This window comes from Bidens hawaiensis, unplaced genomic scaffold (genome assembly GCF_021521415.1).
Source record: "Bidens hawaiensis isolate Kalapana, Puna unplaced genomic scaffold, B.hawaiensis_p1.1 tig00028006_1, whole genome shotgun sequence".
Lineage (NCBI taxonomy): Eukaryota > Viridiplantae > Streptophyta > Magnoliopsida > Asterales > Asteraceae > Bidens > Bidens hawaiensis.
The window spans coordinates 227,221-281,003 of record NW_027494544.1 but is presented as its reverse complement, the minus strand read 5'-3'; the positions used below and the strand labels follow the sequence as shown (position 1 = coordinate 281,003).

The window sequence follows — 53,783 nt, the reverse complement described above, 5'->3', positions numbered from 1 at the left end:
GGTCTGCTTAACACGTTTTTCAACTTGTACACTATTAGCACATTGATGGGGTGGCCTTGGATATATCTGTGGAGCCTTTGGGATGCATACACTAACGTTAGAACCAATTTTTCCAACATTGAATAGCGCGTTTCTGCGTCCACCAATGTTCTACTGACATAATAAATTAGCATTTGGACAGTTTTCCTGTTAGTCAGTAGAACTGCGTCTATCGCTATGTCTGATGTGGAAAAGTATAAAGTTAAAGGTTCACCCGTCTGGGGTGTGGTCAACGTTGGTAATTCCATCAAACATTTCTTTACCTCCACAAATGCTCGTTCGGCCTCTGGCGTCCACTTAAACTGTGCTTTCTTCAAGCAATTTTGAAGTGTTGAAACAAATGGGAACAACTTTGTCGTGTGATTGGCCAAGAACCTATTTAAAGCCACTAACCTCATATTCAAAGTCTGGACCTCTTCAGGGAAGAAGTTGATGGCATCCGTGCATTTGCCTGAACCTTTTCCGGGGTCGCCTTGAAACCTTCTCTTGTTACAATAATGCCCAGAAACTAGGGGTGTTCAAAAAAATCCGAATCCGAAATATCCGAAAATCCGAATCCAAAATATCCGAAAATTCGGATATCCGAAATTTTGGATATCCGAAAATTCGGATTCGGATACCAATTTTGAGATATTTCGAATAGTTTGGATATCCGAACTATTTGATATATTAAATTTAATATTTTTAATATTATTTTATATATCAACTATTAAGAGTTAAAAGTTAAAACATAAAACCCTAATTCATATTTCAGATCTACAGCCTCCACCTCCCATCTCTATTCTTATTTTTCTTCCATTTCCACCATGTTACAAGTATTCACAACCAGACTACCAACACTCCAACATGCATTAGCTCCACCTTCCCGTCATCTCACCATCAGTCCGTCATGACTCACCACCTCCGACCCTCGTCTCACTGTTGTCACCACAGCCCTCGTCAGTCATCACCAATCACCACAGCCTCACCAGTTCGTCACCACCACAGCCCTCGTTAATCGCCAGTCGTCTCACCATGTGTTATTTGCTTGTTAATTTGTTTGTAATTTGAACAATTTGTGTTTGGTTTGTTGATTGAAAAATTTGGATCTTGAAATGTTGTAAGTTTATTTTTAAAATAGTTTTTTTTTTAGATTTTCGGATATCCAACCCACTATCCGATTGGATATCCGAACTTCGGATACCCGAAATTTCGGATTCGGATTCGGATAGTGAAATCCATTATCTGAAAGGGTCAGATATCCGAAGTTCGGATATCCGAAACTTCGGATATCCGGTTTTGAACACCCCTATCAGAAACTTCCCTTCCTCCATGCCAAAAGAGCACTTGGCCGGATTAAGTTTCATGTTTATCCCTTTCAATGTTTGGAAAGTATAGACGTTATTAACGTAGCAATTGCGGTTTATGGATTTTCAGTTTATGGGGGGTAGTATGGGATCCGTAGTTGGGGAGAAAATTACCCGCTTGATTGAATACGCTACTAAAGAATTTCGATGTCTCGTAACATCTGATCTTCTTCCACGCTTTTAATCACCAAATCATCCATATAAACTTCCATATTATGCCCAATCTGTTCTTTGAAAGTGTTATCCATCAACCGTTGATATGTTGCACCCACATTCTTTAGCCCAAATGGCATCATCTTGTAGCATAATGTGCCCTGGTCCGTTCGGAAGGCTGTCTTGTCTTCATCTCTTGCAGCCATGCGGATGTGATGATAACCTTTGTATGCATATTAAAACATTTGAATCTATAAGGTGCCACCGCATCAACTTTCAGATATATCTCCGGTGATGGATATCTTTTGGGCACGGTTTATTTATATCTTTAAAATCGATACACTTCCGCCAAGTACCATTGCTCTGCGGGTCTTGGCTTGTATTCAATAGTATGTTCACCCAATCAATAGCCCATTTTGCCAATTGGCCAGACAGTTCTGGTCTGCTTAACACGTTTTTCAACTTGTACACTATTAGCACATTGATGGGGTGGCCTTGGATATATCTGTGGAGCCTTTGGGATGCATACACTAACGTTAGAACCAATTTTTCCAACATTGAATAGCGCGTTTCTGCGTCCACCAATGTTCTACTGACATAATAAATTAGCATTTGGACAGTTTTCCTGTTAGTCAGTAGAACTGCGTCTATCGCTATGTCTGATGTGGAAAAGTATAAAGTTAAAGGTTCACCCGTCTGGGGTGTGGTCAACGTTGGTAATTCCATCAAACATTTCTTTACCTCCACAAATGCTCGTTCGGCCTCTGGCGTCCACTTAAACTGTGCTTTCTTCAAGCAATTTTGAAGTGTTGAAACAAATGGGAACAACTTTGTCGTGTGATTGGCCAAGAACCTATTTAAAGCCACTAACCTCATATTCAAAGTCTGGACCTCTTCAGGGAAGAAGTTGATGGCATCCGTGCATTTGCCTGAACCTTTTCCGGGGTCGCCTTGAAACCTTCTCTTGTTACAATAATGCCCAGAAACTAGGGGTGTTCAAAAAAATCCGAATCCGAAATATCCGAAAATCCGAATCCAAAATATCCGAAAATTCGGATATCCGAAATTTTGGATATCCGAAAATTCGGATTCGGATAGCAATTTTGAGATATTTCGAATAGTTTGGATATCCGAACTATTTGATATATTAAATTTAATATTTTTAATATTATTTTATATATCAACTATTAAGAGTTAAAAGTTAAAACATAAAACCCTAATTCATATTTCAGATCTACAGCCTCCACCTCCCATCTCTATTCTTATTTTTCTTCCATTTCCACCATGTTACAAGTATTCACAACCAGACTACCAACACTCCAACATGCATTAGCTCCACCTTCCCGTCATCTCACCATCAGTCCGTCATGACTCACCACCTCCGACCCTCGTCTCACTGTTGTCACCACAGCCCTCGTCAGTCATCACCAATCACCACAGCCTCACCAGTTCGTCACCACCACAGCCCTCGTTAATCGCCAGTCGTCTCACCATGTGTTATTTGCTTGTTAATTTGTTTGTAATTTGAACAATTTGTGTTTGGTTTGTTGATTGAAAAATTTGGATCTTGAAATGTTGTAAGTTTATTTTTAAAATAGTTTTTTTTTAGATTTTCGGATATCCAACCCACTATCCGATTGGATATCCGAACTTCGGATACCCGAAATTTCGGATTCGGATTCGGATAGTGAAATCCATAATCTGAAAGGGTCAGATATCCGAAGTTCGGATATCCGGTTTTGAACACCCCTATCAGAAACTTCCCTTCCTCCATGCCAAAAGAGCACTTGGCCGGATTAAGTTTCATGTTTATCCCTTTCAATGTTTGGAAAGTATAGACGTTATTAACGTAGCAATTGCGGTTTATGGATTTTCAGTTTATGGGGGGTAGTATGGGATCCGTAGTTGGGGAGAAAATTACCCGCTTGATTGAATACGCTACTAAAGAATTTCGATGTCTCGTAACATCTGATCTTCTTCCACGCTTTTAATCACCAAATCATCCATATAAACTTCCATATTATGCCCAATCTGTTCTTTGAAAGTGTTATCCATCAACCGTTGATATGTTGCACCCACATTCTTTAGCCCAAATGGCATCATCTTGTAGCATAATGTGCCCTGGTCCGTTCGGAAGGCTGTCTTGTCTTCATCTCTTGCAGCCATGCGGATGTGATGATAACCTTTGTATGCATATTAAAACATTTGAATCTATAAGGTGCCACCGCATCAACTTTCAGATATATCTCCGGTGATGGATATCTTTTGGGCACGGTTTATTTATATCTTTAAAATCGATACACTTCCGCCAAGTACCATTGCTCTGCGGGTCTTGGCTTGTATTCAATAGTATGTTCACCCAATCAATAGCCCATTTTGCCAATTGGCCAGACAGTTCTGGTCTGCTTAACACGTTTTTCAACTTGTACACTATTAGCACATTGATGGGGTGGCCTTGGATATATCTGTGGAGCCTTTGGGATGCATACACTAACGTTAGAACCAATTTTTCCAACATTGAATAGCGCGTTTCTGCGTCCACCAATGTTCTACTGACATAATAAATTAGCATTTGGACAGTTTTCCTGTTAGTCAGTAGAACTGCGTCTATCGCTATGTCTGATGTGGAAAAGTATAAAGTTAAAGGTTCACCCGTCTGGGGTGTGGTCAACGTTGGTAATTCCATCAAACATTTCTTTACCTCCACAAATGCTCGTTCGGCCTCTGGCGTCCACTTAAACTGTGCTTTCTTCAAGCAATTTTGAAGTGTTGAAACAAATGGGAACAACTTTGTCGTGTGATTGGCCAAGAACCTATTTAAAGCCACTAACCTCATATTCAAAGTCTGGACCTCTTCAGGGAAGAAGTTGATGGCATCCGTGCATTTGCCTGAACCTTTTCCGGGGTCGCCTTGAAACCTTCTCTTGTTACAATAATGCCCAGAAACTAGGGGTGTTCAAAAAAATCCGAATCCGAAATATCCGAAAATCCGAATCCAAAATATCCGAAAATTCGGATATCCGAAATTTTGGATATCCGAAAATTCGGATTCGGATACCAATTTTGAGATATTTCGAATAGTTTGGATATCCGAACTATTTGATATATTAAATATAATATTTTTAATATTATTTTATATATCAACTATTAAGAGTTAAAAGTTAAAACATAAAACCCTAATTCATATTTCAGATCTACAGCCTCCACCTCCCATCTCTATTCTTATTTTTCTTCCATTTCCACCATGTTACAAGTATTCACAACCAGACTACCAACACTCCAACATGCATTAGCTCCACCTTCCCGTCATCTCACCATCAGTCCGTCATGACTCACCACCTCCGACCCTCGTCTCACTGTTGTCACCACAGCCCTCGTCAGTCATCACCAATCACCACAGCCTCACCAGTTCGTCACCACCACAGCCCTCGTTAATCGCCAGTCGTCTCACCATGTGTTATTTGCTTGTTAATTTGTTTGTAATTTGAACAATTTGTGTTTGGTTTGTTGATTGAAAAATTTGGATCTTGAAATGTTGTAAGTTTATTTTTAAAATAGTTTTTTTTTAGATTTTCGGATATCCAACCCACTATCCGATTGGATATCCGAACTTCGGATACCCGAAATTTCGGATTCGGATTCGGATAGTGAAATCCATTATCTGAAAGGGTCAGATATCCGAAGTTCGGATATCCGAAACTTCGGATATCCGGTTTTGAACACCCCTATCAGAAACTTCCCTTCCTCCATGCCAAAAGAGCACTTGGCCGGATTAAGTTTCATGTTTATCCCTTTCAATGTTTGGAAAGTATAGACGTTATTAACGTAGCAATTGCGGTTTATGGATTTTCAGTTTATGGGGGGTAGTATGGGATCCGTAGTTGGGGAGAAAATTACCCGCTTGATTGAATACGCTACTAAATAATTTCGATGTCTCGTAACATCTGATCTTCTTCCACGCTTTTAATCACCAAATCATCCATATAAACTTCCATATTATGCCCAATCTGTTCTTTGAAAGTGTTATCCATCAACCGTTGATATGTTGCACCCACATTCTTTAGCCCAAATGGCATCATCTTGTAGCATAATGTGCCCTGGTCCGTTCGGAAGGCTGTCTTGTCTTCATCTCTTGCAGCCATGCGGATGTGATGATAACCTTTGTATGCATATTAAAACATTTGAATCTATAAGGTGCCACCGCATCAACTTTCAGATATATCTCCGGTGATGGATATCTTTTGGGCACGGTTTATTTATATCTTTAAAATCGATACACTTCCGCCAAGTACCATTGCTCTGCGGGTCTTGGCTTGTATTCAATAGTATGTTCACCCAATCAATAGCCCATTTTGCCAATTGGCCAGACAGTTCTGGTCTGCTTAACACGTTTTTCAACTTGTACACTATTAGCACATTGATGGGGTGGCCTTGGATATATCTGTGGAGCCTTTGGGATGCATACACTAACGTTAGAACCAATTTTTCCAACATTGAATAGCGCGTTTCTGCGTCCACCAATGTTCTACTGACATAATAAATTAGCATTTGGACAGTTTTCCTGTTAGTCAGTAGAACTGCGTCTATCGCTATGTCTGATGTGGAAAAGTATAAAGTTAAAGGTTCACTCGTCTGGGGTGTGGTCAACGTTGGTAATTCCATCAAACATTTCTTTACCTCCACAAATGCTCGTTCGGCCTCTGGCGTCCACTTAAACTGTGCTTTCTTCAAGCAATTTTGAAGTGTTGAAACAAATGGGAACAACTTTGTCGTGTGATTGGCCAAGAACCTATTTAAAGCCACTAACCTCATATTCAAAGTCTGGACCTCTTCAGGGAAGAAGTTGATGGCATCCGTGCATTTGCCTGAACCTTTTCCGGGGTCGCCTTGAAACCTTCTCTTGTTACAATAATGCCCAGAAACTAGGGGTGTTCAAAAAAATCCGAATCCGAAATATCCGAAAATCCGAATCCAAAATATCCGAAAATTCGGATATCCGAAATTTTGGATATCCGAAAATTCGGATTCGGATAGCAATTTTGAGATATTTCGAATAGTTTGGATATCCGAACTATTTGATATATTAAATTTAATATTTTTAATATTATTTTATATATCAACTATTAAGAGTTAAAAGTTAAAACATAAAACCCTAATTCATATTTCAGATCTACAGCCTCCACCTCCCATCTCTATTCTTATTTTTCTTCCATTTCCACCATGTTACAAGTATTCACAACCAGACTACCAACACTCCAACATGCATTAGCTCCACCTTCCCGTCATCTCACCATCAGTCTGTCATGACTCACCACCTCCGACCCTCGTCTCACTGTTGTCACCACAGCCCTCGTCAGTCATCACCAATCACCACAGCCTCACCAGTTCGTCACCACCACAGCCCTCGTTAATCGCCAGTCGTCTCACCATGTGTTATTTGCTTGTTAATTTGTTTGTAATTTGAACAATTTGTGTTTGGTTTGTTGATTGAAAAATTTGGATCTTGAAATGTTGTAAGTTTATTTTTAAAATAGTTTTTTTTTAGATTTTCGGATATCCAACCCACTATCCGATTGGATATCCGAACTTCGGATACCCGAAATTTCGGATTCGGATTCGGATAGTGAAATCCATTATCTGAAAGGGTCAGATATCCGAAGTTCGGATATCCGAAACTTCGGATATCCGGTTTTGAACACCCCTATCAGAAACTTCCCTTCCTCCATGCCAAAAGAGCACTTGGCCGGATTAAGTTTCATGTTTATCCCTTTCAATGTTTGGAAAGTATAGACGTTATTAACGTAGCAATTGCGGTTTATGGATTTTCAGTTTATGGGGGGTAGTATGGGATCCGTAGTTGGGGAGAAAATTACCCGCTTGATTGAATACGCTACTAAAGAATTTCGATGTCTCGTAACATCTGATCTTCTTCCACGCTTTTAATCACCAAATCATCCATATAAACTTCCATATTATGCCCAATCTGTTCTTTGAAAGTGTTATCCATCAACCGTTGATATGTTGCACCCACATTCTTTAGCCCAAATGGCATCATCTTGTAGCATAATGTGCCCTGGTCCGTTCGGAAGGCTGTCTGTCTTCATCTCTTGCAGCCATGCGGATGTGATGATAACCTTTGTATGCATATTAAAACATTTGAATCTATAAGGTGCCACCGCATCAACTTTCAGATATATCTCCGGTGATGGATATCTTTTGGGCACGGTTTATTTATATCTTTAAAATCGATACACTTCCGCCAAGTACCATTGCTCTTAGGGACCATGACTGGGTGTGCAACCCACGTTTGGTACTGAATTTTGCTGATGATCCTCGCATGAAGCAAATCCTAGACTTGCTCGTTCATTGCCTTAGTTTGTTCTGGACCCATCTTGCGTTTCTTCAGAACAATAGGCGTAAATTCTGGATTCACTAGCAGCCTATGCTCTGATATTTATCTTCGCACCCCAGTCATATCTGAAGGTTGCCACGCAAAGACATCCGTGTTCTTGATAAGCAACTGCTTTAAGAACGTCCGCATTATTTCCAAAATAGTGGGTCTTGTTACTGTTTGCTCTGGAAACTTTGGATTTACTGCCCACTTCTCTGGCTCTGTTCTTACAACCAACTTCGACACCTTAACCGGTTTAGACCCCTCTGTTGTGAAGCAGTGTTTATTCACATAAATATAGCCACTCTTGTTCGTGTGGGAACCCCTACCGCACCGTGTGTAGTAGACAGATTAGCATTGAAGTCTCAGATTTCTTCTCTTACGAGGATAACATCATGCTTTGATCTCGCGAGAAGTACCAAAAATTCGACGTTTTCGATTCTCGAATGAATCCCATCGCTAAGCGTGACAGCAAAATTTATAACCCCCTCGCGGGTGCATGACTTCAAACCCGAATCTTGAAACTAGTGCATGGATAGGTTTCAACCGCGTCTTATCTTCGTCATTGACTTGTTCGAAACACTGCTCATACATGATGTCCGATGTACTCCCGGTATCGAAGAATACGTACTGTGATTGATAATGACCGATGAGTGCGATGACAATCAGCGGGTGTTTCATACAGGGACCTCTTCTTATTCTCGGAAAACTACGGGTTCACTTTTCCAGTCCTCTTCCTCTATTTCAAATCTTTTACTCCCATGAACTTTTCCACCTTGAATCATATGGACACTCAGGTCTTTGATTTGTTTCTTTGGTGGACCTTTTTCAGCTTGAGCGGGTTGTTTGCAGGCCTGTCTTTCAGCAAATGCTTCATTTTTCCTGATTTTATTGCTGATTCAATTTCATTCCTCAAACTCACGCAGTCGTTCGTATTATGACCGATGCCATTATGGAAACAAGGATTTGGTGGTGGCAGACATTGATTTGTGTCATCTACGGGGTGTGTGATGGATCTTGTTGATGGTAAATGATTTGTCTGTGTTTGTTGGTCAAGGTGAACGTCTTCGGTTATCCAAACATGATAATGGAAAAGTAATGATCTATTTATTTCCCACGTTCATTCCATTTCAACATCTATTGCATTCTCTCATCCATTTCATTACCTCATACCAATCAGTCCATTTGTCTATTTCTTTTCGTGGGTCGTTATATAGTAAGACTTATTAATAAACTATTCTTCATATGGATTTTAGTTATCATATGTCTTTGGCTATCCAAACATGATAATGGAAAAGTAATGATCTATTTCTTTCCCATGTTCATTCCATTTCAATATCTATTGCATTCTCTCATCCATTTCATTACCTCATACCAATCAGTTCATTTGTCTATTTCTTTTCGTGGGTCGTTATATAGTAAGACTTATTAATAAACTATTTTCATATGGATTTTAATTATCAAATGTGTGATGTATTTAGCATTTACCATTTTTGTTCTACATCATACGTGATGACTTGCTCATCTCATACCAATTGTCTTATTTCAAGTTGTCATGTTCAAGAAAACTAAGGTTGGCAAAACGATCAGGTTGAGCCGGTAATTGGTGAACGTGGTTCGGTCAAAATAGGTTCTTAGCAAAATGAACTTGGGTCAGAATGGGTTTTAAGTTTTAACCAAAATAGACTCTAGTTGAAATTAGATGCTTTGTAACAATAGTACATCCATAATTTTTATGGTGGCTGGTGGTGATGGGTGAACAGAAAGAGATTGCAATGGTGGTAGCCGTGTCGTTCATGGGCTCAAGAGTCAAGACAGGACAAATCCCGTGCACGATTTCCAAGTTGGCGGATGCAGATTGTTGTTGTATGAGTATGAGCAATTTCCAATTACTTGTCATATGTTGTCTGCCGTATGCTTGCTTATTAATTAGATGTTTTTGGCCATAACATGCACTTGAGCCATAACCGTAATATGAAGTTACATGTTGAAGATGAACAATAGTACAACATAATTGGTGAAGGGCGTTAATTATTTTTTAGGGTTACAAATTATAAAGTTCATTGGTCTTACCATTCTAGCCTGAGACCAAGATCGAAAAAAATCTAATGATGAACTGACCATGAAACATTAATATACTAAGTTTATGTTTGTCCGATTGCGTTTTAGTCACCTAGTCTGACAAATCGATAACAAAATTTCACTTAAGTCTAGTGGTATACCATAGCTGTGGTTGGAGACGAAGGTGGTGATCGAAAAGGCGGCAACGTCCAGTGGTGATGTCCGGGTGGGGTCAAAGTGGTGTCAATGAGGCCAGGATGGTGCCAGAGGTGTTGATGGTGGAGAAGGTGAAGGCAGGTGGTGGCGGAGGATAAGTCGAGCATCGCTGATAACAAATAAGTTGTGACAACCAATGGTCGTGGGTTGTGCTAACCTATTTGAACCCGTTTTAAGCTAGTTAGTTTTATAGGAATGAGTCGCTTTTACTTGTAAAATGTCAGTAGCCCCTAAATTAACCCGTTGTATAATTTGGTTGGACCCAAAATAAAACATGGAAAACACATGATCCTAAAACCAATTCACTCTTTGAAAAATAGTCATTGCCACATATAGAGAAATAAAGACCGTTGCTATTTATTCTAAAAATAACTAGGGTATTGTTTGTTATGGAGGAATGGAAGGTGGAATGGAATAAGTCATTCCAAAGAAATGAAAAAAAACATATTTGGTTACCATGTATGAATGAAATTGATCATTCCAAATGAAATGAAACTCTTTCCATTTTAGGATTTTCATTTCTTTGGGTATGGGTGTTTTTTTTCATTCTTTCAAGGAATGAAAAAGTCAAAAAGTCAACATCATTATTACTATTATAAAATTATTAATTATATTATTATTATTATTATTGTTATTTTCTAATTATAGTTATTATATTGTCATTGTCGTTTTGTATATTATAATATAACTATTATTATATTATAACTATTACTACATTATCAATATATTTTGTTTTTAAATTAGATGAGTTAACATTTCACGACGCATATGCAGTTTAACAATCTCATTGCAGCACGAGGTCCTAAAAATACTTATTATGAATATTCATTTATTATTATTATTATTTATTTATTTTTAATTATTATTACTAATAAAAATATTAATAATGATAAAGTGATTAATCATTTCATTCTTACATGGTAACCAAACATGACAATGGAATGATAATGATCCATTTTATTCATTTGTCCATTCCATTACCACGTCCATTCCATTCCATCATCTATTTCATTACCCCATACCAAACATACCCTAAGTTTAACAAGAGTTTATTTCTATTTTTATAAAATATTATTAGTGAGAGAAGTACTCACACTTGTGGATTGGAATTTTGTTTTCGACTAAAATGAAACAATATAATTAACCAAATCCTCAAGTGATGAATACGAGGAACCACCTTTCTTTAGGCAAAGGTCTATTTTCCATTTAATATTTTCTACTTCATTCTTGAATTTTAACCCTTCTTCATCCACCATTATTCTCTTTATTGCATTTTCAATCTCTCCCCTTTCAAACCCATTTTCCAACTCCACTCCAATCTTCCATACGTCACTTACATATCTTGCATTTGGGAGTTGATCACCAAAACATGGTGAACAAATCATTGGAACCCCTTCACAAATACTTTCAAGCGTCGAATTCCACCCACTATTGAGTCCAGAAACCACCTGTTGCATGATGAGCTAATACGTCTTGTTGTGGAGCCCATTTCACAATATATCCTCTTCCTTCTGCGACTCCCTCCAAAAACTTATCTGGCAATGGTTCGAGCCACTCTGACCTTTCTATCGACCTTTGTCGGACAACCCATAAAAATGGTTGCTTGCTATTAGCCAAACCCCATGCAATCTCCAAGAATTGTGATTCATTAAGCTTTACTATACTACCAAAACTAACATATAACACAGATTTGGGTGGGTGTTTGTCCTACCACGATAGGGATGCTTTGTCTTGTGCTAGGAGACTGCTTGATGATGCTCGAAAGTATCTATGAAATGGTCCTATTAGGAAATGCGGGTTAGGGAAATGTTGGCCAAGAGTTTCGAGTTCATGTTCTTCTAGTTCTTTAAATGTGTTCCAAATCAGTGCCCGTGCTCGCTTTGTTCCTTGTATCATCAGCTCTAGCAGCTTACATGCACCTTCTGAATCACCAAGCAGGAACTTTGACAAGTCTTTAACCTTAAGTGGTTCAAGCCCGTGAACCGGTGCGTCCAACTTCATTTCTACAAATAAGATATATTAGAAGGTGTAGCAAAAATCTATAATATGTACTTTTATCTCATTTCTGAAGGAACACACAAATATAAAGTTTGAAAAGCTTATATAAATGTGTAAAACCTAAAATAATTTTATGACGGTAATCAAGTAACATAACATTCGTTCAATATAAAGGTATGTATAAAATTACTAGATTATTAGCAACAGTTTTAAAATTTAAGAAATGTTACAATTTGAAATATAGGATAAATTTACAAAATAGTAAAACCCTATAATCTTGGTGGTAGTATCTCAAAAGGTAACCAGTCTTTCGCAATTCCGCATCATCATCATCTCTCCATCATTAATTAGTTGCATTGCATTCATATAATTATGTATAATTTATGTTCTTTTTGGCATATTGAGACGCGTCGAGAGACCTATGAATTTCTTGACCGATCTGTTAGGTCAACACCTAGACCATCTGACATTTTGGTCTTTCGATAATTATTAATTAGTTGAAGACAGGAATTTTAATAAGGTGGTGGAGAGAAAACCTTCATCAGAGAAATGCTTGAACAAACCCTTGACATACAAGGGCAAAGATGCAGCAAAGCAAACAAACGATGAGATGTTACTAGTCCGGTGAACAATCCTTGGAAGTTTGAGGATGTCGGCGACGTTCTGAGTGCCGAACCATTGAGCATCGGTGATTAAGCACGCAACTCCATCCTCCTCCGACATCAACCGCTCCAAACATTCCCTGATTGGATTCATGAAACTGGTGTTGATGTACAACAATGAACTTATGATTTTGTCCATGTCGGAAAAGTTAAGGCTGTCGTCACCGGTTCCAGGAATGGGTACGAAGTTGAAGTGAGGGTAGTTTGTGGGATTTGGAGAATTGCAAAGAGTATGAAGCATGATAATGGAGAAGCCTTTGGAGTGAAGTATGTTGGCGAGTTGAAGCATCGGATTCAGGTGGCCTTGGAACGGTAACGGTAGCAAAACCAACCGGCAGTGGTTGGTAGTGGTGGCGATGACGGTGGTGGTGGTGGTGGAGGTGTCCATTCGTTTTGAGTCTGTTTTGAGGTGTGAGACTGGGACTAATTGGAGGTCGTTATCACTGCATGCTATAGGCAGGTAACACTATTTATTTCACAATAATTGATGATAGCTAATGTACTAAATAGAATGGTCACATATATGTCATTCAACATTAAATGTTCAAGATATGCTAGCCACATATAATTACGAGATGTAACATAACATGTTCAAATATGCCTAAGTACATCTTATCTACCTTTACTAATAAAATAAAAGAAAATAATTAAGATAATATGACAATCTCATATTCATTCTTAATCTAATCTTTCTTCTTATTCATCCTATCTATCAATGGGTTATGGGCAAAACCATTTTATTAAATAGGGTATAATTTCCTTTCTAATCTTTCATCTCATTCATATCTATCCATGGGTCATGGGTCAAAATAATTTTGACAAAAGGGTTATAATTTCCTTTATAATTTTCTAATTCCTCATCTTATTTATCATACATATCTATTGGTCATGGGCCAAAACAATTTTGACAAATGGGTTATAATTTCTCTTCTAATTTTCTAATATCTCATCTCATTCATTATAGTTATCCATGCGTAATGACTAATTAGTCAAAACAATTTTAACAAATGTTGTGTTTTGTTGTAAATTTGTAATGGTTCATCTCATTCTAATTTCTAAATTTGAGATTATAGACTATTTACTATTTGTAGTATATATTTTATTTTCTTATTACCTTCAATTTTGTTCATTTATTTCAAAAAAAAATTTATCTTACTTAATTTTATCATTTAACAAATCCCATTAAATACACAGATTCAAAAACTAGTCTTAATTATTTGGACAATATTTACAAAAATGTAACCTAACACTTTCCAGCCACGGTATTTCGATATAGGTTGACGGGTCTGTTTCTGGTGTAGGTTATCTTAATAGATGAAACAGACAATGGTGGAAAATCAAAATTATATAATCATTTTGTTTACAATGATTATATCTCTTAACTTGTTCATTTAAGAATTCAACATTTTTATAAAAATACTTCTGACTACACCTGCGGTAAACGGGTGAGTTTTGGCTATAGATTGATAGGTTGCTTGGAATGATTGGGCTGTTTAGATGATTTCGGTTCATGTTCGTTTTGTTGATTTGGTAGACACTGAGGCGCTTTCAAGGGAAAATATATATATAGGGGGAAAGACGCCCCCTATTACTCCGCTCTTATAAAACTATATATTTAAGCTATAGTGTTTAGAGTAGAGGTATAAATCATAACCAAATCAAAACTGGAACCGAACATAACAAAACTAGTTAATAACCAATTTAGGAGAACCCGATTACAAACCGATGGTTAGGGATATTCACATAGAAACCGGTTAGGAACTAGGTCACTGAACATGGGTTAATAAATACGGTTAACGTTAATAAGGTTAAGCCCAATAGATTATTATTGCACTAGTATAGAAGAGTCCTAAAGATGCGGTCAATTTTCCCAAAAGGTGCAGGTCAAGGACCGCACCTTATACCATCGCATCTTTTTGTTAAAATCAACCCGCACCTTCTTCAAACCGCACCTTCTGCTCATTTAAATGTGAAACGCACCTTCTGTTGCATCCAATATGAACTGCTTAATATGAACCTCCTGTTAGTATGTATCCAAAAGATGTTTTGGTGACCGCACCATTTGATTCTTTTTTATTTTTTTTTAGTTTCCAGAAAACAAATAAAATTGTATATAATGATATAATATAATATGAATTTTCAGAAAACCCAAAGATAGTATAAAAAAGTTTCATCGTTCACAAATATATATAGGTTTAAACATAAAAGTAATACACAATAACTTTCAAAAACGACATCTTCATTCTAACAACTCGAACTCGAACCGATATCTTCATTCTTGTAACTTGAACCGACGTCTTCATTATCGTAACTTAAACCATAGAAATCACTTAACAAAACATATTACATTAGTAAAATGAAGCTTAAAAAATATATGTAAGTGTTTTCGATAACAAAATGAAAGCTTTCGTTATATGTTCGTTTGCTAACAAAATATACAAACGGTTCACTAGCATTAATGAATGAACATAAATGAATAAACATGTCAACTTCAGATTAAGGTTTATTTGCAAACAGATCGGTCGTTTGCTTATCAAGGGTATTTCTAGTATTAGGCAATTTTGGGTCCCAAGCTTTCAAGGTTATTGCAAATTGAGCACAGAACATATTTTTTACGATTCGACTTCTCACAAGTCAAAATGTAGGTTGTAGCACAAAAGATCATTTCGGGATAAATTTTGTTAATGGGTCATAAATCATAATCTCAGCAAATTATGACAGTTTCGACAATTTTAGTCAAACAGCATGTTATCATTTAGGTTTGGGCCGTTATCAGGGGTAGCTCGTGGGGCAGCGAAAAAAAGTTAGTGCTTTAGGCCTACACTTAATTAAGGCCCCTAAATCTAAAAAAAGAACATTATATATAGATATATTATAATAGGTAAAGTAAACTCAAAGTAATGTTTGGTGTTGTGATAGGTTTGGTTGTTAATAAAGTATAGGTTATGAGTTCAAAAGTTTTAATAGGCAACCTTTTTTTTCTTAACAATTGTCATAAAAAGGCCCCAAAATCTTGTTTCGATTTAGGCCTTCGCATTCGTTGAGCCGGCCCTGGCCGTTATATATTAACAAACATTAAAATGGTAGAATTTGTCTAACCTTGAGATGCCTCTACAGTCCAGCCCTTAAGAATTTGTACCAGTTTTTTGTTGGTCCATAGATATTAACTAAATACGATTATCAAAACATTAATACTTGCGTAAAAAATATATGTGTGTACATACAAATTGTTATATAAACAAGTTTTTGAAAACTAACCACATTTAAATAACCATCTTCAAAAATGATTGATTTTAACACTTCAGGCTGGTAATTGTCTTCATCAGCCTATATTAACAAACAAACTGTTATAACACTAACAAATCAAACTAAATGAACAAAAAAAATATGAGAGTAAATGGGCCGGCTACCATTTGATAAAATTAATTGCTCGCGAAGTTCTCATCGTGAAATTGTGGGAGACACGACTCACTTGATCAGCCTAAAAATAGCAAAACAAATTGTTATAATATAAACAAATCAAACTAAATAAAAAAATATATATTAGAGTAAATCGGTTGACCTTTTGTGAACATAAAATTAAAGTGTCCGCAATGTCGTTGTCATTTATTTGTGGTGACGCGCTTGTATGACTCGGTGAAGAGGAACTCAAATCCACTCTCGGGGCACCAGGTGACTAGCTCGGTGCCCTTTGGTTCACAAGCTACAATTTAACAAAAAAATATTCTAGTAAATAGTGATGCACTAAAATATATTTTAACATATAAACAAACATATACCCTTATCTCTTTTCTTGTCCACTGAACGATTTGATGAACCAACGTGTTAACCTTATCAACTTCTGTTGTTTTTATTACATTGTAAACATCAACATCTTTATATGAATCAACAATGCCATCCACACAAACCTTGACACAGTCTACCATTATTGGCTTAAAAAGTAAAATCGCACCCATGGTCGACCATGCCTTACCTTCAGCCACCTTCACTAGTGAGTCACCCACATTTATTAGTAACTCACATCGGGTTTCGCTCTGCAAAACCATTCAACATTTTTAATACATACATACATACATACATACATACATACATACATACATACATACATACATACATATATATATATATATATATAGCAAACTATAAATATATTACAATGATAGGTGGATAGTTGACCGGTCCATCAGAACACGTGTCCTCATATTTTTAAACAGCCTTCCATGGACTTTAGTGTAACCTATAAACTCAATATAACAATATCAATTTTAGCAACTCGTGATATATATAGTCATTGTAGGAAACCGTTTGCGTATAAAAATAAAACACTTTTAATAAAATGATTACAATACAAGAATCAAACCTATCTAGGAAAGTAAGTAAATTACAATAAGAATTACACCGGAAAAAAATCAAAATTACAATACAATTGAAATAAAATAATGCAAGAAATGTGTAGAAGAAGAATGATGTCGTAGTCTTTGTGGCCGAGGATCATGTTTTACACGGGGCCCTTAAAACAAATTCCGGATCTCTCCCCGTTTTGTTTCCCAGGGTACAACGGCCTAAGCAATATATACTGCTGGGGAGGGCTCTAGCACCCGAATAGTACCTTAAAGAAATTGATGGAGATGATCAAGAATGTTGGAATTCTTTAGGGAGAAAGTTGGAGAAAACGCAAAAGAGAATGTGTTATTTTTGTGTGTTTACAACCAAGGAGCTCCCTTGGTATTTATTCTAGTAGAAAGTTGAAACCATTCAACCATCATTAATGAAAAAATTGAAACACTCCAATCAACATTAACAAAGGCATTTAAGTTTTGACCAAAATTTAATGACATGTTGAATGGTATTGACTAAATCAATGGTGTTTCAACTAATCATATAATAAAATAAAAGAATTCACAATTAAAATATATTTTATTTACACAAAATTTTCCAATAATCCCCCACATGTGAAAATAAAACTCATTCATTTCCACACATTTTCCAACAATCTCCCATATGTGAAAACAAAACTCATTCATTTTCACATTGAGATCAATCCATACATGCAAGTTTCTTAGATTCAATTCAATGGTTGAGCATTGCAGGATAGGTAGGTGTTACCCTTTGAACCTTCCTTTGTGAAGCATACTTAGTCTCCTAGCGGTGTGTAGACACGATATCTTTGAACATACCCCCATTTATGTAGACGACAATACACTTCAAACAACACTCTCCCTGGTCTGGCCAACCCCTCACTGTCGTGCCCTATTATGGTCCTGGAACACTAGCCTGGTTCTGCGAGAGCTCTAGGATTTTTGCCCCAAAATCCATTCGAACCGACCCTAGTTCTCTCTCACATAGGTGATTCTCGCTCGAATCATTAAAAGCAATAGGTTTGTTGATTTCCACAAATCATTAACCTTTATTATGCTTATCCTTATAACATGTGTCACTGATTAGAATGGACTAGGATGCGTGCGCACGCAACGCCCTTTAGTTTGGTTTGGGGTACTCCCCCACAATGACCACCCTTGGTTTCATGATTAAGGTTTCCTATTGAACCTAGATCTTGGGATCTCCAGTCAACTAGGTTAGGTTTCCCTCATGTCCCCTTTTCCCACGGGCTTTAGTCCCATTCCTTTTGACGAATTGTTAACTAATTCTTTGCTTAAGCCTTTTGTTAACGGGTCTGCAATGTTATCTTTTGACTTCACATAGTCAATCGTGATAACACCCGTTGTGAGTAGTTGTCGTACCGTGTTATGTCTACATCGAATATGCCTTGATTTGCCATTGTACATCACGCTATGGGCTCTACCAATCGCTGATTGACTGTCACAATGTATGCAAATAGCCGACAAAGGCTTTGGCCATATTAGAATATCTTCCACAAATTGATGTAGCCATTCCGCCTCTTCACCACATTAATCCAAGGCGATAAACTCCGACTCCATCGTGGATCTATCTATAACCGTTTACTTAGAAGACTTCCAAGCAATAGCTGCTCCACCAAGTGTGAATACATATCCACTTGTTGATTTAGAATCTTTTAAATCCGAAATCCAATTTGCATCACTGTATCCTTCGATCATAACTAGATCTCGATTATAATGGAGTCCATAGTCTCTTGTGTATCTTAAGTACCTTAGAACCCGTGTTATACTTTTCCAATGTTCCACGCTCGGATTACTAGTATATCTACTTAGCCTACTCACGGCATAAGCTAGACCGGGTCGAGTACATGTCATAAGATACATTAGACTACCAATAATTCTTGAGTACTCTAACTGAGCAACACCCTCGCCTCTATTTTTAGATAGATGGTGGGTCGTATCAATTGGAGTTGACGCGACACACGTGTCATCCTTATTGAATTTCTCAAGAATTTTATCCACATTGTGAGATTGACTCAAGATAAGACCATTTTGGGTTCTAGTAATTTGAACCCCAAGAATCACGTCCACAAGACCCAAGTCTTTCATGTCAAACCTCGCTTTCAACATATCTTTTGTAGATTTAATCATAGTATCATTACTCCCAATGATAAGCATATCATCTACATAAAGACATAAAATCACATAACTTCCCGGCGTGTCATTCACATAGACACATTTGTCACACTCGTTTATTTTGAAACCATTGTCAAGCATGACATGATCAAACTTTAAGTGCCATTGGTTTGAAGCAAGTTTTGGAGCTTGCTTCAAACCATACAATGATTTGACTAGTTTACATACTTTGTCCTCTTTCCCTAGGGCGGAGAAACCCTTGGGTTGCTCCATGTAAATCTCTTCATCTAAATCGCCATTTAGAAATGCGGTTTTTACATCCATTTGGTGAATTTTCAAATTTCGTAAGGCCGAGATTTCAAGAACCAATCTTATTGAAGTATCAAAATAGTCTAGACCTTCTTTTTGTCTATACCCTTTGATCACTAACCTTGCCTTGTATTTATCAATATTTCCATCAGCTTTCATCTTCCTTTTGAATATCCAACGATATCCAAGGGGTTTACAACCCGGCGGAAGATCTACTAACTCCCAAGTATGATTTTGCAATATAGAATCTATCTCGTTCTTAATTGCTTCTTTCCATTGAGGTGATTCTGCGGAGGTAACCGCCTCGCGGTAGGTATTGGTCAACCATGTAGCTCACGAAATCAGGACCGAAGGATTTTTCAATCCTTGGTCTTTTGCTTCGTCTAAGCTCACCTTCCTCAATTTCGGGTCGTTCATGTCTCTCATCATGAACAGTATCATCAATCACTCTTGATGTACTTGCTTCATCAACCGTTCTTGATGAACTCGCATGTGTTTTCCTTAAACAGGGAAACACATTTTCGAAAAAATCGTTGGTCCTCCACTCAACAATAGTGCCTTCATGTACATTGGGATTCTTGGACTCATATACAAGAAACCTATGCACATTACTATGGTGTGCATATCCAATGAATATACAATCCACGGTTTTAAGTCCTATCGTTAGTACCTTTGGTGGCGGAACCGTCACCTTGGCAAGGCACCCCCACACTCGAATGTATTTGTATGAAGGTTTTTTACCCTTCCATAACTCATACGGAGTTACGTCCGTTTTCTTACGGGGTATCTTATTCAAGATATAATTGGCCGAGAGAATAGCCTCCCCCCTACAAGTCATAGCTCACGCCCGAGCTAATCAACATGGCATTCATCATCTCTTTTAATGTACGGTTCTTTCGTGCCGCATTGTGGAGAATAAGGTGGGGTACACCTATGTATTATGCCACTTTTTGCGCATATTTCCGCAAATGGTGAAATATATTCACCACCCCTATCACTTCGCAAAGTTTTTATTCTCCGTTTTTGTTGATTTTCAACCTCATCTTTATACAAGATAAACTTGTCTGTTGCTTCATCCTTACTTTTAAGTAAGTATACATAGCAATACCGAGTACTATCATCAATGAATGTGATGAAATACTTATTTCCACCTCTTGTGGGAGTGGATTTTAAATCGCACACATCGGTGTGGATTAAATCAAGGGGTTCGGTTATTCGTTGAACCGATTTGAAAGGCTTTCTCATTAGTTAGGATTCAACACATGTTTCGCATTTATATTTTGAATCGATTTTAAAATATGGAATGCTATTTAATTTATTTAAACGTCGAACTGAATTAAAATTTACATGTCCTAGTCTACCATGCCAAACACAAGAATTAGAATTTGACGACTTAATCATGTAAATAGAAGTTGCAATTTTATTCATAGATATTTTGACAACAATTACATTCAATTTGAACATAGCATTGTCGGCATAACCCTTGCTGACAAACATTCCATAATCGGATAAAATAAATTTATCCGATTCAATCACCAAGAGAAATCCGTGCTTGTTGAGCATCCATCCCGAGACAAGATTCTTACGAATCTCGGGAACATAGAGAACTTTGGTCAACGTGAGCTCCTTGCCAGAAGTCCACTTCAAGACCACATCGCCTTCCCCCATGATGTCCACAGTCGCTTTATTCCCCATGTAAAGCTTCTAGTCACCCGCCGCCTCTTTGAAATTGTTAAAGAGTTGTTTGTCACCGCAAACATGGCGGGTTGCACCGGTGTCAACGTACCACCCTTTGGGAGCGTCTCCCACAACGTTGACTTCCTCGATGAAAGCCGCTTCTTCGGTAATCATCGCCACGAGAGGAGTGCCATCCTCGTCCACCAAATACGCGTGCTCGCGCTTCGGTTTCTTGCACTGGTTTGCCCGGTGCCCCATCTCGTTACAGTTGTAACATGGTCCTTGGAAAGGTGGAGGCTTCTTTTTCACAGCCCCTTTCTTCACGCCAAGGTCCACTTTCGCTTTCCCTTTGTTACATTTGCATTTGCCCTTGTTGCCCCCTTTGGAGGATTGACCGTACTCGACTAAGTTAGCCTTGGCGGAAACATCCACTAGGCTACCTTTTTGAGCTCTCTTATTGTCTTCTTTTATCCGAAGTCGAACAATAAGATCATCAATGGTCATCTCCTTTCGCTTGTGTTTAAGATTATTCTTAAACTCAACCCAACTAGGAGGCAATTTTTCAATCATCGCTGCCACTTGAAATGTCTCACTAAGTGTCATTCCCTCAGCAAAGATGTTGTGAAGTATAACTTGCAACTCTTGAACTTGACTAATTACAGTCTTAGAGTCAACCATTTTATAGTCCAAGAAACGGGCGACAACAAATTTATTTGTTCCCGCATCCTCCGTTTTGTACTTTTTGTCTAAAGACTCCCATAATTCTTTGGCAGACTTTATTAAAGAGTACACGTTATACAACGCGTCAACTAAACCGTTTAATATGTAGTTTCGACATAAGAATTCTGAATGCTTCCACGCATCTACCGCACTCAAAGTTTGAGCGTCGGTCTCCCCCTCCGCGTTAGTGGCTAGGGGAGCGGATTCTGTCAAGAACCTTGCAAGGTTCAAGGTGGTCAAATAGAAGAACATCTTCTGTTGCCACCGTTTAAAGTGCAATCCCGAGAACTTCTGGGGTTTTTCAGCGTGATTAGCCATGGTAGTCGCTCCTACCATAACGGACAAAGGCGTACCGGTAACCTTGCTCGATGACGGTGATGCCATTTTTTCTGAAAAATAAACTATGCTAAGTTAGTTTTTCGAAAATATTAATAGTGGTCGCTCCCACTAAATTAAAGTTACGCAAAACTTTTTAATCTGAACTCTCAAATTAACCCACCGAAGGTGTTCTAAGTCCAACTTTGAAGGGACCAAACAATAGGTTTTTCCAAGAGTTTAGTGTTAAAAAATCCGAATTGTAACCGGTTTCTGTTTCTACAAAGTCTCTCCTTTGAATAGAAACGGAAAAAAAATGTTTTTTAAAAACACAACTGCGTGAAACAAAACTAGTTTATGTAACATTTCCCGGCATATTCCGCCGTAGGTTGGGGTGTGACAGTTTGAGTCACACGAGAATGTTTTGAATACACAAACGGTGATTTTTAAAAAAATTGTTTTAAGATTGTAGGAAACCGTTCACGTATAAAAATAAAACAATTTTAATAAAATGATTACAATATAAGGAATCAAACTTATCTAGGAAAGCAAGTAAATTACAATAAGAATTACACCGGAAAAAAAAATCAAAATTAGAATACAATTGAAATAAAATAATGCAAGAAATGTGTAGAAGAACACTGATGTCGTAGTCTTTGTGGCCGAGGATCGTGTTTTACACGGGCCCCTTAAAACAAATTCCGGATCTCTCCCCGTTTTGTTTCCCATGGTACAACGGCCTAAGCAATATGTACTGCCGGGGAGGGCTCTAGCACCCGAATAGTACTAATGTGATACAAAGTGTACATCTTATTGCATCAAATTACCTTCATATTTATCCCGAACTCCATGCAAATTCATTGTTTTAGGTACTTTTTTGAGTTATTTGTGAATTTGCAGGTCCGGGCACCCGCCCGACAAAGAAAACATGAAAAGATGGCGTTTTGGGGACAAAAACAAGCAATTTGCCAGACCTGCACGCCCATGCCAGCTTGTGCATGGGCTCGTGCCAACCTGGAAATGTGCCAGTGTAAGCCAATGCATGTTCTACAGCTGAGAAAATTCAAAATAACCAGCCCGTGCACGGCCGTGCATGCCCGTGCCCGAACAGAGAAATCTGACTTTTTGGTCAGACTAAAGCAATGGGTTGACTTTCCACATGTCACACCCTCAAAATCCACTAACGGAGTTTTACCGTCAGAGGGTGTGAACTGGCAGGATCGGAATCATTAGTTATAATCAAACCAAAGAAAAACGTTTAAATGAAAGTAAGTGCGGAAGCGTAAAACCTTAATTCAAAAGTTGCGTCACGCAGGACGACTTAAAACCAAAAGTAACTGTCAAAATTAAGTTTGCAGAATAAAGATGTTTTCAATTAATGCATGCTCCTAAACCGCGCGCCCGCCTCGGCTACCTGAGAATAACATACTAAAAGTGTCAACACAAGGTTGGTGAGTTCACAGGTTAAATAAGATAAATCGTTTAGCGTTTTGCGTAACCTCGTTACGGCGTTTCAGTGTTGCGTAACCCCGTTACGACGTTTAAGTGTTTTGCATTACCAGATAGTGTTATGTCAAATTATATATCGATAGGTAGCTAATCTATACAACAAGTATCGCTAAGTGGTTCGCGACCGAAGCTGACTGTTTATCAAGTGCCCGTCACCAGGTTCTCCAGACCATGGTAAGTGTTAGCCAAAATTTACACCCACTCAACCTCCAGTTGAGCTTAGCGTCGGGTGGGGTTTGTCAAACCCAGTAGTACTACTCAACAGTGACTCGCTATTCCAAATATTAACCGGTTCGATGTGTGGGACTTCAAATGTTACGTTTGCCGCTTAGCCTTTACAAGTGATATATAATTTATAACAAAATCTTAAATATGCGTTTATCTCAGAAAATGCGTTTATCGGAGTATGTTATCTCCCCCAAGTGAAAAACGTTTGAAAACAGTTTAAGAGTGGGGTAAGTGAACTCACTGTTTGCGAAGAATATCCGATCTAGATCACCGAGTGATGCGCGTCGTAGAAACTCTCTAGCGTTCTAAATAACAAAGAGATTTTCTAAGTATCGGTACGTTTAACGAGTCTCTAGACTCGGCACATAATACCTATGCACGTAACAGATTTCGTGTTTCGTTTGTGAATCGTGTGTGACTTAAACAAGTACAATTGTGATACGATACATGAGTGAGCAATTACTTTCGTGTCACGTACTAATAATGTATATCACTAGCAATTATTCCCGTAAGGGCATTTTGGTCAACAAACAAAGACTAACTAACCATTATTCCCCATAAGGGCAATTTGGTCAATTCATGGCAATCAACTAGCAACTATTCCCCGCAAGGGTATTTTGGTCAAAATACAACAATTTTATAAAAACTATCATATTTCATGCATTCCTATACAACTCAGCAGCTAGTTTCGTTATGACAGAATTTCTACTTGAAAGATTGCACTAGTTTACCGATTATAACGTCTCAATTAATTTACCAAAAATTACCACAGGAGCATACATATCTTAGGTTTCCAGAACATCTTTTATCTTATTTTTATTCCATATAGATTGTTCATAATGATCAAAACATTACAGCAAACTCATATCAGTCAGATTCATGCGCAACAGAATGTTATTTACAATTCCCGTTAAACGAAAAATCCAATAAATGCAAGACCACTTGGGTTTGGTTCCTAACTCAGTGAGTCAACTTCCAGAAGTGGAACCAACCCAATTGGTCTCGTAGTTCATGAGATATAACATTTACAACATAACCTAACAGCAGGTCTAACAGCTCAGCTTTGCATCACGTTTTTGTAAAATCATAAAAGTATACTTCCACTTATCCAAAAATTACGAATTTATACTTTATAGAAACTAGACTCAACCTAGTTTACTGCAGTACCCACAATCTCAATCAATTTTCACGTTTACACTTCGTTACAGTCAGTTAAACATCGTATATACATTCTGTCCAGAATCTGTTCACATCAAAACTCAACAAAATAACAATCTATGAACTATCATGCATCCATATAACCCTCTAGACACTATAACTACTATCCATGCATATCAATTTCACCATACCTACAAGATTAGGGTTTTATTTGAACTCACAATCAAGGACACAACAATTAACATGCAATACTATCAAACTAGTTATCAATTCATTATCCAAATAACAACAATCATATTAATCATATGCATGAACAAAATCGGCCAGCTAGGGTTTGTTATTAACCCAACAAACATCAAATTCAATCAACAAGGATGTGAAGGATGATCAAATATACCTTCCTAGCACTTTGTTCTTCAATCAAAGGCTTGAATTGATGGTGTATGTGTGTGTGTTTGTGGACGGCAGCCAAGAGAGAGCAAGGGGGAGGCCGATCGGGTTGTAGGTTAATAAAATAGGTTAGGGTTTGTAGTTAAGGTTATATTTATAGATATACAAGTTACACTCTAGTCCCTAAACTTCCAAATGTTACCTCTCTAGCCTAATTAGTTGGTTCTTGTTTCTTGTTTAACACTCCACATAACGAATCAAGTAACACACATATATCTAACACATAATTTACACATAATTATTGTTTTGACGTTTGTCGTTTATTTATCAATCGTTCGCGTCAACTCGTTTGCGTTTCGGTGCAAATCCCGAAAGACTACACATGTAGTAAGTGTTAAGCGTCATTTAAACCCTAGTTTAAATGTAATGAAGTGTGCGTTATAGATTCAACGATCTTAAAGTTTGAATTGACGGAGTTGAGTTAACGGGGTTAACCTGAAATTGACGATTGTCACATCATTCCCATGTTAAAGAATTTCCGTCCCGAAAATTTGAGTTAAGTCGTGATGAGAGCCTGAAAAAGTAAGAAAAATTTTCAGTTTGTCATACCACATTAGTGCAAGGCCGTGCGTGCTCGTGCACCTGCCCATGCCAAACGTCCAGAATGCATAAATACACTTCCATTGTCCTCATTTCAAGTGTGGAGCCTTAGGGGAATTCTCTAAACTTGTTGGAAAATTATTGTGTGATTGCTAGAGAGAATTCAAGGCTTCCATCTTGTGTGATCATCCTTTCAAGTAGCAATCATCATTCATCTTAGTTTGCAATTTCTTGTTCTTAACAATGCTTTGTAAGACTACTTTGATTTTGTTTGTTGTATCAAGCCTTATGGTCTAATACTTTTGTTACTTAGATTATGTTGAAGCTTTTACTTATGTGATATTTATTTATGCATGATTTTGGCAAGTTGGCGTTCTTCAAGTTTATGATATGTTCTTGAATAAAGTTTAATGGTTGAATGCTTGTTTTAATTCCTAGTCTTGTTAGTTTGATAGATGCTTGACCATATTATGTTGGAAAACTATGTGTTAAGTATTTGTTTATGAACTTAGCTTGTATATGTATACTTTGTTCATATCACTAAGTTAGGAATGACTAGTGGAAATTAATTTTGTTATGAATTTTAACAAGCATGAAACCTATCACTTGATATTGGAAAATTGTATGGTGATAACATGATTCTTTGAGTTGGTTGATGTTTGCTAGAGATTAAGGCCATAATCCTTAGTTTATATTTTGCTAATTTAAAAGATTCATGTGTTTAACTAGTGTTCTTGAGCTTGTCTATTTTACATGATTTTAGGTGGTTAGTTTGTTTTTTTCATGCTAGCTTTCCTTTAATTATGAGATTAGGTAGTTTTGACAAACTTACTAATCTATGGTTATTATCTTGAAAACACCCATCATGATGTTTTGTTGTTAGTATTAGGTTTCCTTGATTGGAATTTGATATTGATGCTTAATACATGATGTTTGCCATTATCATTGTCATTTTGTCACTAAGTTTAAGTGGATCCATAGTCTAAGTAGCCTTGTTTGGATTGATTGTTAGTTGTATTTTATTTGCTTTGTTATTGTTATATGTTAGTTTAGTAATTTGAAAAATCAATTTGATTGCTTGTTTTGTTAAATTAATTACAAAGATTTATTATCAAAAGTTCGCCGCGTCCATGGATTGACACTCGGTTCTTACTGATACTTTGCTATAAACGATAGGTACACTTTCCTTTCGTGTGTGGTTTAGTTGTTGGTGAAAACCATTTTTAAAACCCGATTTGTGTGAAACTTTTATTTACATTTTTATATATATATTCACACACGTCAGGTTTTTGGCGCCGTTGCCGGGGACACGGTGTTTTACTTTTGAAAACGATACGAGTAATTGATTTGCCTTGTTGATATTTTTGCTCTGTGTTATTTTAGTCTATTTCATTTTTATTCATCTTGTTTTATTTTATTTTATTAGTTATATTTTTAGGTAGTTTTCCGTGTCTTGTTTGTTTCCATTCTGCATTTCTTTCGGGTGATGCATGTCCACCACACCCGGTCCTGATCTTGTTTCCCCCTTTCCGAACCCGAGCGACATCTTCGAGAAGGTTTGAGGAGGAGAGCACGCGAGATTGCCGAGGTCATTGAAAACGAAGTTGTGGAGGACGACACGAACCCCGAGGTTGAAGAGATGGCGGATCCGAACAATCAAGGTTGCATGGATGACTTCGCCACGCCGTCCCTCGATGGCTTCGACAGCGGTGTTACGGAGCCCGAGATTACCGTGAGTTTCGAGATCAAGTCGAGTATTATTTATATGGTCGAAAATTCCGTTTCTTTCCATGGCCTCTCGAACGAGGACCCTCATTCTCATGTTACGCATTTCCTTCGATTATGTGCGACATTCAAAATTCAAGGGTGTACGGACGACACCGTGAGACTCCGAATTTTTCTGTTCTCACTTTGCGGGGCTGCCTTGGAGTGGTTAGAGGCACTCCCTTCCGGTTCCATCACCACTTGGAACCAATTGGTTGAGCAGTTTCTTCTTCAGTACTTCCCACCCGATAAAACTGCAAGATACCGGGCAAAAATCATTGGTTTTCGTGTTGATGATGATGAGTCACTTCATGCTGCATGGGAGAGGTTCAAGGGCTTGTTGAGAAAATGCCCTCATCACGGTTTGAGTCGCGGTCTTCAGTGTCGTACGTTCTTTGATGCTTTATCCGGAGCACAGAAGCAAGCCGTTGATCAGGTTGCGGGAGGAGATTTCGGTAGGTGTACTCCCAATGAGGCGTTGGATGTCTTGGAGCGAGTTGCTAAGAAGAGTTTTGCATATAATCCGCCTCGTAGTATTCTTTCCACTAAGGGCGTTCTTCATGTCGATTCTAATACCCTTGTTTGCGCTCAGTTAGAAGCCTTGACCAAAATATTTGACTAGATGCAATCACTTCTGGCTAAGTCTAGATCTCGTTGTGGGGTGTGTGACGGGAAACACCAGACCAGTCAGTGCCAGCAGGCCATGGTGGTGGAGAATGTTGACTTTGTGGGCCGCCAAAACAATGCCTACAGCAGCTCCTATAACCCGGGATGGAAAACCACCTAAATTTCAGTTGGAAAGATGGTGGTGGCAGTCAAAATCAGAATCAAAAGCCACTGGGGTTTGACCGAAATCCAAATTACCAAAGTCAACCCTAGAACCAGTCTTACCAGCAAAAGCCTCAGTTTTAGGGTCCCAGCAGTAGTGGTCAGTCTAGTGGTGGGTCTAGTGTTGAAAATCTTTTGACTCAGCTTTTGGCTAAAACCGAGACCTCAAACAAACTGGCTGAACAGAGGAACCTGAAGATTGATGAGACTCTCCAGAGACACGATCTCGAGTTGAGGAATCAGAAAGCGTCCATTCAGACCATTGAGAATCAGGTTGGACAGATTGCTCAGCTCCTCTCTGCGAGACCACAGGGTAGCCTTCCGAGTAATACCGAGACTAATCCACGAGCCGAGGCTAAGGCGATTACCCTGAGGAGTGGTAGATCCACCATTCCTGTTGATGCATCGGTTTCCACACCAAAACCGATTGCCAATGAGTTCGAGACTGAGACTCCTGGTGAGGTGCAACCGAGGTTAATCCCAGAAAGTACCGCACAGACCAGTGAGTCAGTTAGGATTTATGTTCCTCCTATTCCATACCCAGGCCGTTTGAAGAAGCAGAAGATGGAAGAGCATTACGGGAAATTCTTAGAACTTTTTAAACAGTTCACATTAATCTTCCATTTCTCGATGCGTTGAAAGAAATGCCTAAGTATGCTAAGTTTCTGAAAGAGGTCCTCTCAAATAAGAAGAAATTAGAGGAACTTTCTTGTGTGATTTTGAATGAGGAGTGTTCAGCGGTTTTTCGGAATAAACTGCCCAAAAAAATGACCGATCCGGTTAGTTTTACAATTCCATGTTTGATCGGTAGTTTGTCGGTTAGTAACGCTTTAGCCGACCTAGGTGCTAGCATAAACTTGATGCCTTATTCTGTTTTTGCAAAGCTAGACCTAGGTGAGCCTAAGCCTACTCGCATGAGCATTCAGCTTGCCGACCGCTCGGTGAAATACCCGAGGGGTATAGTTGAGAATATGCTTGTGAAAATTGATAAATTTGTGTTTCCTGTTGATTTTGTGATCTTGGACATGGATGAGGATAAAAATGTACCACTCATCCTAGGTCGACCTTTCCTAGCCACTGCTAGAGCTCTCATTGATGTCTGCACCGGCAGACTCACTCTTAGAGTTGGAGACGAGGAGGTGACCTTCGATATTGGGAGATCCATGCGCCACCCACATGATCATGATGACGTGCTCTACATTGATAATGGTGATTCTTGCGTTTTTGAGCACATACAGGACACATGTGAGGAGTACTCTTTGGATACTCAGTTGTGTGTTGGAGGGATTTCTGACTTGGTCAGTGGACCTCTATTTGAGGAGTTGGTCTGTGGTGTGGACCACGAGCCTCCTGAGTGTTTAGAGAGGATTGAGGATGTTGATCGCGTTGCCGAGCCTAAGGCAAAACCTTCTGTTGTGGACCCACCATCTATTGAGCTTAAGGAGCTCCCGTCCCATTTGGAGTATGCCTTCTTAGAAAATGGGTCACGCCTTCCTGTTATCATTTCTGCTAGTTTGTCGAGCGAGGAGAAGGTGAAGTTTCTCACGGTTCTGAAGAGGCATAAGCACGCGATCGCCTGGAAGATCATGGATATAAAAGGGATCAGTCCATCCTTTTATACCCATAAGATCTTGATGGAGGAGGAGTACAAACCCGTGGTGCAGCACCAACGGCGTATCAACCCTAATATGCAAGACGTTGTGCAGAAAGAGGTCATCAAGCTTCTCGATGCTGGATTGATTTATCCGATCTTTGATTCCCCATGGGTGAGCCCGGTGCAGGTCGTCCCGAAAAAGGGTGGTATGACGAATTGATTCCTACACGTACCGTCACAGGATAGAGAGTTTGCATTGACTACCGAAAACTCAACGATGCCACGAGGAAAGACCATTTTCGACTCCTCTTCATTGACCAGATGTTGGAACGACTGTCGAGAAAGATGTTCTATTGCTTTCTTGACGGTTTCTCAGGATACTTTCAGATCCCCATTTCTCCCGAGGATCAAGAGAAGACGACATTCACATGTCCCTATGGCACATTCGCCTACCGGCGGATGCCCTTTGGACTGTGTAATGCCCCAGCCACGTTTCAGAGATGTATGGTGGCGATTTTTCATGATATGATCGAGGACTCCATGGAGGTTTTCATGGATGATTTTTCTGTTTTCGGGAGTTCGTTTGATCATTGTTTGAAAAACTTGGAGAGAATGTTGTCCCGTTGTGAGGAGGCAAACCTTGTTCTTAATTGGGAGAAATGTCACTTCATGGTGAAGGAGGGCATTGTGTTAGGGCATAAGATTTCACAGGCGGGGCTTGAGGTTGATCCAGCCAAAGTTGACACCATTTCGAAGCTCCCGCCACCGAATTCGGTGAAGTCTATTAGGAGTTTTCTCGGTCACGCGGGATTTTATCGGCAATTCATAAAGGACTTTTCCCAAATCGCCCGCCCGATGACGAAACTCCTAGAGAAAGATGCCCCGTTCATTTTCTCCTTCGAATGTCTTCAGGCGTTCGAGCTGTTGAAGGAGAAATTGGTGAATGCCCCTATCATGGTTGCCCCAGACTGGTCCTTGCCTTTCGAGTTGATGTGTGATGTGAGTAACTTTGCAGTCGGGGCGGTTTTAGGTCAAAGGCGGGATAAGCATTTTCATCCGATTTATTATGCGAGTAGGACACTGAATGATGCGCAGGAGCACTACACGACCATTGAAAAGGAGCTCTTTGATGTTGTCTTCGCATTCGATAAATTTTGGTCTTATCTTGTCCTTTCTAAGACCATTGTGTTCACGGATCATGCAGCCCTTCGCTATCCGTTCAGCAAACAAGATGCGAAGCCAAGACTTATTCGATGGATTTTGTTGCTGCAGGAGTTTGACATTAAGATCCATGACAAAAAGGGTGCTGAGAATGTCGCGGCCGACCATATCTCCCGTCTTAAGTGCTCAGCTTCATCGGAACAAGTGGGGGTCCACATAAATGACAATTTCCCCCACAAGTTCCTCATGCATATCAAGACACGGTATGAGGATCATCATTGGTTCGCTGACATTGCGAATTTTCTTACTAGTGGGATCGTACTTAAGGGTCTGACTCACCAGAAAAGAAAGAAATTCTTTTCTGATGTTAAGCACTACTTTTGGGAGGATCCTTACTTGTTTCGTGTTGGTGCCGATCAGCTCGTGCGTAGGTGTGTGTATGGTGACGAGGCTCGAAAGATCTTGAGACACTGCCACGAGGGCCTGACCGGAGGACACCATGGAGCCACATCCACGGCGAAGAAGGTCTTTGATGTCGGTTTCTTCTGACCAACCATCTTTCGTGATACTCATGATATGGTGCAGTCTTGTGATGCTTGCCAAAGGGCGAGCAACATCTCATCATGAGACGAGATACCCCAGCGACCGATTCAGGTCTGGTAGGTTTTCGATGTGTGGGGCATCGACTTCATGGGACCTTTCCCGACTTCTTTCAGCTACCGTTACATCCTAGTGGCCGTTGATTATGTTTCAAAATGGGCCAAGGCGCAAGCCTTGCCCACAAATGATGCTAGGTTGGTGGTGAAATTCTTGAAGAAGTTGTTCTCCCGCTTTGGTGCCCCCAAAGCACTGATTAGTGACCGAGGGACACATTTCTGTAATGCCCAGTTGGAGAAGGCATTGTCCCGGTATGGTGTCCATCATCGCTTCTCTACACCATATCACCCGCAGACGAGCGGGCAGGTCGAGGTCACGAATCGGGGCATCAAAAGGATCTTGGAGAAAACGGTTAGTCAGAACCGTAAGGATTGGTCCGAGAAATTAGATGACGCACTGTGGGCTTTCCGTACAGCCTACAATACACCGATTGGTATGACACCTTTTAAATTGGTGTACGGGAAAGCGTATCATCTCCCTGTTGAACTCGAGCATAAGGCATATTGGGCATTGAAAAGTGTGAATCTTGATCTAGCATGCGCGGGTAAAAACAGGATGGGTCAGTTGCATGAGCTTGAGGAGTTGAGAGGCCAAGCTTATGAGAATTCACGGATTTACAAGGAGAGGATCAAAAAGCTTCATGACGTTCGGTTGAAGAACCATAAACAATTCCAAGCGGGCGATCGTGTTTTGCTTTATAATTCTCGCCTTCGTTTATTCCCCGGGAAGTTGAAATCCCGATGGTCATGAGGATGGACGCATCTTCAAGGTGAACGGTCACCGTTTGAAACACTATTTGAGATTGGCCATGAGGATGGACGCATCTTCAAGGTGAACGGTCACCGTTTGAAACACTATTTGGGTGAGCCGGTCGAGACAGTTTTGGAGGTTGTTGATCTCCACCCCATGACTTAAGTGTGGGGAGTGTGAGTCTAGCTATCGAATCCGTCAAAATTTAGCATGTTTAGGACTTTGTAGATTTTACGTGTTTGTTTTATTCTTGTTTGTTTTCGAAGAGTTAAGCTATCTTTGTAGATTTTGTGATTTTATTTATGTTTGATTTGTGTAGACTTTTTTTATGACTTTGGTTTGTGATGGATGTTATTTGGAATGATGATATAGATTGTGTTTGTGTATTATGTTGTTTGGCGTGGCTTGTTTTGTCTTGCTCTATTGCATGTGCATGTTGTGGATGTTTATTTGCACGGTTGTCGTTGCCAGGTCTTCCCTGTTGACCCTCCCGGGTCTCTTGTCTGGCAGCCTTGCGGTTTTCAAGGGAGTTTTCTGTTCTCTCTTTTGCACTTACTTTTATAGTTGTTTGTTGTGCAACGAGGGCGTTGCACAATTCAAGTGTGGGGAGGGAATTTTTGGAATTTTATGAATTTTGTTTGTCCAAATGTTAATTTTTTTGCAAAACTCCTAAGAAAATTTTTGTAGCAAATAATAACCACTAAGCAATTTTAATTCAACTTTAATTGTTTTGTCAAAGCATAAATCTTTAAGACATTCAAGCCGAAAATCTTTAAAAAGACATACCTTTAAGCATGACAAACAAGATTCACATTCTTAACTTGCAAAAGTTGCCCATTTTGCCCGTTTCCGTGAGTTGGCCTCATCATTATTTTTTCTCATGTTTTTGCAGGCAATTGAGTTAGCCGGGTGATTATTGTAAGGTAGAACTTGTTTTGGGATTGCATTTTAAAACCATATACATATACATGGCATAAACCATTGAGGAATTTAGGATAAACCCTTTGTCTAGCCATTTTTCCACTTATATTTTCCTTACACACATTATCCGCTTAGTAGCCCATGTTTGGCCTTTTCCCGTGTTTTTATTATTTCGCCATATTTTTATCGCCACTTAGCCATATAGCCTTTTATATTTTCACCCATTTTTGGTTAGAAATCCGGTTCGGCTAAGTTAGTTATTTTTTGTATTTCATTTTTGTTGTATTTTATTCACTTGGGAACTTTAGAAGCACAATGCTTTCTCCCAATGTGAAAAGTTTGTATGTAAATATTCATTACTTGTGGCAAAAAAAAAAATCTTTGCAAGAAAAGAAGAGAAGTTATGAAGTTAGTTCATCATATATTAGGTGAAACTTGATTTCAAAGAGCAATTTTTGGTTCGTTAGCTCTTGGCCCGTTTAAACCATTTGGTTTAGTTAGTTAGATTTCGTTTTTGTAGCTAACTTAGTTCTGGATTTTCTAGCCGTTTAGCCACTTTTCCCAAAAATTCCTCATCCTAACCCTAAGCCAAGTTACAACCCTCGAGTACTCGTGTTTTATGCCATGTATGTGTCGGTTTGATTTGACCCTTAAACAAGCCTATGCCTTGCTTAGTCATCGTCTTGGCATCGAGTGTTCTCAACATGCACTATTACACGCATGATCACTAAATATAGCCGAGTGTATGAGTGAACATTGTGAGGATTGCAAGGTGGGAATGTGATGACAATTTGTAATGTTCTCTAGATTATGTCTTCATTCTTATTAGGCATGTTTAGACATATATACAATGCTTGCTTGATCTATTAAAGATTTGAATGATTATTGCTTGTAGGTTATTATTGCTAATGTGGAGTTTGTTTCATTTGCTTGAGGACAAGCAAAGTTCAAGTACCTTAAAGAAAATGATGAAGATGATCAAGAATGTTGGAATTCTACACAAGGGAGAATGTGTTATTTTTGTGTGTTTTGTGTGTCTACAACCAAGGAGCTCCCTTGGTATTTATACTAGTAGAAAGTTGAAAATCATTCAACCGTCATTAATGAAAAAAATTGAAACACTCCAATCAACATTAACCAAGGGATTTAAGTTTGGACCAAAACTTAATGACATGTTGAATGGTATTGACTAAATCAATGGTGTTTCAACTAATCATATAATAAAATAAAAGAATTCACAATTAAAATATATTTTATTTACACAAAATTTTCCAACAGTCATTACCTATGATCAGGGACACCGTCCGTGATCGACCCCGTGCTCTAGCGGTCTTCCTTATTTTCATAATAACTTTCATCCGCTATCATAACTTGCTCCACTCGATACTATAAAACAACATTTGTTAAAATATCTAACTATAACATTAACAAGTCAAACTAAATTGATTTTCGTAAAACTAAATAGCATAGTCATTTACCAAAGAATTAGCCTTCTCAATCCCACCATCATCATCATCATCATCATCATCATCATCATCATCATCAAGTGAATACAACTTTGTTGTTTATTGCATGACCCATTATAAACAACCTAGAACGTTATTTTTGTATTACTTTAAGTCTCGGGTAGCTTTCCTAAAGTTGGGCCCATATGGTACATTGCTTTCGTTTCAAACCTCTATAGCCTTCTCGTCCTACCTTAGGCACATTTTTGTTCTTGGAAACACTAGCTTTTGCTTTTTCTCTTTTTGCCTTCACATAAATCAACAAACCATCATTAATAACATGTAAACATATACATGTAATAGTAAGGGTTTGTATATTGTAGAAAACGAGTGTTGGCAAGAATGGTAGGAAATAATCTCAACCATTTATTAGTAGATCCAAAGGATGAGATTTTTCCAACCAATACAAAAGGTTTTCTAAAGTCTAAACGGTTGTAAAGGGGCAAAATTGTAAAAGTGTGTTGGTTTTAAATGGAGAGTGCTTAAAAAGTAGCTGGTCCTTCATCATCAATATGTAGTCCGGCTGACCAGAATGTTTACTCGCTGATTTCACCCCACCTCATAGCAACACAGTTGGAGATAAATATGAGAAAGATTATCGATGGAATTTGCACAAGTGCGTTGTATTTATCTCGCTTTTAATTGAAAAAAAAAACCCTAGTGTTTTCGCTTAGTATGCTTAAACTCCAGTTAATTGTTGGTGAATTTTCTTCCGTTTTGAGGTTGTTGGGTTTACGATTTGTGATGGTGTGATTGGCTTGTCTTTAATGTGGCCGTTGTGTATGTGTGTTGTTAAATTGCCCATTAGTGAAGCTAAGTTTTTGTTGAGTGGTGCGTGTGTGGGTGTGCGTGTGCTTGTTAGAAGGACAGTTGTTTGGATGAATTTTTGTGTTGTTATGGAAGCTATTTTTGTGGTTATTGTAGCATGTGCGGTTATGTGTGGTGTTGTTCCCCTGGTGCTGCTAAGAAAATATTAGTTTGGGGATGGTTGTGTTGTTAGTAGTGCAAAATTTGTTATTAAGTGTGGTGTGTGTTGGTATGGGTGTGTTGGTTTGCGCCAATGCGTGTAACTTAAGTTGTGTTGGTAATAGACAAGGATCATGTGTTTTTGTTAGTGTTGTTAGTTGTTGGTAGGGTGTTGGTTTATGAGGGTTGGCTGTGCTAGGTATGCGGTAGAAAGGTTTGTGCTGGTTTGTATTAGGAAGGTTGTGTATATGTGTTGTAAATAGGCTATGCTAGGATGTGTTTTGGTTGGGGTTTTTTTTATGTGTGTGTGTGTGTGTGCTGGTAGTGTGCCAGCTTTTAAATATATTGATGTGGTGCTGATGTTTTTAATATGTTTGTCGGGAATTTGATGTTGTATGACTCGGGCTTTTAACTTTGTGTAGCAATCAGAATGAAAAGCGATAGGATTGCGTTAATGATGTCTTTTAGCAAATGCAAAAACACAACCTCAAATCCAATTGACTTGACAAGCGAAACCAAAGGTATTTAGTATTTAAAACCAAAGGTATTTAGTATTTAATATAATAAATGTATAGTTACAGCAAACATTTTTCTAAGAAAACTTGTTGATATTTTGTTGTTTAAGGTGGCCAAGTGGCAAGAAATGAATCTGTAACAAAAAGGAAGGAGTGAGTGGCTAGTTTTGGACTGCAAAGCACGACTCAAAAGACAAGAACAGGCATGTGCTTAATTTTTGCATCCAATCATACTGTTAATGTATTATGAGAGTCAGTAAAGTAATATGGTGTTTTACCATACTTTTTAAATTTGTAGGAGCTACGCGATGTGTGGTGTCATACCTGACTCAGGGCCTGGGTGCGACGTCCCGGGTTGGTACCTGTTTTGCAAATTTATCAGAGTAACGGGTTCATTTTAGCGGAAGTTTTTATATATTAAAATATTAATTTACATTATCAAAATTACTCGGGAATTAAAAACCCAAGTTTTCAGTTTTACAAAACTGTTGTTATATTATTATTATTATTATTATTATTATAAGGATTTATATTATTAAACATAGAGCCATCACAAGCGATCTTCTAATCATCATGACTCCAAATCTCTGTATATCTAGTACTAGCATCTAGTTACCTGCACGGGTGGGAAAAAACACGTCAGCTATATGTTGGTGAAACGTTGACTCGATAAAACAATTTATAACAGTTGTTAAATATAATCATAGTTTTCTGTTCACAATCTCAGCAAGAATGCATGTCATTCCCGGGATTTGTACCATTGCCCTACACACACAATACAAAGGTTCCCCAAGTACATAGCCCCTATTCAGAGACAACCTTCCCCTAGGCTATGTAACCCTGTTGGAGAACTGGTTATAACTGACTTGGCTTTGTATGCCAATTATCAGTTATGTTTGGATCCAGACACATGTGTATTCGGTCTGGGTTGCTTTTTATTATCTATATTGTATTATAACGGTTTTAGAGAAACAATCTCATACAAACATTTATCAGACTCTATGCAATAAACAACATGTCTATTACAAGAACAAAATCAGTTCAGACCATAAAAAGTTAACGTGTTCACTTTATGTTGTCAGTTCAGTGATATAAGAGTCCTTATTGTCACACCCCGACTTAGGGCCTGGGTGCGACGCCCATTAGTTGGTATTCGTTTTTGAAAATATATCAGAGTTGCGGGTTTGTTTTAGCGGAAGTCTTTAAAATATAATATTTAATTATAAAAACTGTCGGGTCAAAATACCTGTTGAATATTGTAAAATATTAGCGGAAGTCTTCTCAGAAAAATTTTATTATATTTGAAAACTCGGGATTTGAATACCCGTTTGATAGTTTAAATACCTATCTTTTGAAAATATATTTCTTTATAATATTTATGAATGAAATATCTAAGCCATCAGATCATCTCTAATGACTCGACTTGTTGCCAATCCTAACTGGTAATCACGTAGTATGCTAATTTTTTAAAGTTAAAGAAGTATATAGCAATATCATACTCAAATTAAAGAGAATAAAATGCTCGTTTTTATGATGTAATTTGTTTAACAAAATATTAGCGTGTGAAAAAGCTATGGTCTCTTAAAGAGTCATTGGATAGTTAGTTTTGAATAAAGGTAAAATATATAACTATTATATAAATTAACAAAAGTTGATAAAAGTTTAAGTAACAAACTTGTAAATTCAAATGTATTGTAGTTTTTTCCTCAAACACTAGTAGTAGTAGATGTGTACACTTATAATTGCAGCCCTCCTGTTGTCCAGTAAATAGTTTTGAACGAAAACTTGCGTTTCGGTATATATAATGATTTACTTCACGAAATTTTTATATTTTAGTTGGATACATACTATACATCGACGGCTAAATATTTCCATACTATATATATTGAAGTATTTCATGTTGAAATATGAGAATTTATATATTTTATTATTATCTAGCTTTTTTTATTATATCATAGATCTTAAAAAAAAAACAAAAACAAAACTCACATTTATAATTTTTAATAACTAAAAGTTTTGTGTACACTTGGAACATAATTTCTTCACATGTTTCGTTCACGCTCTAATTCGCTTCTCCATGTTTTTTTTCTATGAAGTTGTTCATCAACCCCATTTTATATATGCACATCAGTCCCATCTGTACTCGGTTCACCCAATATCCAACGATTTCCACTAAGTTTGAACACACTAAGAGCATTCTCAATCCGTTCCCTAAAATTATGTGAGGGGGATTTGTAAATTATATGATATAGTTATGAGTTGTTGTGAGTAGAGGAGAGAGAACATTTATATGGGAAAGTTAAATTTGAGGTTTTACTGTAGATACTGTATAATATTTTAATATTTTCATAAAGTAGTTGTGAGTGAAAGAAAGAGAAAATATAATGATAAAGATATAAAAATTATTATTTAATTAAACATGAGAGAGAAAATACAGTGTTTTTTAGTTTAATTATTTATCTATCTATAATATATATAATTGAAAACCCCAAAATCCTAGGTGTCGCGATGTAGTCGCTCCCCCCTTTTATGAAATCCAGCAGATTGCTTGATTTTTAAATGGAAGCCTCTCATTGATTTAACCCAAATTCATGGCTATGGGTCTTACCAAAACCTCAGATAGCTTTTAAACGGGTTATAACATCTCATTAAGTTAAAAATTAATATTACCAATTATTTAATAGGAAAATCCTATAAAAAAGGGATATACTAAAATTTAATATCCAATTTAAAAATATAAGGATATTATTTATAATCAATAAACAATTTTATAGTAAAAAACATAAGCAGGTTATGGGTCACCAAATCCAGATAGCTTTTAAACGGGTTATAACATATCATGTTTTTGTGAAACCCTTTCATCATCAAACCTTAAGTATATTATTAAAGCATTATTACAATCTTCTATTATCTTCAAATTATTAACCAAAACTTTATGTAACATTTGAAAGTCAGAATGCTATAAATCTGTTTGTTTGTGATGGAATTTGTTAAAAAGACAACAAAGTGACCATTACGCTATCTGAACTCTTAATTGCTCTGGTGTTTGTGAATTGTATTACGTAAGATGACAGATTAATTTTTTACTAGGACCACCGTTGAGACAGTCCAACTACAACATTGACTCAACCCTTAAAAGGGGTTAGAAATTTTTGGAAAAAAGACATGTTGTCCAACTCCAACATTGACTCAACCCTTAAAAGGGGTTAGAAATTTTTGGAAAAAAGACATGTTGTTGACTAAAGGTTCCTTTCTGTCGTTGACTTCCAAAGTTATATATTATATGTTCAATAACACTTAGAGAATCCATAAAGCAACATTCGTTCAGTTTATAGATAAACAATCAATAAATAATAATTATATAATGTGGCATACTAACACTAATACTATTGCTCATCTTCTTCTTACGATCCTGTTTTTCATGTTATCGCAAACCACTGCCACTCATTTCAACAATTCATCATTAGAAGGAAAAGCCTTGGTTGCAACCAATTGGTGGCCACAATATGTAAATGCTTCTAATCATTGTACTTGGGATGAAATCACTTGCGATGAAGCAGGAAGTGTCATTGCGATATTCTTATACGATCATGATAAGCTTGAAGGTAATCTTGGAAGCCTTGACTTCTCTTCATTTCCAAACCTTGATACCCTTTTTATTCATAACTGTGGTCTTGAAGGAAGCATCCCAGAGCAGATTGGTTTGCTCTCAAATCTCACCGAACTTTCACTTCGGGGGAATCGACTCTCAGGTAACTTACCTCTTTCCCTCACCAATCTCACCCGTTTAGAAGTCCTTTCTCTTTTTATGAACAATTTCAGTGGTGAGTTACCTGTTTGGCTCACCAAGCTCGTCAATTTGAAATACCTTGATCTTTCTGGTAACAGTTTCAGTGGTGAGTTACCTGTTTGGCTCACCAAGCTCACCCATTTAGAATACCTTTCTCTTGGGAAAAACCAACTAAGGGGTCCAATCCCACCATCTTATGGTTCCATGCTCAATCTCACAGTCCTATACTTGAGCACAAACCATCTCAATTCATCCATCCCACACGAAATTGGTAATTTGCAAAACCTGGATACGTTGAATCTGGGTGACAACAATTTTGTAGGTCCAATTCCCTCAAGTTTTGGTAACCTAAGCCAGTTATATTATCTAAACCTTAGCATGAATGCCATAAGTGGAGACATACCTCTAGATATAGCGAATTTGATAAACCTACAAAATCTCTACCTTAATCATAACAGTCTTGTGGGTCATGTTCTTGGGAACCTGTCTAGGCTTTCTTACCTAGATGTTTCATCAAACCAGTTGTCAGGTAATTTGTCCTTCCAGAAACCATGTAGTCTACAACATCTAGACGTCTCTATGAATCATATCACTGGAGCTTTCAAAAGTTTTCGTGTTTGCCAACACCTACAGTACCTGGACCTTAGTAGTAATAATTTTGTTGGAAGAGAACTTGAGGAATTTGACTTTCCGGTTTTATGGTTCTTAAATCAGTCTCTGAATCATAATCCCGCTGCATTCAGCCCCAATCTGAATAGAGAACATATGCCAAGAAACAAACTGGTCTATCTGATCATTTTTCTTCCCATCATCTTGGGATTTTGTTTGTTGCTTCTTACTTACGTGTGTTACACTAATCACAAGGCTACCTTAAAAAATATCAAGACGGAAACACAAAAGCATGGAAATGTTTGTTCAATGCTGAATTATGACGGAACAATTGCGTACGAAGACTTCATCACTGCTACTGAGGATTTTGACCTCAAATACTGCATTGGAACTGGTGGCTATGGTAGTGTTTATGAAGCAAAACTACCTAATGGTCAAATATTTGCTTTAAAGAAACTACATCGTTTTGAAGCTGAGCAACCTGCATTCGACCAGAGTTTCAAGAATGAAGTCCAAATGTTGATCAACCTAAGACACAAAAGCATTGTCAGACTGTATGGTTTTTGTTTGCATACCAAATGCAACTTCCTTGTATACGAATACATGGAAAAGGGAAGCCTATTTTGCACCTTGAGCAACAGTGAACTGGCTGTTGAAGTGGACTGGATGAAGAGGGTGAGCATTATCAAGGATGTAGCCCAAGCTTTGGCATACATGCATCATGATTGCAGCCCGCCTATCGTTCATAGAGACATATCAACCAACAACATTCTCTTGAACTCAAAAATGGAAGGATTTATTGGTGACTTTGGCACAGCCAGATTGCTCGATCCTGATTCCTCCAATCGAACGCTAATCGTAGGAACTTTGGGATACATTGCTCCAGGTATATCTACCTAATATTGCACTTCTTTTATGCTTATTAACAGTTACAAATATTCTAATAATCCTTTGTTGTATATACTCGTCATGTAGAGCTTGCATATAACATGATTGTAACAGAGAAATGTGACGTCTATAGCTTTGGGGTGGTGGCACTTGAGACAATTGGAGGGAAGCATCCTGGAGACCTCCTGTCTTCGCTGAACCATTCGACTAGTCATGGCATAATGCTGGAAAATATATTGGACAAGCGACTCCCTTATCCAACCAACAGGTCAATCGAAAAGGAAATCATGCGTGTTTGTAATGTAGCATTTGCATGCATTCTCACAGATCCAAAATGCCGACCGACAATGAGAAACGTGTCTCAGGAATTATCATGTTAAGGGTATTGATCATTAACTATATATAATTTTATCACGAATGCATGCCTACTCTATCTATCACGTTCCATATTTAGCAGATTATAGGGCCCAAATATATGTATGATATAGAAACAACGTTATGGTAGCAGTTTGTAGAATCAGAAAAACATCGAACAGGGGCTCACCGAAAGCTGATATAACTTATTATGTGCTGAAGCATGCTAAAATGTCAATTTATGTTAAGTGGGCCTGATATTTTCTTTAAATTATGCTCGTACCTGTTGCACTTCAATATTGAGGGTTTACTATTTGCTGCAAAATCTGTAGTATTACTATCCAGGATGAGAACTAAGTAGATTAAATGCTATAAGAAACTTAAACAGATATTTTGAAAAATTCTGAATGAACTGAAGCTTTGGTATATATGCAAATATTTTGAAGTCCAAATTTGAACCCATATAGTGGAACCCAGCTTATATAAGCTATAATTTTTAAAACATGGATGATCATATACTTGTAACTGCACACATTTTACATATTTTACAAATCAAAATTACTTCAATTTTAGTTTTGGTTGGAATGTAGGTTTAAAACTAATTACTTCAATTTTAGTATGGAGTTGACTTCCAAAAGCGTCCATAAATGGTTTCTAGGGAACATTCGTTTAGAATTGGAATCAACTTCCTCGTTCGTGTTGATCAAATGAGCAACTTATACTATGACTTTCAATAGCAAAAGTGTAAAACCAATAACCTTATTGTTACTGTAATATAGAAGCAGGACAAGAAAACCTGCTATAGCAAAATAGATTAAGCGAATACTTGGTCAAATAGAAATGAGAAGAAGGTGTTCCATACACTTTTTATTATTTTTTTGAATGTCGGATTTATTTTAATCCTTGTTGTTTATGAGACTTGAACTCAAGACCTCTCCCTCTCCCTCATAAACCCAGGTGTTTAAAGGCATTGCCTTTGTTAATGGGCCACCACCCCATTAGTTGTTCGATGAACTTACCTTTTCGTTAGGTTAGGGTGGAGAGGCGCTGAAAAGAGCACCAATGTTCGTATTTTACACAAGTAAAAGAATATTTTGTTCTGCATGTGTATCCGTGAATCCTTTGAGTAGTTAAAAAAAAGTAAAAGCTTAGGAATAATAGTGATGAGTGAATGCAAAAGCCAGGAAACAGTGCAATAAAAATGATTTCTGTATGGTATCATTGCTATTACTGGCTTTAGCCCACAGCGACATCACTTAAGACCGTAATCAGACCGTAATCCATCCCAAACGAAATTGGTAATTTGCAAAACCTGAAACGGTTGAACCTGGGTGACAACAATTTTGACGGCCCAATTCCCTCAAGTTTTGGTAACCTAAGCCAGTTATATTATCTAAACCTAGGCATGAATTCCATAAGTGGTCCCATACCTCTAGATATAGCGAATTTGATAAACCTACAAAATCTCTACCTTAATCATAACAGTCTTGTGGGTCATGTTCATCCAAAATTTGGAAACCTATCTTACCTTGATTTTTCATCAAACCGGTTGACGGGAAACGTGTCGTTTCAGTATCCCTGTCGTCTACTGCATCTAGACCTCTCCATGAATCTGATGACAGGAGATATCACCAATCTAAGTAACGGCTGCGTTGACTTGAACTACTTAGACATTAGTATGAACAAACTTACTGGTCCAATACCTCACTCTTTTGGTTCTATAGTCAATCTAACTGTCCTCAACTTGAGCACAAATCAATTGAATGGATCCATCCCAAAGGAGATCACTAATTTACAAAAGCTAGAAATGTTGAATCTGGGTGTCAACAATGTTGACGGTCCACTTCCCTCAAACATTGGTAATCTAAGCCAATTGAAAATTTTAAACCTTGCCATGAACTCTATAAGTGGCCAGATACCTCTGGATATAGCAAGTTTAATGAACTTAGAACATGTCGATCTTAATCATAATAGTCTTGTGGGTCCTGTTCATCCTAAATTTGGAAAATCTTCAAGACTTTCTCATCTTGATTTTTCATCAAACCAGTTGTCATGAAATGTATCGTTTCAGTGCAATGCTTGTTATTTAAGGTATCTAAACCTCTCTATGAATCATATGACTGGAGCTATCACAAGTTTGCTTGTTTGCACTGACTTAGACCACTTGGACCTTAGTAGTAAAAATTTTGTCGGAGAAGAACTTGATAATCGGGAGTTCCCACATTTGAAGTTCTTAAATCTGTCTCTGAATAATTTGACTGCAATCAAGCCCAATCGCTCTTCAGTACATGACCCAAAAATTGGCTGGTCATGCAATGCTTTTAGTGTATCAACCTCCGAAGAGCATATGCTAAAAAACAAACAAGTCCACCATTTGACCACTTTTGTTCCCATAATCGTGGGACTTTGCTTATTGCTTCTTGTTTGTGTTTGCTACAAAATCTATATGGCTAGCGGAAATAATATCCAGCCAAAAGGAAAGAAACATGGAAATGTTTGTTCAATATTGAATTATGACGGTACGATTGCGTATGAAGACTTCATCACTGCTACTGAGGATTTTGACCTGAAATACTGCATTGGAACCGGTGGCTATATGTAGTGTTTATGAAGCCAAACTGCCTGACGGTAAAACATTTGCTTTGAAAAAACTACATCGTTTTGAAGCTGAGCAACCGGCATTCAACCAGAGTTTCAAGAATGAAGTCCAAATGTTGACCAATTTAAGACACAAAAGCATTGTCAGACTGTATGGTTTTTGTTTGCATAACAAATGCAACTTCCTAGTATATGAATACATGGAAAAGGGAAGCCTATTTTGTGCCTTGAGTGACATCAAATTAGCTGTTGAAGTGGACTGGATGAGGAGAGTCAACATTATCAAAGATGTAGCCCATGCTTTGGCATATATGCATCATGATTGCATCCCTCCAATCGTTCGTAGAGACATATCAACCAACAGTATTCTCTTGAACTCAGAAATGGAAGGATTTGTTGCTGACTTTGGAGCAGCCAGATTGCTCGACCTGGACTCATCCAACCAAACAGGAATTGTAGGAACTTTGGGATACATTGCTCCAGGTATTTTTACCTAATCTTGCACTTCTTTTATGTCTATTAACAATTAGAAATATTCTAATAATCCTTTGGTGTATCTACTTGCCATGTAGAGCTTGCATATAACATGATTGTAACAGAGAAATGTGACGTGTAAAGCTTTGGGGTGGTGGCACTTGAGACAATTGGAGGGAAGCATCCTGGAGACCTCCTGTCATCGCTGAACCATTCAACTAGTCATGGTATAATGCTGGAAAATATATTGGACAAGCGACTCCGATATCCAACCAACAGGTCAATCGAAAAGGAAATCATGCGTGTTTGTAATGTAGCATTTGCATGCATTCTCACAGATCCAAAGTGTCGACCGACAATGAGAAACGTGTCTCAGGAATTATCATGTTAAGTGTATCGATCATTAACTACATATAATCTTATCACGATTGTACTTACACATGCCTACTCTATCTATCACATTCCATATTTAGCATATTATAGGGCCCAAATATATGTATGATATAGAAACAAAGTGATGGTAGCGGTTTATAGAATCAAGAACACATTGAAAAAAGGCTGGCTGAAAGCTTAGATGACTTAGTATGTGTTGAAGCATGCTAAAATATCAATCTTTGTTAAGCTTGCCTGATATTTTTATTAATAATAAGTTCGGGTAGCTTATTTTTGTTTAAAAAAAGTTTGGTTCATTTATTTTTGTTAAAAAAATAGTTTGGTTCGTTTTTTTATGTTATTAAAAATAAGTTTGGTTAGTTTTTTTTAAAAATAGTCGATACGCTTGTTTTTGTTAAAGCGAATTGTTCAGTTCATTTAGTTTAGTAAAGAAAAGAATTTCGGTATTTTATTTTTGTTGAAAAAGTAGTTCAGTTAGTTTATTTTTGTCAAAAAAGTAGTTCATTTAGTTTATTTTTGTTAAAGAAGTTGTTCGATTTAAAAAATAAGCTTAATTCATTTTTTTGGTTAAAATGTAGTTGGATTCATTTATTTTTGTTAAACGAAATGAACTAAACTGCTTGTTAAAAAAAGTGGTTCGTTCTTTTGGTAAAAAAAAAAGTAGTTCGATTCGTTTATATTTTTTAAAAGATAAGTTGGTTTGTTTATTTTTGTTATAAAGTAAGTCCGGTTCGTTTATTTTTGTTAGAAAGGTAGTTTGATTCGTTTATTTTTGTTAAAAAATAAGTTCGGTTTGTTTATTTTTGTTAAACAAGTAGTTTGATTCGCTTAATTTTGTTAAACGAAACGAACTACTTGTTAAAAAAAGTGATTCGATTCGTTTAGTTTGATAAAAAAATTTTAGTTTGGTCCTTGTTTTTGTTAAAAAGTAGTTCGGTCCGTTTATTTTTGTTAAAAAAATGGTTCGATTTGTTTATTTTTGTTAAACGAAACGAACTACTTGTTAAAAAAGTGATTTGGTTCGTTTAGTTTGATAAAAAAATCAGTTTGTCCTTTTTTTTTTGTTGAAAAGTAGTTCGGTTCGTTAATTTTTGTTGAAAATGTGGTTCGGTTTGTTTATTTTTGTTTAAAAAAATTAGTCTAGTTCATTTATTTTTGTTAAAAGGATAAGGGGAGTCAACATGACCAGTTATGATGTAGGTTTAAAACTAATTACTTCAATTTTAGTATGGAGTTGATTTCCAAAAGCGTCCATAAATGGTTTCTAGGGAACATTCGTTTAGAATTGGAATCAACTTCCTCGTTCGTGTTGATCAAATGAGCAACTTATACTATGACTTCCAATAGCAAAAGTGTAAAACCAATAACCTTATTGTTACTGTAATATAAAAGCAGGACAAGAAAACCTGCTATAGCAAAATAGATTAAGCGAATACTTGGTCAAATAGAAATGAGAAGAAGGTGTTCCATACACTTTTTATTATTTTTTTGAATGTCGGATTTATTTTAATCCTTGTTGTTTATGATACTTGAACTCAAGACCTCTCCCTCTCCCTCTCCCTCATAAACCCAGGTGTTTAAAGGCATTGCCTTTGTCAATGGGCCACCACCCCATTAGTTGTTCGATGAACTTACCTTTTCGTTAGGTTAGGGTGGAGAGGCGCTGAAAAGAGCACCAATGTTCGTATTTTACACAAGTAAAAGAATATTTTGTTCTGCATGTGTATCCGTGAATCCTTTGAGTAGTTAAAAAAAAAGTAAAAGCTTAGGAATAATAGTGATGAGTGAATGCAAAAGCCAGGAAACAGTGCAATAAAAATGATTTCTGTATGGTATCATTGCTATTACTGGCTTTAGCCCACAGCGACATCACTTAAGACCGTAATCAGACCGTAATCCATCCCAAACGAAATTGGTAATTTGCAAAACCTGAAACGGTTGAACCTGGGTGACAACAATTTTGACGGCCCAATTCCCTCAAGTTTTGGTAACCTAAGCCAGTTATATTATCTAAACCTAGGCATGAATTCCATAAGTGGTCCCATACCTCTAGATATAGCGAATTTGATAAACCTACAAAATCTCTACCTTAATCATAACAGTCTTGTGGGTCATGTTCTTGGGAACCTGTCTAGGCTTTCTTACCTAGATGTTTCATCAAACCAGTTGTCAGGTAATTTGTCCTTCCAGAAACCATGTAGTCTACAACATTTAGACGTCTCTATGAATCATATCACTGGAGCTTTCAAAAGTTTTCGTGTTTGCCAACACCTACAGTACCTGGACCTTAGTAGTAATAATTTTGTTGGAAGAGAACTTGAGGAATTTGACTTTCCGGTTTTAGGGTTCTTAAATCAGTCTCTGAATCATAATGTCGCTGCATTCAGCCCCAATCTGAATAGAGAACATATGCCAAGAAACAAACTGGTCTATCTGATCATTTTTCTTCCCATCATCTTGGGATTTTGTTTGTTGCTTCTTACTTACGTGTGTTACACTAATCACAAGGCTACCTTAAAATATATCAAGACGGAAACACAAAAGCATGGAAATGTTTGTTCAATGCTGAATTATGACGGAACAATTGCGTACGAAGACTTCATCACTGCTACTGAGGATTTTGACCTCAAATACTGCATTGGAACTGGTGGCTATGGTAGTGTTTATGAAGCAAAACTACCTAATGGTCAAATATTTGCTTTAAAGAAACTACATCGTTTTGAAGCTGAGCAACCTGCGTTCGACCAGAGTTTCAAGAATGAAGTCCAAATGTTGATCAACCTAAGACACAAAAGCATTGTCAGACTGTACGGTTTTTGTTTGCATAACAAATGCAACTTCCTTGTATACGAATACATGGAAAAGGGGAGCCTATTTTGCACCTTGAGCAACAGTGAACTGGCTGTTGAAGTGGACTGGATGAAGAGGGTGAGCATTATCAAGGATGTAGCCCAAGCTTTGGCATACATGCATCATGATTGCAGCCCGCCTATCGTTCATAGAGACATATCAACCAACAACATTCTCTTGAACTCAAAAATGGAAGGATTTATTGGTGACTTTGGCGCAGCCAGATTGCTCGATCCTGATTCCTCCAATCGAACGCTAATCGTAGGAACTTTGGGATACATTGCTCCAGGTATATCTACCTAATATTGCACTTCTTTTATGCCTATTAACAATTACAAATATTCTAATAATCCTTTGTTGTATATACTCGTCATGTAGAGCTTGCATATAACATGATTGTAACAGAGAAATGTGACGTCTATAGCTTTGGGGTGGTGGCACTTGAGACAATTGGAGGGAAGCATCCTGGAGACCTCCTGTCTTCGCTGAACCATTCGACTAGTCATGGCATAATGCTGGAAAATATATTGGACAAGCGACTCCCTTATCCAACCAACAGGTCAATCGAAAAGGAAATCATGCGTGTTTGTAATGTAGCATTTGCATGCATTCTCACAGATCCAAAATGCCGACCGACAATGAGAAACGTGTCTCAGGAATTATCATGTTAAGGGTATTGATCATTAACTATATATAATTTTATCACGAATGCATGCCTACTCTATCTATCACGTTCCATATTTAGCAGATTATAGGGCCCAAATATATGTATGATATAGAAACAACGTTATGGTAGCAGTTTGTAGAATCAGAAAAACATCGAACAGGGGCTCACCGAAAGCTGATATAACTTATTATGTGCTGAAGCATGCTAAAATGTCAATTTATGTTAAGTGGGCCTGATATTTTCTTTAAATTATGCTCGTACCTGTTGCACTTCAATATTGAGGGTTTACTATTTGCTGCAAAATCTGTAGTATTACTATCCAGGATGAGAACTAAGTAGATTAAATGCTATAAGAAACTTAAACAGATATTTTGAAAAATTCTGAATGAACTGAAGCTTTGGTATATATGCAAATATTTTGAAGTCCAAATTTGAACCCATATAGTGGAACCCAGCTTATATAAGCTATAATTTTTAAAACATGGATGATCATATACTTGTAACTGCACACATTTTACATATTTTACAAATCAAAATTACTTCAATTTTAGTTTTGGTTGGAATGTAGGTTTAAAACTAATTACTTCAATTTTAGTATGGAGTTGACTTCCAAAAGCGTCCATAAATGGTTTCTAGGGAACATTCGTTTAGAATTGGAATCAACTTCCTCGTTCGTGTTGATCAAATGAGCAACTTATACTATGACTTTCAATAGCAAAAGTGTAAAACCAATAACCTTATTGTTACTGTAATATAGAAGCAGGACAAGAAAACCTGCTATAGCAAAATAGATTAAGCGAATACTTGGTCAAATAGAAATGAGAAGAAGGTGTTCCATACACTTTTTATTATTTTTTTGAATGTCGGATTTATTTTAATCCTTGTTGTTTATGAGACTTGAACTCAAGACCTCTCCCTCTCCCTCATAAACCCAGGTGTTTAAAGGCATTGCCTTTGTTAATGGGCCACCACCCCATTAGTTGTTCGATGAACTTACCTTTTCGTTAGGTTAGGGTGGAGAGGCGCTGAAAAGAGCACCAATGTTCGTATTTTACACAAGTAAAAGAATATTTTGTTCTGCATGTGTATCCGTGAATCCTTTGAGTAGTTAAAAAAAAAAGTAAAAGCTTAGGAATAATAGTGATGAGTGAATGCAAAAGCCAGGAAACAGTGCAATAAAAATGATTTCTGTATGGTATCATTGCTATTACTGGCTTTAGCCCACAGCGACATCACTTAAGAGCGTAATCAGACCGTAATCCATCCCAAACGAAATTGGTAATTTGCAAAACCTGAAACGGTTGAACCTGGGTGACAACAATTTTGACGGCCCAATTCCCTCAAGTTTTGGTAACCTAAGCCAGTTATATTATCTAAACCTAGGCATGAATTCCATAAGTGGTCCCATACCTCTAGATATAGCAAATATGATAAGCTTAGAACATCTCGACCTTAATAATAACAGTCTTGTGGGTCATGTTCATCCAAAATTTGGAAACCTATCTTACCTTGATTTTTCATCAAACCGGTTGACGGGAAACGTGTCGTTTCAGTATCCCTGTCGTCTACTGCATCTAGACCTCTCCATGAATCTGATGACAGGAGATATCACCAATCTAAGTAACGGCTGCGTTGACTTGAACTACTTAAGACATTAGTATGAACAAACTTACTGGTCCAATACCTCACTCTTTTGGTTCTATAGTCAATCTAACTGTCCTCAACTTGAGCACAAATCAATTGAATGGATCCATCCCAAAGGAGATCACTAATTTACAAATGCTAGAAATGTTGAATCTGGGTGTCAACAATGTTGACGGTCCACTTCCCTCAAACATTGGTAATCTAAGCCAATTGAAAATTTTAAACCTTGCCATGAACTCTATAAGTGGCCAGATACCTCTGGATATAGCAAGTTTAATGAACTTAGAACATGTCGATCTTAATCATAATAGTCTTGTGGGTCCTGTTCATCCTAAATTTGGAAAATCTTCAAGACTTTCTCATCTTGATTTTTCATCAAACCAGTTGTCATGAAATGTATCGTTTCAGTGCAATGCTTGTTATTTAAGGTATCTAAACCTCTCTATGAATCATATGACTGGAGCTATCACAAATTTGCTTGTTTGCACTGACTTAGACTACTTGGACCTTAGTAGTAAAAATTTTGTCGGAGAAGAACTTGATAATCGGGAGTTCCCACATTTGAAGTTCTTAAATCTGTCTCTGAATAATTTGACTGCAATCAAGCCCAATCGCTCTTCAGTACATGACCCAAAAATTGGCTGGTCATGCAATGCTTTTAGTGTATCAACCTCCGAAGAGCATATGCTAAAAAACAAACAAGTCCACCATTTGACCACTTTTGTTCCCATAATCGTGGGACTTTGCTTATTGCTTCTTGTTTGTGTTTGCTACAAAATCTATATGGCTAGCGGAAATAATATCCAGCCAAAAGGAAAGAAACATGGAAATGTTTGTTCAATATTGAATTATGACGGTACGATTGCGTATGAAGACTTCATCACTGCTACTGAGGATTTTGACCTGAAATACTGCATTGGAACCGGTGGCTATATGTAGTGTTTATGAAGCCAAACTGCCTGACGGTAAAACATTTGCTTTGAAAAAACTACATCGTTTTGAAGCTGAGCAACCGGCATTCAACCAGAGTTTCAAGAATGAAGTCCAAATGTTGACCAATTTAAGACACAAAAGCATTGTCAGACTGTATGGTTTTTGTTTGCATAACAAATGCAACTTCCTAGTATATGAATACATGGAAAAGGGAAGCCTATTTTGTGCCTTGAGTGACATCAAATTAGCTGTTGAAGTGGACTGGATGAGGAGAGTCAACATTATCAAAGATGTAGCCCATGCTTTGGCATATATGCATCATGATTGCATCCCTCCAATCGTTCGTAGAGACATATCAACCAACAGTATTCTCTTGAACTCAGAAATGGAAGGATTTGTTGCTGACTTTGGAGCAGCCAGATTGCTCGACCTGGACTCATCCAACCAAACAGGAATTGTAGGAACTTTGGGATACATTGCTCCAGGTATTTTTACCTAATCTTGCACTTCTTTTATGTCTATTAACAATTAGAAATATTCTAATAATCCTTTGGTGTATCTACTTGCCATGTAGAGCTTGCATATAACATGATTGTAACAGAGAAATGTGACGTGTAAAGCTTTGGGGTGGTGGCACTTGAGACAATTGGAGGGAAGCATCCTGGAGACCTCCTGTCATCGCTGAACCATTCAACTAGTCATGGTATAATGCTGGAAAATATATTGGACAAGCGACTCCGATATCCAACCAACAGGTCAATCGAAAAGGAAATCATGCGTGTTTGTAATGTAGCATTTGCATGCATTCTCACAGATCCAAAGTGTCGACCGACAATGAGAAACGTGTCTCAGGAATTATCATGTTAAGTGTATCGATCATTAACTACATATAATCTTATCACGATTGTACTTACACATGCCTACTCTATCTATCACATTCCATATTTAGCATATTATAGGGCCCAAATATATGTATGATATAGAAACAAAGTGATGGTAGCGGTTTATAGAATCAAGAACACATTGAAAAAAGGCTGGCTGAAAGCTTAGATGACTTAGTATGTGTTGAAGCATGCTAAAATATCAATCTTTGTTAAGCTTGCCTGATATTTAATTTATCTAAATTATACTAGTAGCTGTTGCACTTCAATATTGATTACTATCCAGGATCAGAGCTAAGTAGATCACATGCTATAAGGTACTAAACATATATTTGGTATGCAAATTTTGCACCACATAATATGTTTTAAAATATTTTAACCCGTAGTGGAACCCGGCCAGCCTATCTAATATAGAATTGATGATAATCATATACATGTGACTGCACCAGTTCTACAACTTTTACAAATTAAAGTTACTTTGATTTCGGCTTTGGTTTGAATATATACTCTTGAAACTAATACAAACAGATTTTTATAAAACACCTTCTAGCATGTCCCTGGAGATTTGCTTTAATAAAGAAAACTTATCAGTTGTTACCTGGACGCATTTTGACTGATTTAAAATGACTCATTTGGACCAAATAATAGTTGATTTCCCACATGATCCATTAAGTACAGCTACAACATGTACATGGTTAATAGAAGTTGTTAGTTATTTTAGTATAGGTGGCCATTTTGTGTAGTTGGAGTTGACACGAGTGCAAATGCAAATTTA

At 37.6% G+C, this 53,783-nt stretch overlaps 3 protein-coding genes, 1 non-coding gene and 3 pseudogenes across 6 annotated transcripts; 5 read left to right on the top strand and 2 right to left on the bottom strand.

Annotated features, from left to right (window-relative positions):
* Window positions 1–11,244: 11,244 nt before the first annotated feature.
* LOC143576168 (UDP-glycosyltransferase 76B1-like) lies at window positions 11,245–13,254 on the bottom strand (annotated as a pseudogene). Its single transcript, XR_013142902.1, has 2 exons — window positions 12,741–13,254; window positions 11,245–12,209 (listed from the first exon to the last, which is right to left on the bottom strand). The product of XR_013142902.1 is annotated as a UDP-glycosyltransferase 76B1-like (transcript).
* A 15,037-nt stretch (window positions 13,255–28,291) lies between these two features.
* LOC143576170 (small nucleolar RNA R71) lies at window positions 28,292–28,396 on the bottom strand. Its single transcript, XR_013142904.1, has one exon. It is a non-coding gene; the product is annotated as a small nucleolar RNA R71 (small nucleolar RNA).
* Window positions 28,397–29,502: 1,106 nt separating this feature from the next.
* Window positions 29,503–30,672, top strand: LOC143576162 (uncharacterized). The gene has a single exon (XM_077060322.1). The coding sequence runs from the start codon at window positions 29,503–29,505 to the stop codon at window positions 30,670–30,672; it is 1,170 nt and encodes a 389-aa protein (XP_076916437.1).
* Window positions 30,673–40,291: 9,619 nt separating this feature from the next.
* LOC143576167 (uncharacterized) lies at window positions 40,292–42,885 on the top strand. Its single transcript, XM_077060326.1, has 2 exons — window positions 40,292–42,212; window positions 42,302–42,885. Exons 1-2 carry the CDS (start codon window positions 40,292–40,294, stop codon window positions 42,592–42,594), a joined length of 2,214 nt encoding a protein of 737 aa, XP_076916441.1. The 3' UTR covers window positions 42,595–42,885.
* Window positions 42,886–43,973: 1,088 nt separating this feature from the next.
* LOC143576161 (MDIS1-interacting receptor like kinase 2-like) lies at window positions 43,974–46,040 on the top strand (annotated as a pseudogene).
* A 1,889-nt stretch (window positions 46,041–47,929) lies between these two features.
* On the top strand, window positions 47,930–49,845 carry LOC143576159 (MDIS1-interacting receptor like kinase 2-like; the record flags this gene model as incomplete). The annotated part of the gene is made up of 2 exons (XM_077060321.1): window positions 47,930–49,172; window positions 49,262–49,845. Coding segments are annotated over 2 exons (1,536 nt in total), but the record flags the coding sequence as incomplete, so codon positions are not given.
* Window positions 49,846–50,812: 967 nt separating this feature from the next.
* On the top strand, window positions 50,813–52,994 carry LOC143576158 (leucine-rich repeat receptor-like protein kinase PEPR1; annotated as a pseudogene). Its single transcript, XR_013142900.1, has 2 exons — window positions 50,813–52,612; window positions 52,702–52,994. The product of XR_013142900.1 is annotated as a leucine-rich repeat receptor-like protein kinase PEPR1 (transcript).
* Window positions 52,995–53,783: the final 789 nt, after the last annotated feature.

What these genes read in the sequence shown, in the direction of transcription:
- LOC143576162 (XM_077060322.1), top strand. Translation starts at nt 29,503, where the DNA reads ATGCCTAAGTATGCTAAGTTTCTGAAAGAGGTCCTCTCAAATAAGAAG.
- LOC143576167 (XM_077060326.1), top strand. Translation starts at nt 40,292, where the DNA reads ATGTGGCATACTAACACTAATACTATTGCTCATCTTCTTCTTACGATC. An exon ending in TTTGGGATACATTGCTCCAG is followed by an intron (nt 42,213 to 42,301) that starts GTATATCTACCT and finishes CTCGTCATGTAG; the next exon opens with AGCTTGCATATAACATGATT.